General features: G+C 40.2%; 1 protein-coding gene and 1 non-coding gene across 2 annotated transcripts; one reads left to right on the top strand and one right to left on the bottom strand.

Moving 5' to 3' along the window:
• Window positions 1-20,777: 20,777 nt before the first annotated feature.
• LOC127526557 (G-protein coupled receptor 4-like) lies at window positions 20,778-34,985 on the bottom strand. The gene is made up of 2 exons (XM_051922332.1): window positions 34,712-34,985; window positions 20,778-23,661 (listed from the first exon to the last, which is right to left on the bottom strand). Exon 2 carries the CDS (start codon window positions 23,012-23,014, stop codon window positions 22,088-22,090), a length of 927 nt encoding a protein of 308 aa, XP_051778292.1. The 5' UTR covers window positions 23,015-23,661; window positions 34,712-34,985; the 3' UTR covers window positions 20,778-22,087.
• trnat-ugu (transfer RNA threonine (anticodon UGU)) lies at window positions 26,913-26,985 on the top strand. The gene has a single exon. It is a non-coding gene; the product is annotated as a tRNA-Thr (tRNA).
• Window positions 34,986-72,089: the final 37,104 nt, after the last annotated feature.

Genomic DNA, 72,089 nt, shown 5'->3' on the forward strand with positions numbered 1-72,089 from the left:
TAAAATTGTTTTGCTCTCTGCTCGGGATCAGCTCCCTCTCTAGTTTTGGTGTCATCTGCAAATTCAACAAGTTTATTAACTGTATCATAACAAATTGAGCACACTGCCCCGATGGCTGTTTTTCTACAGTGGCGTGCAGAAGAGGCCCTTTAGTTAACAGTGTGGGCTCCTTTTGGAAGTAAGCACCCTTCTAAACCCATTCATCACATGCCATTGCTATGCCTCTTCTGTCCCTGGCAAACAGTTATATTCCAGTTTTAAGGATTTTGATTCACATGTTCTCTGTTGCCCAACAGACCACCATTACAAGCTGCTGGGGGAAGATGCAGTATTTTTGCTTTATTTTAATTTATGCATAACACTTTATTTAACAACTTTTATTTCTGGAGCAAATTAATATATGCCAAGAAAAAGAAAATACTTCAAAAATACCAAATGTGTGCGTTTTAGGGCAGTTAACCTATACTCAAGCACACTTTAAACATTTCTAAGAAACATCCAGCAAAATCATGTTACTTTAACTCAGGTTAAAGGCAAACATATAAAAATACAGACATTAATTGAAGATTCTAATTAAGAGCTGGAAAAAGCTCCCAAATAATTGGAACAAAAAACAGCAGTTACACTACTGATAGACTCTCTGTTAATCAGAGTCTCTGACATTAAATATCTTTGTTTCCAATCAAATGATTAGCATTTATTATTATAATAACAAGTTTTGTGACCGTTACAGGAAAAAAAGAGCACACTTCAACATCAGTGATAAACAATGTCAATAACAACAACAGAAAAGTTCCCACAGTGTCAAGTATAACTTCACTATCTGAAATATATCTAAAATAAAAGTTAATGTTGCGCAATCACCCAAAGGTACACATTTGTATATACAAATTAAACAGTAATGAAGGATGATGATAATTGCAAACAGCATGGGATTAGACTCAAAAATACTCACTAAACTTGCATGTTCTCCAACTTAAAAATAGCTGTAGAGAGTTCTGCAATGTGTTAGTTATCAAAGTATCAAAAAAGGCAAAACATACTAGAACATTAGAAACATACTACCTATAAGACTGCTACTACATGAAAAAACAGAAATATGAATACATATGTTCAATATAAATTCACCTTCTGTTTCTTATCATGATATTTTCAACACAGTAACGCAGAGGCTCTCATTAAGCAAGGTCTTCATCATATTTTCTTTTTTACTTATTCACACAAAATGCCACCAATTACATCAAGAAAACAATATTTAGGTGTAATAAAAGAAGACATTATTTAGCAGCGCTCTACACCAATCTCATTCTCATTTGCTCCTTTCTATTGCCATACCCACTAAGGATGGATGATGCCACTATTTTTGAAAATACCACTGCAAGTATTTTATCATCATAATTTTTGACACAAATATTAATACAAAGTTTTTTTTAATGATATAATTATCATTTTAAAATGGCTATTAATTGGTACAGGTCAGTCTAAATTACGGAAATCATGTGATACAAGCGGGCCACCATGACATTATTTAAAATAAATACTACAAAATAAAATAAGGAAAATTATAACAGAAATTAAACAAACATACAAACATAATAAGGAATATAAGCTTTCACATTTTTAAAAACTTTGCTCAATGCATTTAAAAAATGGTATAATTTTACAAAAGCTCTTAAATTGAACCTTTCAAAACTTAAGTGTTTACAAAAAACAAGTGATACTTAAAACATTTTCAGTTACATTATGACATTTCTTCACTTCTTTTTTATCATAAAGTCCTTAACATGTTAACCTAATACTTAAGTTTCAGTATTTTGGAAAAGTAGCATTTTAAGGCTCAATGCTATTTCGCCTCTGACTAATATAAAAATATTTTATGTGCAAGAACAGAGGTTCTCTTTTTATTCTCAACAGCCCTCCAATAGAACACACTTTCAATAACATGAAATTGAGAGTGAAAATTTTATTTTAATAAGGTAGAGGCTGATAATAACGTTATTAAAATATTATTAAACCCTCTAAGTTGACCAAATAGTGAATTCTATTTTTATTTACATTTACTTCGAGAAAGAAATCAGACTAGATTCAATCTCTGATTAGACAAAACTATAAACGTATTGTGCACACGGTGTGCCTTTTTAACACTTGTCCATATCAGCTATGTTGTCCATTGCACTGTATTTCCAAAACTTGTTCTCCCCAAACTAAAGCCATAGTCAGGGCCTGTAGCAAAACGGCTGGGACAGTGAAGTGCTACTTTACGCCTAACAACGGATATTCGTTTCGGAAATATTAACCCGTAGTAAAAATGAATAAGTTTTCAAAAAACCTCGATCTAAATAACCGTACCAGCTGTAGTTCTGCTACTTGGACAATGTCGGTGTTCTCTAAACACACTTCTGCGGTCGAACACGGGCTGCAGCCAAACGGATATGTACCGCAATTAAGACGGGCGAGATGTGCGTTTTTGAAATGTTTTATTAGGCCGCTAATACTGCTAATGTGCTACACTTTCGTATCGGGGAAAAGAACGTCATGCTCAAGTCTTTTCTCAGTCTGTGAAATGTAACCCCACGTTTTTGCTCAGCCATTGCCTTTGCACATACTCTGTGTGTGTGTGTGTGGGGTTCTCGCGTCATAGTGAGGTCTGTTCGTTCGGGACCTCCAGAGAAAGAAACGTAATTGATACCAAATGAGTACTGCTTGAGCATCGATCTGGTTATTGCTAATATAACCCACCGCGTACTGTCGAGATTGCACCTGTAAACGTTTCTGTGAAAAGTTATGCTACAGAACGATGCACGCGTTATTTTCTACCAGCCTGCACGTCTTTGGATGCAGTTGGTGGGTTGCTTGTCCACACATCAGTAAAGTTAAGCAAGCAAAATCATTGAAATTCTGCTTAATTTCACGGTATCATATCCTACTGCTTCTTTACGTGTTCTTTTCTACGCAGCGGCTCCACCCGTTTCTTGTAATTCCGCTCACGTGGCCACGTGCAAGCGCAATGCGCACGCGCGATGTGTACCTTTCGTCAGAACCATATACAGTATATGCGTACACAACATACACACGCGCACGTACATTGGCGCTGTCGACTTCTCATTTAAAATGCGATTAGAGTGTATCGATTGTACCAGTACGGAAGCGTATTAGGACCACGGAGAAGAAAAAAAGATACGGATACAGTAATGAAAAAAAGTAGGCCCCTATATATCGAGAATAAAGTCGACATTTCCAGTTTATTCTCGCCGTTTATATCGGGATTAAAGTAGTCATTCCTACATTTTTCTCGACATTTCCACTTTATTCTCTCCATTTATGTCGAGATTAAAGTCGACATGTTGACTTTATTCCCGTAGTTTATTTTATCATTAAAGTAGAATGCTGTAAACGTCATCTTAAAATAAGTGTTTAATTTACTAGATTTTGACTACATTTGTCATAACCAATGTAGCACATTAAATGCTTTGTGTTGTTTTCCCAGAGCCATGTTAATCGCTACGTGCTTCTTAAACTGACTTCCTCTTGTACTGAGAGGAGGCGCAGGCAGCGATCACCACACAGAATACATTCATTTCATACTATTCCTGCTCTTTAGACATTTAGAATGCTAAGATAAATACTTGATATCATTTTCATGATGAAATGCATTAAAACATGTACTAAACATGTGGGGGCACCCTGGCATGGAAGTTGCTCTGCTGCCTCGCAGCAAGGGGGTCCCAGGTGTTCCTTGCCTTGAGTTTGCATGTTTTTCTGGTGGGTTTACTCGGCATGCTTCGGTTTCCTTTCAAAGTCATGTAGGATGTGGGGTTTTGTTATGCTATATTAGCCCTCCTAGTGTATGTATTCACCCTGCAATGAGCTGGCGCCCCGTTCAGGAATTGTTCCTGCCTCACGCACAATGCTTGCTGGGATGGGCGCAACCCTGAATGGACGGCATAATTAAACATGTATAACGAATATTTTTCAAAGTTCCGAACAGTCCGTGGTCTAAGTTTACAACTAGTTTTTGGTGATTGGTGATTTTGGTGATTGGTTATGTGGAGAAAGAAAAAGGAGGAAAGGAACTGGGGGTTTGGTATGTCAGACAGAGACAGCACACATGCAATAAAGAAAGCCTGAATTCTGTGTTTGTGTCTCTGACCACCAGCTCACAAACCCAACATTTACACAATATTTCAGTTAAAGCTGTGCGATACCCATTCATACATCCAGCTTTTTGGAGCCTCGTCACACCTGCCATGAAGATTCTCTACACTGAATGTACACCTGGGGACCCCTTACTGTGAGGGAGCAGCACTACTGCCACACCACCGTGGCCCCCTTGCCCATGTTTAATATATGCTTTAATGCATTTCATCATGAAAATAATATCAAGTATTTATCTTAGCATTCTAAATGTTCAGAGAGCAGGAATATCATGAAGTGAATGTATTCTGTGTGGCAATCGCTGCCTGCGCCTCCTCTCAGTGCAAGAGGAAGTCAGTTTAAGAAGCCTATAGCGATTAACAGCTGGGTCGGGGAACACTAATACAAAGCATTTAATGTGCTACATTAGTTATGACGGGGTTTGAGAAAATCTAGTAAATTAAACATTGATTTTAAAATGAAGTTTACGAAAGGGCAAAGTTAAACTTTGGAAATGTGGAAATGTCAACTTTAATCTTGACATAAATGGCGAGAATAAAGTCGACATGTCAACTTTATTCTCAACATACACTTTTTTTTTCTTCACTGTGTCCGTGTTTTTTTTTTCTTCTCCGTGGCCCTAATACACTTCTGTATACCTGTGACTCTAAATGCCTCAAAATTTCACAGCTGGTAGATGAAAAGAGAGGAAAAATTTGAAGACAAGACAGGAAAGAATCACTTTCATAACTCTTATGTATTTGTTAATGTTATTATTAGTTTGTATTTTCTGCTACGAGTATTCCCTATGACTCTGTCAGACTAAAACACAGGCAAAACAACAATATATTGATATATTGATTTGTGTAAAGGTACTTATAAATCATACCAAAATATTTTAAAGAGTCATTGTTATGTGAACATAATTAATGGATTTTATTTTAAAGTCCTGATACAGTCGTGTGCCTGTTTACATGTCAAAGTCAAAGTGAACTTTATTGTCATCTCAACCATATACAAGTATACAGATAGACGAAATTGCGAAGCTCAGGGTCCACAGTGTAACAACATGACATGCAAATAATAATTTAAAAATAGAATTAAAATTTAAATTAAAATTAAAATTTAAAATTTAAATTAAAATTAAAACACAAACAAGACAAGACATTCTGCAAAGACAAGACAAAGAAGTAGCAGCAATATCAATGTGTAAGATATGTAATATAATAAATAAATAATAAATAATAGATATAGATAATACAGAAATTATCAGTGTATGATAATAGTTGTTTAAGACGTGTGTAAACAATGACAGGTCAGAATGTTTCACAGCAGAAGGATAACAAGAGTGTCAAAATACTTAAAGGTCGGTAGGAGATTTTCAGTTCTTTTCTACCTGTGCAAAATGATAGTGTTTCAAGGATATTGATACTTATTAGATTGGATGGTGTATTTAAACTACCTGCCAAGTGTTTGGAATCAACAGTAATGGAGTATCGCTACGACTGCTGAAGGTCTGTGCATCGGAGCTGGGGGGTCCTCTACAGCGCATCTTCAACCTGAGCCTGGAACAGGGGAGAGTCCCGAGGCTTTGGAAAAACATCTTGCATCACCCCAGTCCCAAAGGTATCACGTCCTAGTGAGCTGAATGACTTCCGGCCTGTTGCTTTGACGTTACATGTGATCAAGACCATGGAGAGGCTGCTGCTTCACCACCTGAGGCCACAGGTTCAACACGCCCTCGACCCTCTGCAGTTCGCATATCAGGAGAAGGTGGGAGCGGAGGATGCCATCATCTACATGCTACACCGATCACTCTCCCACTTGGACAGAGGCAGTGGTGCTGTAAGAATTATTGTTTCTAGACTTCTCTAGCGCCTTTAACACAATCCAACCTCTGCTCCTTAGGGACAAAGCTGACAGAGATGGGAAGTAGATTCATACCTGGTGGCATGGATCGTGGACTATTTTAAAGACAGACCTCAGTATGTGCGTCTTGGGAACTGCACGTCTGACATTGTGGTCAGCAACACAGGAGCGCCGCAGGGGACTGCACATTCTCCGGTCCTGTTCAGCCTATATACATCGGACTTCCAATACAACTCGGAGTCCTGCCACATTCTCCGGTCCTGTTCAGCCTATATACATCGGACTTCCAATACAACTCGGAGTCCTGCCACGTGCAAAAGTTTGCTAACGACACTGCTATCGTGGGCTGCATCAGGAGTGGGCAGGAGGAGGAGTATAGGGACCTAATCAATGAGTTTGTTAAATGGTGCGACTCAAACCACCTACACCTGAACACCAGCAAAACCAAGGAGCTGGTGGTGGATTTTAGGAGGCCCAGACCCCTCATGGACCCCGTGATCATCAGAGGTGACTGTGTGCAGAGGGTGCAGACCTATAAATACCTGGGAGTGTAGCTGGATGATAAATTAGACTGGACTGCCAATACTGATGCTCTGTGTAAGAAAGGACAGAGCCGGTTATACGTCCTTAGAAGGCTATCAGACGGTTGTGGCGAGCACCCTCTTCTACACGGTGGTGTGCTGGGGAAGCAGCATAAAGAAGAGGGACGCCTCACGCCTGGACAAACTGGTGAGGAAGGCAGGCTCTATTGTTGGCATGGAGCTGGACAGCTTGACATCTGTGGCAGAGCGACGGGCGCTCAGCAGGCTCTTATCATCCATCCATCCATTTTCCAACCCGCTGAATTCCGAACACAGGGTCACGGGGGTCTGCTGGAGCCAATCCCCAGCCAACACAGGGCACAAGGCTAGGAACCAATCCTGGGCAGGGTGCCAACCCACCGCAGGACAGGCTCTTATCAATTATGGAAAATCCACTGCATCCACTGAACAGTGTCATCTCCAGACAGAGGAGCAGCTTCAGCGACAGACTGCTGTCATTGTCCTGCTCCACTGACAGACTGAGGAGATCGTTCCTCCCCCAAACTATGCGATTCTTCATTTCCACCCAGGGGGGGTAAACGTTAACATTATTCAAAGTTATTGTCTGTTTTTACCTGCATTTTTAGTACTCTTTAATATTGTGTTTTGTATCAGTATGCTGCTGCTGGAGTATGTCAATTTCCCCTTGGGATTAATATCTATCTATCTATCTATCTATCTATCTATCTATCTATCTATCTATCTATCTATCTATCTATCTATCTATCTACTATTGGTTATTGCTATGACATTCAATAATAGCTGTTACAATGTACATTTACATAAAACAAGATTATATGTTATGCTTGAAGTATTTGGAGCAGAATTTGACTCCTAGCCTAATTAAGCAAACTTGTTATTTCCCAGTTTGTGTGTGTTTTTTTGTAACTGTTTATTAGAATATACCAAATATTTATGTATTTTACATAAATAAACTTTTTTTTTATACTTTAATGTTTTAAATATTTTCATCCTCATATTTTCATTCTGCTTTTCCAGGTGTTCCAAATCCATTATTTACTAACTAGCTGTGCTATTCATCTAAGATATGTTGAAATCCTACTAGTCAACGTAGATCTCAGTGTTGTAGGGCACCATGCAATGGATATGTCTCTGTTATATGCCATTTGGTATGTAATTTGTAAAAGCAAGGTTAATGGTTGTGATATGCCACCTGTTGGAATAAGAAATGCAATGCATTTTATTATTAAAAATGTTTGTGAGGCACCATCTTTTGGAATGACAGAGACATAGCAACTGGATGGACACAGACAGACTCTCAGACAATTACGTTTTGTTTAAGGTGGATAACCAGGTTAGTGAGTCTGACACTGAAGTAGCTGCAGCCTTTCAGCATTCAGTGTTGTCTGTCTACTTCTTATTGTTAAGTTTACATTATTATGATGACAAAAGATAGTTAAACATTTAAAGTCAGTCAGTCATTGTCCAACCTGCTATTTCCTAACTACAGGGTCACGGGGTCTGCTGTAGCCAATCCCTGACAGCACAGGGCACAAGGCAGGAACAAACCCCAGGCAAGGCACCAGCCCCACTGCAGGGCACACACACTAAGCACACACTAGGGACAATTTAGGATCACCAATGCACCTAAACCTGCATGTCTTTGGACTGTGAGAGGAAACCCACGCAGACACGGGGAGAGCATGCAAACTCCACGCAGGGAGGACCTGGGAAGCAAACCCAGGTCTGCTTACTGTAAGGCAGCAGCACTACCACTGCACCACAGTGCCACTCTAAACATTTAAAGCTATAGCAAAAATACAAATATTTCCAGATATCTTATAAATGTAACAATCACACTGGTGTGCTTTTCAGAATTTAGAATAAAAGTAAATTGTAGGCTTATAACAATAAATGAGGTCATTTAAAAGTAAAATCACTGCTCATATTACATCTTGTGTGCTCAAGTTGTAAACATCATGAGGTCAGCTGCTTATTATGCCCAGTTCAGTTTTGTTATTTTGTTTTTTGTTTGTTTTCTGTGGCTTGTAAAAATGGGAAAATAAATTAATCAGTTCCATTTGCATACAGTGCTTGCTGTTTAATGGTGTTCAACAAACAAGTCCATTATTGAACTAAGTTGTCCAGCAGTCAATAGAAATGTGCAGGAGACTTTGATAGAAAGCCCTGATTGGTGCACACTTTAAAGGTAATCAGCGTTCACATACAGAAATGATCAGAGAGGAGCTGCAGCAGGTTTTTACATACAGCTTCTTACTGCATATGTGTCACAAACAGCGACTTGTGTGATGGTAACCAGAAGCACAAGATGTCCTTGCTTTTCTCTGCATAGTTTTTATCCATGTAATTCATGTGATGTGCTTACTTACTGTGTCATTCTCCATAATTAGTTCATTTTATTTTGCATAGTACTAGAGTAATATTAGAGATCAGCAGAGGTGGGCACACTAATGGGACCACCTGATTACCACAGGGCGTTTCGCACACTGTTTTGCAACAGTTAATTTTTTTATTTTACTATACATTTATGTAGCACCAAGAGCCACAGCTAACTAACTCGACAAAGCCAAATGTTTCCAGGTTTTTCATTACAAGCAGTAAGTATAAAAGTGGCATTGCTAGTAATATTGCATCATTGAGATACTGATTTATGTGTAGTTACTACATAGAATGTGTAAAGGAAATTGTTGTATTCAAAGTTCTTCTTTCTTTTTATTTTGATAAATGCCTATAATTAGTTTATTGTGGATGTGAGTCTCTACCTTCCACTGAAACTGTCAATAAGCAGTTCAACAGCTTTTGGAACTTTAGACTTGTTAAGTATTTAAATGGCATTACACAAAGAACTATAGCTTTGGTTACAGGTTTGTCATTGACATAATGACACGGGCTGTAAACAGTCTGGTTTCACACACAGGACAGGGCAGTGTCATCATGGTTGGTTCCTGCAGACTTTAGAAACAGCAAAAAAAGAAACAAAACCAGAACCAGGATTATCAAGTTGCTAGTAGAAAAGTGACATTGATTTACCATTGATTTAGGAGTTTCCACTGATTTTGGCATTTGAAAAGGTTGTATCAATTTGTTCTTTTCCATTAATTCACCCCTTTTACTACTAGGTTTTTATACATGATTTGTATTTCTTCTTAGGTATACTACAGCTGTCCTTGATTTGTATAAATTGTATTGATACAGTACTTGCAGTTTAAAATCAATGAGGTGTAGTGTAATTCCAAGCTCCTCCTGGTGTCGGCCATTCTAGGTTTATAGTGCATTGCCTTTCTTGAGTTTGCTGTTTATTTTATTTTCATACTATAGTAATTGTAGGCCTGTAAAATTCCTTCTGATGGTACTGGCAACTGTTAATGATGCTATGGAAAAATAAAGTTTGATTGATCATTTTCTGTTTTCATGCCATTCACAGTGATTCTTTATCACATCCACAGTACTCTGCTTCTTTTCATTTTCTTCTTGCATAACTTTCTCAAAAATGTTGATTATTCCAGAATTTCAGTATTACCTCATGAACGAGCCAGTTCAGTATTGGGCTCTGGTATCTGTGAAGTACTCAGAGGCTTATGGGCTTTGGTTGCAAATTTTCCAAATAGTGTCTCAGTCTAATTAATTGTTTTATAGACACATGCTAAACAAAACAGAGGAATTATAATTCCATATTCTGTGAACATCATCAGCAAAGTGATAAAAAACAATTCTATCTACTTTAAGACTTGGCCCATAATTCCTTGTACCATATGCAAATTCCTACACAATATATAGTACAGTATATAGTGCAACTACAAAAATCTTTGAAATTAATTAAATGACATTTGTAAAAATACAAGAAAACATATTAATGTTTGCAGTAAAGAGACCAGGGTTCGCATCCCAGGTCCTTACTATGTGAAGTTTGTATGTTCTCCCCATGTCTGTGTAGGTTTCCTCGTGGCACTCCAGTTTCCTCCTATAGTCCAAAGATATTTAGGATGAGTGGATTGAAGATGTTAAATTGGCCCTAGTGTGTGGTTGGGGTGTGTGTGGGTGTGTTTGCCCAGCAGTGCACTGGTGCCCTGTCCTAGTATTGTTCCTGCCTTGCACCCTATGCTAGCTGGGAAAGGCTCCAGCACCCCCTATGAACCCTGTTTAGGACTAAGCAGATTAGAAAATGACATGAAAGTGTGAAAAAGTATATCTCAGTTTGAAAAACTGTTAATTTATCTTGTGATCTCAGTACAGTGTATTCCCAGGTAGAACTCTTTTATTGAGTATGGACTGGCATAACAACACATGCATAGTTACAGATATAATAAGGTAACAGTAAAGTACAAAACCTAACAACCTTTATATACATAAATATATAGGTAGAACAGATCGGGTAGAAAGGATCAGTGACAGTTCATAATCAACATGAAACTTTTATTTTTGAGTGGATGACTAGCAAGCACAATGGCAAGATAAATAACCAAATCAGCCATTCTAATCTAATGTGCCAAAGTATTGAGGCGGAGGACTTTGTAGTTAGCCTTCTGTGGCATTTTTATGTATCCTTGAAATATTCAGAAGGTTGGTATCAGGCAAAGTTAACATCTACTGTGTGTTGTATGCTTTAATAATTCCAATATTTAAATAGGGGTAAGGACAGTTTAGCACAACTGTATATGTTAGATGGAGGATTTTGAAATTGGCACAAAACTTATTTGCTAGACACTTTAGAAAGGTAGCTATATGTCTATACATGCTTACTTTCTTAAAATAGTATCCTGAACCAAATGAAAGCTAAAAAAAGTGGAGTGAAGATGATGATGATGATGATGATGATAGAAACAGAATGATTTAAACAACTTGTGAATAGTCTATTACAGCAGTCTGATTCTACTTGAAAGAAGTCCATTCATTTATTTCCCCATATCCTACATAATGACAAAATGTCTTAGTCTCTCAGTATTTGCTCGTGTGAAAATGCAAAGTCAAAGACAACACCTAAGTTGTTTTCTTATTTAGGAAAATTAATAAGACCCTGTGAGGTAAGCATACAAGAAAGGGCAATTGACACAACTGAACCTGTTATAGTAGAAAATGCCATCAAATTGTATGTAATTATAAAACAAACTGCTACAAAGATGCAGTCAAATCATTAACTTGTAGTTCTTTTTGGTCTATGAAACTTTGTTCTCAGAAAAGGTTGTTTCATCCAGGGGTCAGATATGCTTACTGCTTCTAGTTTTGCAATGCTCTCATTGAGAAGATGAATTTGTCACTCTTTAAAATATACTCATCTGTTTTAAAATCTTTAATAACAGAGTAATTCATTTACTCCTTACTTTGTAAACTATGTTAGTTCATTTTCACTTAAGGAACATAGCAAAAGTTAGACCTCTTATATCATCGAAAGATGCTGAGAAATTAGTTCACGCATTTGTTTTCAGTCGGCTAGATTACTGTAACGCACTCCTCTCAGGACTACCCAAAAAAGACACAAATCGTTTGCAATTAGTGCAGAATGCAGCTGCTAGAATCCTTACCAGGAAAAGAAAATCCGAGCACATTTCTCCAGTTTTGATATCACTACACTGGTTACCTGTGTCATTCAGGATTGACTTTAAAATTCTGCTTATGGTTTATAAAGCCTTAAATAATCTCGCCCCATCTTATATATCAGAATGTCTTACATCTTATATTCCAAATCGTAATCTCAGATCCTCAACTGAGTGTCTCCTTAGAATTCCGAGAGCAAAACTTAAAAGAAGTGGTGAGGCGGCCTTCTGCTGTTATGCACCTAAAATCTGGAATAGCCTTCCAGTAGGAATTCGCCAGGCTAATACAGTGGAGCACTTTAAAAAACTACTGAAAACACATTACTTTAACATGGCCTTCTCATAATTTCACTGTAATTTAATCCTGATACTCTGTATATCCAATTCATTATAATAACTATCCATGGTAGCTCTAAAATCTGCACTAACCCCTAATCTCTCTTCTGTTTCTTTTTACGGTGTCCTTTTGGTGGTGGCTTTTGCCACCACCATCTACTCAAAGCACCGTGATGTTCCAACAGTGAAGAATTAAAAGCCAGAAGTCTGCATGTCCATCATCATCAAGTCCTTCCGTGAGAACCCTAGACACAAGAGGACTATTACATTTATGTTAGGTAGAATGCCCAGAGGGGACTGGGTGGTCTCGTGGCCTGGAACCCCTGCAGATTTTATTTTTTTCTCCAGCTGTCTGGAGTTTTTTTTTTTTTTTTTTTCTGTCCACCCTGGCCATCGGACCGTACTCTCTTTTTTTTATGTTAACTAATATTGTCTTATTTTAATTTCTTATGTTGTTATATATTTTTTTATTTACTGTTCTTCATTATGTAAAGCACTTTGAGCTACTTTTTTGTATGAAAATGTGCTATACAAATAAATGTTATTATTATTATTATTTGCTATTTTCTGTTCATTGTTTTCCTTGTGTATCTCTGACACTTTTTAAATTGTCCATTCTGTATGCAGATTTTTTTTTTTGCTCTTTGTCTTAGCTTCCATTGCCATTGTAGTTATTTTTTTCCCTGTTAATATAAATAAGGCAACAATAAATAAAAATTCAGGATTTTTCCATTATGAAATACATATTAATGCAAATTAATTCCTTTAGATAGTAGCTAATTTATTTTCAAGTGTTTGTATTTTTTTCTACAAAGCTAAGTCATGCCTGCTGCTGGTAAATTATGGGACTCTTGTTTTTTTATAGTACTAGGGGACTCTGCCCCCCTGCTCGCATCGCTTGCCCACCCCTAGTGCCTGCGCTATGCTCTAGCCTCTTTGCGGTTCTGCCACTCGCGTTTGGGGATGCGGATGTACAATTTACTAACTATTTTACATTACAGCGAGTAATTAACCATATTAAAAAAATAGCAAAATGTAATAATTTGAAACAAAATTATGTTTCATGTTGCGTTAGAGGTATTCATTGCGTAATATGATTTTGTTCTATTTGGCTTTGAAATTAACACGCTAATACTTTTTAAACTTACACTTTTACTGTAAAACTTCAGTAAAAACAATTTTTTGAATGAAATTTTTGTCAATATCACATTGAATTTTGATTCTGTGTTTGGACTTTCATTGTGACAATGCAACGTATAACTACCCGTGATTGAATTTCGTTTCTTTCTCTCTATTAAATAAAACGACTTTTTTGAATGTTTAGCTCTGAGATTTGTAAATTGTCTTTGCAAAAGCTATTCTAATGCGAAACTGTTAATGTTTTAATATGAATGGCATATCAAGATCTCCTTTGTTGTTCAATGTTATCCCCTGAAGACGTACTGCATTACCTTTCTTGGATACATCCTTCTTTCTACAGAAATTCATATGGTGGAAGACCAAATGGTGTTAACAGTTGTAGATATTCTCGGAATATTGTAAGTTGATGTTTTCATCTTCTGCACGATCACCACCAACTGTTTCAGCATAGTCTATTGATACGCATTTAACCAATTTGCTGTGTAAACCAATTGACATTTTTGGCGTTAATTCATTTGACTTCATCGTTTCTCGGTGCTAGGATTGCCCGTGTACTCATTCTTACTGTTGATAACCCTTTGTGATGAAATTCTTCAATAAGATTTGGACATAATACATCTTCTTTAATTGGAAACTTAAAGTGAGGAAAATGTTAACATTTATTAGAACTGAGAAAGCAAGAACCGTGTCTGTCAAAAGCATTCACACGAATGAGAGGTGAGAGTACCGTGTGTGTGGTTGAGTATGGTTGAGAGGCGGGCGTCATCTCATGGCCAAAGTCTCAACTCGCAGGACTTGAAAAAATCTTCCAAAAAGTTTCGTCTCATCACAGGACTTTTTTATATAATAGAGAGACTATAGATGTTGCAAAAATGAATGGTTCACCTGAACATTCTGAATAGGATTAAATCTCCAGTTACTGCCTTGACATCCAAGGCATTCTGCAGTGTAAGTCTGAAAAATTATGCAGATTAACATTTCACATGGACCTGTGACCCTGAAGTGGATTAAGTCAGGATGGAAAATACAAGACTGAATGTATTTGAAATGGTGCATACACAACATTGCTGAATTCCATTGTGTTAAGTCTGGCCTTTGACTGGGCCACTCAAGGACAAATATAACTGAAAGTTATCTCTTTCACCCTCACACTTGTGTGAGACAAAGCCCTGAAATAGATAAGCAGGTTAGAAAATTAATAGACAAATATAATAGGTGTTATTTCTCAAGTGTTTCACTTCATAAATATACCATATTTTATCAATGAACAAGGTGCTACTCATCAGTTCATCATCCATCCATCTTTTTACTTAACCAGCACATCTGCAGAATCACAATGTGTCAGTGTCACCAGACACAATATACCAAACATGGTCACAAGTGTTACATAATAAGACAGCAATTTAGGTACAGTATGTTCATTCATGGGTTAACAGTGACAGCTTATACTGCTTAAGACCAATACAGCTCTTAAAACAATGCAAATGATTATGATAGATAGATAGATAGATAGATAGATAGATAGATAGATAGATAGATAGATAGATAGATAGATAGATAGATAGATAGATAGATAGATAGATAGATAGATAGATAGATAGATAGATAGATAGTCTAACATCTGTCTCTGTGTCTGTCTGTCTGTCCACTTTTCACGCGAGAACTACTTAACGGATTTAGATCCTTTTGTTTTCTATAATTTGCTTGTTTTTGCAACTTCTCTCATTGCACTAAGTATCATAGTTTGCTTGCGGTACCAATTTACTGTATTTGCATGAATCCAATAGAGACACAGGGGAGGGGGAAGCAGGGCCCTCTTCACTCATGCACCAGCCTCAAGGCATATCTTACATCCGCTTAGCTAGCGAATGAGAGAACAACTTCATGGATTTAGATCGGGTTTTTTTCTAGAATTTGCTTGAACATTCTGTTTGATTTTGAGACTTCTTTCATTGCACTAAGAGTCATAGTTCGCTTGCAGGAGCAATATATTCGCGCTAATCCAGGACAGAGGCTGCAGGCCGAGGGGAAGGGGAAGCATGACATCAGAAGTAGGGGGCCTTCCTCACAGTCCTGTTTTACTATTACGCGGACAAAGCTGCGTAGGACAAGTCAAGTCAAGTTGTGGAGCATGCACCGGTACAGTGTGTTGCCGCACCCACTACACAATGAAACAACTTGGGATCCCAGTTTGCAACCCCCCAGGCAGACACACGGTGCAGTCCCACCCTCCGGAAATTACCCTCTATCTGCTGCAGCCAGGTGTTACGTGGGCAACTCCTTGGTCTGGTCCAGCCACTCGGGTCCCCAACAATGAGGATCTTACGAGCCAGATCACCTTCTGAGAAACGCGCCACATGGCCGTAGTGCCGTAACTCACGCTCCCTCACAATGCCGGTAATGTGCCTCATTTGGGACACAAAGTCAAACCAAAGGTACCCAAGGATTTTCCTGAGAGACACAGTACCAAAGGAGCCCAATCTTCGTCTCAGGTCACTGGTTAACGTCCATGTCTCGCAACCATATAGCAAGACAGGAAGCACCAGGACTCTAAGGACCTTTTGCATAGATATCGGGAGCGCTACACACCCCTTTCCAGCGACCTCATGAACCCCCATGCTCTCCACAATCCATCTACTGACTTCATAGGAAGAGTCACCAGAGACATGAATGTCACTGCCGAGGTAAGTAAACCTCACGACGAGGTCGACATTCTCTCTGCAAACAGACACACTGCTGATGGCTGTGCCTAAGAGGTCATTAAAGGCCTGGATCTTGGTTATTATCCAGGACACTCGCAAGCCCAGACACTCAGACTCCTCGCTCAGTCTCTCGAGTGCCCCAATCAGAGCCTCCATTGACTCTGCGAAGATCACAGCATTGTCAGCAAAGTCAAGATCTGTAAATCTTTCTTCACCAACAGATTCCCCACAGTTGCTGGACCCCATGACCTTGCCCAACACCCAGTCCATACAAGCATTGAACAGAGTAGGAGCAAGAACACACCCCTGACTAACCCCAAAATCAACTGGGAAAAACACAGAGGTCCTGCCTCCACTCTGCACAATACTCACAGTACCAGTGTACAGGTCAGCCAAGATATCCAGCAACCTCGAGGGATCCCGCAAATCCTCAGGATGTCCCACAGGGCAGCTCAATCAACTGAGTCAAACGGTTTGCGAAAATCGACAAAGGCTGCAAAGAAACTCTGTCGATATTCGCATTTGAACTCCATGAGAACCCTCAGTGCCAGGATGCGGTCGATGGTAGACTTCTTAGGCATAAAACCAGACTGTTCTGGTCACTGGTAGGTGAGCAAGTGATCACGGATCCTATTGAGGACGACCCTAGCAAGGACCTTACCCGGCACCGAGAGCAGTGTTATCCCCCTGTAGTTGCTGCAATCCAGGCGATCACCCTTCCCTTTCCAGATAGAGACGACAAGTCCTGTTTTCCAGTCAGTTGGGATGATGCCAGTCTCCCAAATGGAAGCAAAGATTGCTTGCAATGCCAGGAGGACAGCCTTACCACCAGCCTGGTGAAATTCATCCCCCGGATACCACAGATCCCTGCAGTCTTTCCCCACCTCACCTGGTTCACCACCTGTGCAGTCTCAGTGAGATTGGGTGGTTCACAGCTAATTGGAGGATCATCCTCAAGAACCGTGGACCAAGAGATATCCAACGTCCTAGCCGGAGGATCAGCTTTGAACAGCTGCTCAAAGTAGCTAGCCCAGTGGGTCACAACTGCAGTGTCATCTGTAAGGACCATTCCATCAGCCGCCCTGACTGCGACTCTCCTAGGAACAGATTCAGATGTGCGTAATGCTTCGATTCCTCTGTAAGCAGGACGTGGGTAGCTAGACCACAGATGGTGTGTAACTTGCTCACAGATTCCTCTAACAAACGCCTCTTTATCTGCCCTCAGAGCCCTCGCAGCCGTCCCTCTCAGTTCCCAGTACAGACCAGAGTTGCCATTGAGCCATGCGCTGTGACTCCTCTCAATGATATCCAGGGTGCCCTGCGAGATGAAACACCTCCTTCTGGGAACACCAGTAACACCAACACAGCCCTCAGCAACCTTCAGGGTCTTAATAATAATAATTCTTTACATTTATATAGCTCTTTTCTCACTATTCAAAGTGCTCTCCACACAGGGAGGACCCGGGAAGCAAATTTGTCACAGAAGGTCTCCCACATCACATTAGGATCAGCAGTCGTACCCAAATCTGCAAGTTCCTCACACAAACTGCGTGCAAACTCATTAGAAACTGCCTGGTCTTGGAGTCTGGCCAAGTCCAGGCTCATTTTCCTAGTAGGTGGTAACCTAAACTGGATCCTAAGAGTAGCAACAACAAGTCTGTGGTCAGAATTCACAAACTGGGCACTTCTGTAGACCCTGCGGTTTTGCAAGAGATTCCAGCATCTGCCCACAAGGATGTGATCAATCTCCTTCACTGCACCACCAGTATTGGAGTACCAAGTCCAACGATGTGGCTCAGGGAGCTGGAACCAGGATCCACCTACAGAGTATCCACCTACAGAGATCTGGCCAGTTCCTGGTCTGCGCACCTCAGAGAGTGCTGCCACTGAAATGTGGAGTTTACGCAGCTCCTCCGACAGCAGAGGAAGATGATCATCTTGCCAGAGAGACAAGACGTTCCATGTGCACACCCATATGGGCCGCCTCAAATTGGGACCCGAGTGCTGCCGTGCAGCGGGCGATGCCTCAGCACCACACCAGTTCCGATCCCCAACAGACCTGACCATATTGGCTCTCCAACGGTTTCGACTCTTCCGGGGATGGGACTCCCGAGGGCTTTCCTCCATCCCCTTCATGATGCGAGCAGCTTTCCTATGGGCAGCTGCAGCAGAACTACTCCTGCGGAGAGCAAAAAGGAGTCCTTTCTGTAGTCTCGGAACTTTGTGAAGTTTTATTACGGTGGCTGGAGTGCCAATCCTGCCACCAACCCCCATGATTTCCCTGCAAGTTGCAGGACTGCTTGCAGGGACAGCTAGTACATATATATACAGTATATATATATATATATATATATATATATATATATATATATATATATATATATATATACAGTGGAACCTTGAGATACGATCACCTCTGTATACGAGAAATTCAAAATACGAGGAAAGTATGAGCGAAAAATTCAGATCTAAATGCGAGCATTGGCTCGCGTAACGAGCCACGAGCCAGGCTGTGGGTATAGCTCTCAGCTTAGCGAGGGGGCTTGGTAGCAGTTGCGAGCCGCGATCTGCGGTGTCTGCGTTTCTTACTTAAGTGCACAGGTGGGAAACTGCCCACATCCATGATTGTTCCTGTGGCTGATGGGCTGCAGCTGCCATGTCCTCCCCGCATATATAGAGAAGCGCGAGCCGGTTAAGGGGGAGAAGAAGTAAAAGAAAAGAGAGAGAGAGAGAGAGAGAGAGAGCGAGCGAGCGAGCAAGCGAGCGAGTGCAGGCTTGCGTGTAGCTGAACAGTGAGCTGAACAGGCGAGCCAAACAGCTGAAGCAGGACGGTGTAGAGAAGGTCAGCTGCATTAAGAGTGTCTCGCCTGTTGCAGAGCCCGCAGGTGAGACGCTAACAGAGAAGAAGCACCGGGGATTGTCATCTGTTTTTTAAAGACTGCATTCTTTTGACGTTTTAACCTCGTGTTAAAGGATTGTTATTCTTGTGTATTTTAAACCTCCACTTCACAACTGTTTTAAGGGTTATTTATTTAAAGATTTATTGAATGCTCTACTGCACTTTAGACACCTGTTTTGATTCTTTTAATAATCAGTTATATTATTTACCAGTGTTATTTATTAAAGGTAGACTACAATACATATAATTTATCAGTGTTATTTGTTAGGAAAATTGATTTTTATGTTAATATATTTGGGGTGCGGAACGGATTAACTGGATTCCCATTATTTTCAATGGGGAAGTTTGTTCTAGATACGAGAAATTCGCTATACAAGCTCAGTGCTGGAACGAATTAAACTCGTAACTAGAGGTTCCACTGTATATAAACATTTATATATATGTTTATATATATAAACAGGGAGAAATCCTATATTTGCTTGTTCTTTATGTACTGTACATGTTCATTAGTATCAGATAGTTTAAAAACATTGGTAGTTTTCTCTTGGATAACTTTTACTTTGACTTGACTCACTTTCCAGAAAGTCTGCTCTACTTTTACTTAAATATAGCTGTTGGGTATTTTATATAACACTGGTACCATCCAGCACCGACTGCTACTATTCACCTATTGCTGCTGGGTTAGGCTCCAACCCTCACAACAGAAAGGACATAACTTGTACATGGAATGGATGGATGGTTTACTGAAATGAAAACATGAATGAATGACATGACCAAAATCATTAAAGGATTTCATCAAGCTTGTTTAAGGTGTGGGTTGCATACACTTCAGCTATTCAACAAGATTTCTTTTCTACCTACTTTGCTGTTAAATTTTATTTTAGGCCCATACTTTAAACAAATCAAATCAGAGCACTCTTCAGAACACTTGCATAGAACATTTGTTAAACAGAGCAGTCAACATTGAAACCATTAAATTTGTTTGTGCAGTGCCTTTTTAATGACAATCAGAACATCAATTGATCGTTGACCTGAATTCCCAGTTATTTAAAGAATATGATTCCACTTATTGTCCATTTGTTTGAGTTGTTTGAGTTCTTAGTGAGTACAATTATTTTTCTTCTAACCTCTATGATTTGTTTTCATCAAATTTAACTTAAATTATACATTCAACATTAAATACAATGTAACACCTTAATGTTAAAACATTACTGGGATGAACTGTTGGTTTTTAAAGACCCCAATGGTGCAGTATCATTAAAGCATAAACAGTGTAATCATAGAAAAAATCAGCACTCATTTTTCTACCAAATTGGCAATCCTGGAGAAGGATACACTCTCAAATTCTATTAGCTTCCCATTCAGTCGGTCAGTCAGTCATTATCCAACTCGCTATATCCTAACACAGGGTCACAGGAGTCTGCTGGAGCCAATCCCAGCCAACACAGGGCGCAAGGGACACAAGGGACAATTTAGGATCGCCAATGCACCTAACCTGCCTGTCTTTGGACTGTGAGAGGAAACCGGAGCACCCGGAAGGACATGGGGAGAACATACAAACTCCACGCAGGGAGGACTTGGGAAGCAAACTCAGGTCTCCTTACTGCGAGGCAGCAGTTTTACCACTGTGCCACCGTATCGCCCCACCCCCCATTCAGTAGATTCAGCTAAATTGTTTTGAACGCACTACTAAAATCTGTAATGGAGACATTGAGTATCCTTTGATTTTGCCACAAGTGTTTTAGCATGACTAAGAGAGCATCTGTTGAGTCATGTGCTGCAAAACATGCATACTGATTTCAACCGAAGTTGTGTGTAATCTCTGGCAGAAGCTGTTCTGATATGATCCACACAAAATATCTCATTGGCATTAAAGTTAAAGTTGCTCGATGTAGGCTACACATTGCCTTTAGTCCGTTGTTATTAAACATTGAAGAGTCACTTATCTTTTCTACAGACATCAAGTGTGCCGAATAAGGCACTAGATTTGAAATCCCCAAGGTTACTAATTAAATATTCATGTTTGACTCTTGATAGCTAAACTATCCCAATATCGTGTCCAGATACCTCTTAAAGGTTTCTTCTTCAACAACATGACTCTGTAGTTTTTCCAGATTCCTCATTTCTGTCTTAAATGCACGTCTTCACTTTTAATTTTTTTCAAAGTTCTGGTTGTAGTCTTTACTCACAGGAGTAACAACATGTAAATCTACAGCTGAATCAGCTCTTATCCTGACTTCTGATCAGACGTGACTGATGGACCTCTGCAGTATGCTGAGAACAGGCTTAAAGTTCTTGTGGCTTATTTCCAATATTGCATTACCAGACATAGGTGGGGTTATACAAAATATTTTTTTTCTTGGTTAGTTTCACACTTCATTAACTTGCTGTGAATACCTTGGCTTGTCAATTGAAATATTTTTTTTTATAAAGCAACTATAATGCAAAAGATCTAAAGCCAGTGGGTATGTCCACATTCAGAATAGGTTACCATGAAAACAAATCTCTCTGTCTTAGTAGGAATCAGCCCCGGCTTTCACATTAGGCAAGTCCTAATTATTACATCTTGATAATATGTATTATAAAATCTTTTGATATCTCTTGTTCCATGTATATTGACCAATTTACAGCACTATGTGCCATACTGCCAGTTATTAAATAATTTATTAAAAACATGCAAACCTACTTAGTTGTCTTTCAGTGTATGTTATCCATTTAAACTGGGAGATATCTCCTGAGTTCTGAATCAGATTCCCATAAAGTCTTCGTATACAAATAGGCATACCATGATACAGAAGATTGTAGTACCCGTGTAGTTAATCGGTTCAAGATCCCATGATATATCTTGGCATTGACTACAGTATATATTTGTAGATTTAAAGGTAAACGTCATGGAGCAAATAGAAATCACTTTCATTCTATACTGTTATCCACTGGCCTAAGTCGTCTAAAGATGAATGGGCAAAGTTCCTGCAGCTCTTTATGAATATCTTTGGAGATTAATATGTAGAAGACGGGATCCAAGAGACTTGTTACACTGAGCAATGCAAATGTACATCTATAAGCAAAAAACATTTTTGACTCATGTTGACATTTGTCAGATACGATTAATAATCCAGCATATCTGATGAAAGCTGTGGTACAAAAGGGCCCATAAACCAAAATAAATATTAGCACTATAGTGACGAGAAGGAATTTTATTTTCTTCTTGTTTTCATCTGGAACTGACTGTGAACCTCTTAAGATCTTCTCAATGCGAATGTAAATAAAGATGAGGAGTGCAAGAGGCAATGGGAACCAGAAAACCGCCATACTCAGACACAAAATGGAGAACGTATTTGTTGCTGGGTAACTTTCAAAGCAGAGGTGATTTTTTGAATTTCCTCTTATGAAATACCAGACAACAAGGCTGATTCCTGTGAACAGAACCCACAATACCAAGCATAGAATACAGGCGTTAGACAGCCTCCGGAAATACTTATACCACAAAGGATGAGCAATGGCTATATAACGTTCCACAGCAATCAGGCTTAGAAATCCAACGTTGCCAAAGAGACTTATGTGCAGCAGCACACCAAAAATGGCACAAGTCACTTCTTGAAAACGCCACACATGATCATTTTTGTAATAGTCAATCCACAGAGGCAGTGTGACTATCTGAAGGATATCTGTTACAAGAAGGTTGATCATATATACTGGAAGAGAATCCCCTGCTTTAAGCAGTTTGTATAGGCCATAAAGTGCCAGACAGTTTGTGGGCAAAGCCACGCAGAAGATGGCACCATAGAGACCAGGGAGAAGATCTCTGTGTGAGCTGAAGTCGATGTGACAGTTGTTCATGATTTGTGATCAGAACTGCAGATTGGTGGTTTTTCTCATTTACTTTGAGTCTCTGTGCTTGATCCAAATTAGATAAGAATAACAGAAATAAACATAATCCGCTTAAAGAGTTCTAAGGTAGTTAATGAAAGTTTAAGTATTCAGGAAAAAGGAATTTCAGTGAAATCTATGGGTACTTTACTTTACCTTTGCCATGTTATGTTTATGGTGATGAAGTAAATACCATAATTTAATGTAATGAAAGTGTTCTTTAAATCTCATTTCTTTTATAGTATAAGATTCTTGAAGGAACATTGAGTTACAAAAAAGAAACTAAGATATTAAATGAGGCAGTTGTATAAAAAAATTAACTTTTCTGCTCATGTAGAGGCAAGAATGTATTGAAAAGTTATTCTTAGAAAGCAATACCACTCAATAAAACAAATGTTTATCACGGTTGGGTTGCCAAATTCAAAACGCTGCGTACGGTTTTATTAAATGTTCTTTGCAGACCAGGCAGCTGGGTGGTGCAGCAGGTAGAGGTACTGTCTGACAGATTGAGTGTCCACAGTTCAGATCTCAGCCAGGTTCACTGTCTCTACAGTGTTTGTACATTCACCATCTGTCCGCTTAGATCTTCTCCAGGTATTACTGTTTTCTTTTCACATCTGAAAGACATGGAATCACAACATCACCAGCTGTTTTACTTGACAAACATGGATCCGTTTTATAATAAACTGTACAGTGGGAAGAAAAAGTATGTGAATATGTTGGAAAGAAACACATTTACTGTATGTATAAAATTGTCTAAAAGATTGTCTAGCATGTAGTCTGATCTTCATCTAAGTTATAATAAGCAAAATCTGTGTTAACTAATAACACACAACTTATTGTACTGTTCTTATACATACTGAACACATCATTCAATCATTTGCAGGTATAGACTGGAAAAAGCATGTGAGCCCCTGGGCTGATGATCTCAACAAAAGCTAACTGGAGTCAGGAGTTCAATCAATGGCAAAAGATTTCAGCTTTAGAGATACTCTGACCTATAAAAAAAATTCAAACATTACGAGTTTGCTGTTCACAAGAAGCATCTGCTGATGCAAAGCACGCCTGGTAAAAGAAAACTCTCAGATCTGTGGTCAACAATTGTTCATTTGAATAAAGCTGGAATTTCTTAGAGTTTAGACATTCATCAGTCCACAGTTAGAGAAATTTTATACAAATGGGGATACTATAGTACTGTGGCTGCTCTCCCTAGAAGTGGGTGCCAGACAAGAAGACTCACTAGGCACAAGGCAGAATGTTCAATGAGAATAAAGCAGAGTAACAACTAAAGGCTTAAAGGAATCATTGGAACTGATTACATCTTTGTTCGTATGCCTACCACACACAAAATACTGAACAGGCATGGAGGTCAAGAAGGAAGCCGAGCTATTGCTCTCCAAAAAGACATCACTGAATGAAAGAAGTTTGCCAAAGACCATCTTAACACTCCACGATGCTATTGAGAAAATGTTTTGTGGACTGATGAAACTAAGGATGAATTGTTTAGGAAGAATATGCAGCAGTATATATAGCATAAAAAGGCCATGGCATGCCAACTTGAAAACATCAACTTAATGGTGAAGTACAGTGGAGGGAACATCATGATTTGGGGCTGCCTTGCTGAATTTACTGAATCTGGGCCTGGACAGCTTGCCAGCATCAAGGAGAAAAGAATGTCTAAGTTTATCAAGGAATCCTACAGGGAAATATCAGTGTGGCTGTCTGCCAGCTGAAGCTCAGTAGAATCTGGCAGATGCAGCAGGACAGTGACCCTAAACATCAAACCTACTACAGAATGGCTTCCAAAGTGGATATCCGCTTTTTGGAGTGGGTCAGTCAGCGCTCAGACCTTACCTGTAGATACGTACTGTAGAATGACCTCAGGAAAGCTGTTCACGCCAGACATCCCAAGAATGTGGCTGAGCTGAAGCAGTTCATTAACATGGAATGGCCCAAACTTCATTCTGAACATTCTGAACATACCTGAAGAGCTTGTTTCAGGTTACTGCTGCCAAACTGGTTCAACCAGTTACTAAATCCAAGGGTTCACTTCATTTTTCCACAGCACACTGTGAATGTTTGATGGGTGTGTTCAGTAAAGACATGATAGATTATAATCGTTGTGTGTTAGTAGCTTAAACATATTGTGTTTGTCAAAATTTGTGACACAGAGAAAGATCAAATTATGTTTTATGACCAATTAATGCAGAAAACAGGTAATTTCAATGGGTTTACATACTTTGTCTTGCCAAGGTAAATGCAAGATCTTTTAAAAAGTGTGCTCCAAATATACAGTAGGCCAAAGAGTGCATAAGTAAATATCAACAGTGGAGTAGATGACCAGCCCTAGGTGGCAGTCTAGCAGTGTTAGGATTAGTATGGCTGTGAAATGGAAAAAAAAAGAGAGATTGAGTGTAATTTTTACCCTTGCAACTTTTCTCTACCATTGCACCAGTGCTGCCATAAATCCCCCTCCTCATCCCCTTTCCCCCCACTCCCTTTTATCTATGTCAGTATGTAAAAATCGATTTATGCCTATTTTTAGAGGCCCCACATCTCCTTTTGCCATGTCTGGCACTCCACTTCATAACAGCCCAGTGCCTGCCGCACTCTTGGAGTCTGAGACAATACCATCTGCACTTGCTTCCCAAACTCCATGAGCCGATCCAAGCTATTATTCCAGTTTCTAGTCTCTTTACAATCTGCAATTTAGTCTCTACTGATACAGCTTTACAATTTGGTGACATACTGCACAATCAATAATTATTACTTTATAAAGAGTCCTGCCATGTGCAAAAGTTCGCTGACGACACTGCTATCGTGGGCTGCATCAGGAGTGGGCAGGAGGAGGAGTATAGGAACCTAATCAAGGACTTTGTTAAATGGTGCGACTCAAACCACCTACACCTGAACACCAGCAAAACCAAGGAGCTGGTGATGAATTTTAAGAGGCCCAGGCTCCTCACGGACCCCGTGATCATCAGAGGTGACTGTGTGCAGATGGTGCAGACCTATAAATACCTGGGCGTGCAGCTGGATGATAAACTGGACTGGACTGCCAATACTGATGCTCTGTGCAAGAGAGGACAGAGCCGACTATACTTCCATAGAAGGGTGGCGTCCTTCAACATCTGCCATAAGATGCTGCAGATGTTCTATCAGACGGTTGTGGCGAGCGTCCTCTTCTACGCGGTGGTGTGCTGGGGAAGCAGTATAAAGAAGAGGGACGCCTCACGCCTGGACAAACTGGTGAGGAAGGCAGGCTCTATTGTAGGCACGGAGCTGGACAGTTTGACATCTGTGGCAGAGCGACGGGCGCTGAGCAGGCTCCTGTCAATTATGGAGAATCCACTGCATCCACTAAACAGCATCATCTCCAGACAGAGGAGCAGCTTCAGCGGCAGACTGCTGTCACTTTCCTGCTCCACTGGCAGACTGAGGAGATCAGTGGGGTAAACGTTAACATTATACAAAGTTATTGACTGTTATAACTGCATTGTTATCACTCTTTAATTTAATATTGTTTTTATCAGTATGCTGCTGCTGGAGTATGTGAATTTGCCCTTGGGATTAATAAAGTGGTGGTGTTACATTGCCGTATATTTTAAAATATTTAAAAATAAATAAACTGTATGTTTATTCATTTTATGAGACTTTTTTGCGAAAATGGATTTGCATATATTTACCACTCTGTGCCAACTCTATTTATATATAAATGACATACACAAATCTATAAAAGTACCATGTGTATACACTCTTAAAAAATAAATAAATAGATAGGTTAATTTAAAAAAACTGGCAAAACTGGATCCTTACTAACTTCTTTAAAAACATTAGATGATCCCATGAGTCATTACTTGAAACATGAGGCTCCATAGCTCAGTGGTTAGAGCACTGGTCTTGTAAACCAGGGGTCGTGAGTTCAATTCTCGCTGGGGCCTTAGTTATTATTCTTTAAAAAAAAGAAAAACGGAGTTACCATCTTTCAAATAGTTTAACAAAATAAAAGTTAACATTTCAGTCTCAAAACTCTCCAGAAGTTCATTAGAAGAGGCTGTTTTGGGTTTCTGTGGCACTTTGTGCTTTGCTTAGTTCCACTCAACAGCATTTGCTGTTTACTGCTAGCCAGCACTGACCTAATAAATCATTGCTCATTTTACTGGTTTCATTTACTTGCAGATAGACGTCCTTAGGAGGATCACTCATTAATCTATCTATCTATCTATCTATCTATCTATCTATCTATCTATCTATCTATCTATCTATCTATCTATCTATCTATCTATCTATCTATCTATCTATCTATCTATCTATCTATCTATCTATCTATCTATCTATCTATCTATCTATCTAATGCCAAACTAGGATGGTGACCATGACTGTTCCAATATATACAGAATTGCATTTTAACCGATTGTATTGTTCTGCGCTATTCATTAATTTTCTGAAATGTATTTGCTTAAGTAGCTGTCTGTTTAATTCTGCTCTCCCAACTTTGAATGCAATTCTTTCCAAACAGGTTACAGTAATCCCTCGCTATATCGCGCTTTGCCTTTCGCGGCTTCACTCCATCGCGGATTTTATATGTAAGCATATTTAAATATATATCGCGGATTTCTGCGGACAATGGGTCTTTTAATTTCTGGTACATGCTTCCTCAGTTGGTTTGCCCAGTTGATTTCATACAAGGGACGCTATTGGTGGATGGCTGAGAAGCTACCCAGCTTACTTTTCTCTCTTTCTCTTGCGCTGACTCTCTCTGATCCTGACGTAGGGGGTGTGAGCAGGGGGGCTGTTCGCACACCTAGACTATACGGACGCTCGTCTAAAAATGCTGAAAGATTATCTTCACGTTGCTACCTTCTGTGTGCAGCTGATTCGTGAAGCGGCATGCTGCACGGTGCTTCGCATACTTAAAAGCTCATAGGGCACGTATTGGTTTTTATCTGTCTCTCTCTCTCTCTCTCTCTCTCTCTCTCTCCCTGCTCCTGACGGAGGGGGTGTGAGCTGCCGCCTTCAACAGCTTTGTGCCGCGGTGCTTCACATACTTAAAAGCCAAACAGCCCTATTGATTTGTTTGCTTCACTCCTTTGAAGAGGAAGATATGTTTGCATTCTTTTAATTGTGAGACTGAACTGTCATCTCTGTCTTGTCATGGAGCACAGTTTAAACTTTTGAAAAAGAGACAAATGTCTGTTTGCAGTGTTTGAATAACGTTCCTGTCACTCTACAACCTCCTGTGTTTCTGCGCAAATCTGTAACCCAAGCATGACAATATAAAAATAACCATATAAACATATGGTTTCTACTTCGCGGATTTTCTTATTTCGCGGGTGGCTCTGGAACGCAACCCCCACGATGGAGGAGGGATTACTGTACTGTATATAGATGCTGGGCAGGTGTTTTTGGAACCTATCCTATAGCCATTGAAAACAAGGCTGGAAGCAGGTTTGGAATGGACTCTAGTCTATCAGAGGTGTGCTTACACATATTCCCTCACATTAGGCCAGTTTAGAATCACTGTAGTAAACCTAGTCTGGACATTTTAGGGAGATTTGGGGAAACTGGAGTACCAACAGAAAAATCAGTAAGGACATAGAGAATGTGCTAACTCTACATAGACAGTAATTAGGCAGGTATTTGAACTTGGGACTCTAGAGCTGTAAAGAAACAGCATTTAGACCCTCTGCAGTAGCACAGTGATTAGCAATGCTGCCCTACAGCTTTAGGACACCGACTTCAAATCCTTTCTAGGGTGGAGTTGGCTGGCAGGTTCTCTCTGTGTTTGTGGTGATTTTTCTCCAGGTACTTTAGCTTTCCCTTACATCTCAATGATGTACACATTGGAATGGTGGGAGTCAAATATGTCACTGGTCTATGTGTGTGATATCTAAATAAGGATTTTTTGGGGGAAGTTTTTTATTGTTCTCTTAGAGAGTTAAGGCTGGGGGCTATCAAAAAACGGAGCCTGTTTAAAGCACTTTAAAGGCATTCCTTTTGTGATTTTGAGCCATACAACAAATTAATTGTTGTTATTGTAAACAGGGGAGCTGTCATTCCATCCATTATGTATTTATATTTTTATGTATGTATTTATATATTTTAATTTAAAGAGCCTTTGTGAAAAGCCAAATTCCCCTTGGAAAAAATGATCTATCTATCTATCTATCTATCTATCTATCTATCTATCTATCTATCTATCTATCTATCTATCTATCTATCTATCTATCTATCTATCTATCTATCTATCTATCTATCTATCTATCTATCTACAGCAACCCCAATTTCATTGTTTGTTTCTCTCTTCATACTTCTAATATTAAAACAAATGTTTTTTAATGTGTTACTGATTTTATTTTGACTTATTGCCTGTAGGCTAGCAATTTCAAAGTTACTTGACAGATATGTATTAAACTTCCATCTGCTCTAATATGTGAAAAAATGGCTTGTTGTTCTACTTTAAAGCGAAAGTGAAATGATCTTCTGGGTGCAGTTTATGCATCAAAATAGTGAAAAGATAGCATTGTCTGGTTTGCATTAATTTAACTGGTAGATGACTTAAAGCATAATGGAGTTCTGGAGAAGTCCTTACCAGTTTAAATCCCATTTTAAACCCCATTTATATTATTCTCTGTTTGGGGCTAAAGCTTTCTAAATGAAATTTTGTTTTACTCTTTTGATGCCATGTAAATTTAGGCCAACAACAGGTTTTTTTTAATGGCAGTTCAAAACTACTGTTAGCTTTGCATTTTTATGCAAACAACAGCAAATTCAGAAGAATACAAAAATCTGAAAATGGGTCCAATTTTTGTGTCTACATATTATCTCCAGGAAACAAAAGAAAATAAATATATGGCTTCATTAAGCAATATGTGGGTGCTTATCTGTACTATCATCTAAAATGCTTTTTATTATTTTGATGTCATAGCAGCCTCCAGGTTTGCTTATAATCTAAATAATCAGCCTAAACGTAGTGCTTACTCTAGTACAGGCAGCAATATTACAAGTAAAGCAGAATATTTGAATGCTAAGGTGAGACATAGTGGCCCCCGAAAAAAGAGTTAAGAAATCCTCCAACACTAAAATCCCTTGGAAAGACTCCTAGAGTATCTGATCTTAAGAGAAAATGCAGAGAGCTGAGTGCAAATGGAGAAAAACTAAACTAACAATCCAGTACAAAATACTTTAGGAACATAGGACTGAATACACAAACGGCAGTCTGTCGTAAGAGGCAGTCCTACTTTAGTAAAATTATAAATAAAAATAATATTGGAAATCCAAGATGTTTTTTCAGCCATTGATCATCTTCTAAACCCAATGGAATGCCTGCTGAAGACTTCTAGCAAACCATTTGCAGCATTTTATAAACAGAAAATTAACAATATTAGATGTACTATGGTATATCCCTCCAAAGTTAATCCTGTCGAACCTCAGTATACTGTTTTTGTGAATTAAATTACTTCTCTCAGATAGGGTCACCTAATCTCCATAGAGTCATTTCTCAACTAAAACTTTCACTTGTGTCCTTGACTCACTCCCAGCAGGCTTTTTTAAAGACGTCTCCGGTGTCCTAATTAATAGTGTACTCGACATTGTTAACTCATCATTAGATGCGGGGGGCTTCCTAGACTATCTGAAGACTGCAAAGTTAAACCCACGCTTAAGAAAAATAATTTCCACTCCTCCATCTTTAATAACTTTAGACCTATTTCTATCCTGCCTTTTGTAGTACTAGGGTGTTGTACCGTGTTAGCCATTATGAATGTAGAGAAAAGCCAAGCAAAATGCCACCTTTTATTGGCTAACTAAAAAGATTACAATATGCAAGCTTTCGAGGCAAGATCTTGCCTGAAGAAGGGGCCTGAGTTGCCTCGAAAGCTTGCATATTGTAATCTTTTTAGTTAGCCAATAAAAGGTGGCATTTTGCTTGGCTTTTCTCTATATCCTGCCTTTTTTAAGTTAAATTCTATAGAAAAGCAATTTTTGTCAATGAAATGATTATTTTAGTAAACATTCTTTTCTTGAAATGTTTAAGTCAGGTTTTAGAACAAATCACAATACAGAAACTGCACTGCTGAAAGTAGTAAATGACTTGCAGGTTAATGCAGACAGAGGTCACACATCTTCTTGATATCTTCTATCATTTTGCTGGGTCAAACAGAGACATTCGCTTTTTTACAAGGTAAGACATTCAGCAGACTCATGTTTTTATGTATTGTAGCATCAGCACCGAGCACCATAATGGATTGATTCTCTGCTCCTTACATGGCTCTTTGAGGTGACTCGCTATTCTTAAAAGTACTGCTTGCCTTCTGCTATAGTAGTTGGAAAAAGCATGTGTGACTGTGCAGCGTTGTCATTTTTACAGGCGCTCCTGCTATTGATGATGCAATGCCAGCTCATTGTTTTCGTGACTCATCCCTGGCTGATGTAACTTGTCCAGCACCATTGCAGTATTAAGCTTACATACTGTAGATATTAACCTGTCCCTGAATAAAATTTAATGACTAATTTTTGAAATTTATGTATTTTTAAAGAAGCTTAATGTAATCACATGTAAGTTCATAATAGACACAAGTTTTTAATACATATGGATATTACCCCCGTAATTGTGGATATAGTTTGAAACATAAAGCTTGAAACCCTTCTCCTTTTTAGCTCCTGACATTTCTCACAATGTTTGAATAATGCGACTTATGTCATTGAGCATTAAGTCTGGGCACGACTTGAAGCGATCTGATGGAAAATGCCATAGCTAGTCCATTTTGATATTTGTGCTGAAAAGTGCAGCAGCCGGCTGACAGGGAATCTGAAAGAAAGTGTGAATATTGCCTATTAAGACATCTCTGTAGTACTAGGGTGTTGTACCGTGTTAGCCATTAGGAATGTAGAGAAAAGCCAAGCAAAATGACATCTTTTATTGGCTAACTAAAAGATTACAATATGCAAGCTTTCGAGGCAACTCAGGCCCCTTCTTCTGGCAAGATGTAAAGAAGGGGCCTGAGTTGCCTCAAGACATTTCTGTGAATCCTGATGTGCTAAAACTGGCTTTTGACACTAATTCTGCTTTTTGAAACAGATCCCAGGGTCCCTCAGTCATGGTCCTGCAGATTTCACACCAACCAATTTCTTAATTAGAGTCCATTTATTTTTTGCAAAAGCAATATGTTTACTCGGTTTGATTTTAGTTAACTCACTTGCTACGATTCAGAACTCTTAATGGCCTATTATGGTTTTAATCATCTAAAATTAGGTTTGAACCAGCCACCAATTAACAACTGTCAAGAAACCAGAGTACCCTCACTCAATAGTAAAAGCTCTGCCTAAAAAACCAAATCAGGCCAGGGGTGGATTGGAGAGATTCAGATAACAAAATACTAAAATTTTCTGGTGATGATGTGGCTGTCAATTTGAGAAACTTGTCACTTGATTAATTCTCTGAACATGAGGGGTTTTTAATGTCAGTTAAAAAGCACACCTTGTGAAGTGCAGCACAGTGAGCTGACCTTATGAACTGTCGTTTTTATCTTTAGTCATGTAACAAATGCAGAAGAGAAAGCTGATCTTTTGAAATGGTACATTATGAAATGACAAACGTAAGGGAAGTGGTACAGCATCTCAGAAGAAAAAGTCGTGAGTGGGACAAGAAATGAATCAATAAAGGGGAAAATCTGAGCACTAGGGCACAAAATAGTTTCTTATAGAAACAGAATGAAATTTGTAAGAGGGAGTTAACATCTTCAAGATAGAGAGGAATGCCTGTAAGTGTGTCATTGCTGCTAAACTGCTGTAAGAATGTTATTTTTCTATTGCTTACATTCTGCATTTAATATTTTAACTGTTGTATTTTATTTTTGTGGTTTAATAAATATGCTGGGTGGTGCAGTGGTAGCGCTACTGCCTCACAGTAAGGAGACCTGGGTTTGCTTCCCAGGTCCTCCCTGTGTGGAGTTTGCATGTTCTCCCTGTGTTTGCATGGGTTTCCTTCCACAGTCCAAAGACATGCAGCTTAGGTGGATTGGCGATTCTAAATTGGCCCTAGTGTGTGCTTGGTGTGTGTGTGTGTGTGTCCTGCGGTGGGTTGGCACCCTGCCCAGGATTGGTTCCTGCCTTGTTGGCTGGGATTGGCTCCAGCAGACCCCCGTCACCCTGTGTTCAGATTCAGTGGGTTGGAAAATGGATGGATAAATATGCTAAATGGTGTTAATATTAATTTGGTGAAGATTCTTTTACTGTATTTTTTGGTCTCAAGGGTACAGGTGGGGGGGTTATTCATCTTGAAGGGCTAAGCAGGGTTAAGGATGTGAGACAATGGCCTGCAATAGGTAATCACACCTGTTATAGTCTCAACACCAGGTGAAAGGACCAGAGATTTTGGAACACTGACGGGTGGACCATTAAGGTCACCAAGGCCTCCACATCTCTTGCCCCTTAGCCTAGGTAAGGGAGCCAGATAACCTGGGTATCCCTCCAGGCCTGGATCAAGACACAATAAAATAAAATTCACAAAGAAACCACCAACTCTCTAGCTAACTTGGTTCCATTTAGAACTGTCCATAGGCATCATGAAGTATCTTTGTAAATATATGTTTTAGAATTAAATGAAAGAGAAAAGGAAAAGACAACAAAGTGCAAATCTCTTCCAGTCAATAACACATATGGATCATTTTCTCTGAAAAGGAAAATCTACAATGTAAATTGTAACTTGTCTTGGATGAATGAAAACACTAACAAGCAATACAGTTGAATACAAGTTTCATTATCAGTAAAGACATTCCTCTAATTAGGAAACTGCAGCCCTTCATTAACCTGATTGAGGACCCCTGCACTAAACCTTCAGCCCGTGTTTATACAGAAGGGAGCATGCAGAAGTGTAACACCTCACACCTTGTAACAGTTCAGTTTCCATTCTTCTGCAAGATTCTGCAAGATGTTTTACCAGTTACTCCAGTTTCCTTCCCAGTCCTAAAGTCATTCAGTCAGATTGGTTGCTGTCTATGAACTGCCCCCAGGTTGGTTGCCTGCTTATATCTGATGAATGTCCAGTCCAGAAACAGGCAAACCCAGACATGGAAAGGTACAAGTTTTGTTTCCAGAGAATTTGGAAAGCAGAGGCTATAGCGTGTCCTCAGCTGAAGCCCTGTTTGGTGTAGTGTTTTAACTCACTCTTCTCATAAATATTCATAATCTTTGTCCTGTTTGAGGTCACTGTTTCTTTTTTTTTACTGTGTTATCTCTTATATTTAAAATTCTATTATAAAACAACTGGCAAAATGTTATTTATCTCCTGTTCTTCACAATGGTGTCCTTTCTTTCTTCTCCACTAAGTCATCTGACTGTAAGTGAGCAGGGAAATGTGATCTCCTAAATAATGAAGATATTTTTGCTAATAATTACCTGAGAACCAAATTACACTTCACCTCTTTTTAAGCAGCAAAATATAAAAGAAGAGGAGAAGCCAAGAGTTTCCATTACAGACTCAAAGTAGATGCTCATTACTGGCTGCAGTATGTATAGTCTGTCTAATTCAGTTCATTCAAAAGTGTTCAGAAACAAGCAAGACAGAACCATGAAGCCAAATGTCTCTTGCAATTAACAGAAAGAGAAAGCCAGCGTAAAAACAGTAACTGCAGCCTGCTGCTGCTAAAGACACTACGTGTTACTTACCTGTGCAGCTCTGATCAGGCAAACACACATCTGACATCTGACAGCCGCAGTGAATGTCATTCCGTTTGTGTCGGTGGCTCTCTCTTCTACTGACCTCAACAGTTTTAAAGGTTGTGCTCCTCCTCAGATGAGCCTCACGCTGTGCACTGAAGGCTTTTGCAGAACATCACTCCTCTGTGTAGGCGGCAGGTTAAGAGAGGAATTGGTCAGGGTTACGGTATGTAAAACTGTTTCCACTGCAATATGGTATCACACAGGCACATGTTTGATTTAACAAATGCTAGCCTTTACCATACAAGCCAAAGTCTACTAGCTATGGAAACAGACCCTATGCAAAGTAAGAGGTAAACCAAACCATAAAAATATTTGCAGTTTCACTGAGTATGGACTAAATATTTTTAAAGTTGGTTTATTTGCTGTATGTCACCAGGACTACAGAATATTAATTGCACACATGCATTGTGCATGTAACAGCTGAAAACATGCCTTTTCACAGCATCATAAAGGCCATGTCACATTAGACGACATTTTCTTCAATTTTTCAGTTCTAGTCTTCATTTACATAATCATAAATTAGAGGCAGTTGGCGGCAGGCTCCTGTTACAGCCAGACACATAATTTGACATACACAGCAAATCACTCCAACTATACTGCTCAAAAAAATTAAAGGAATACTTTTTAATCAGAGTATAGCATCAAGTCAGTGACACTTGTGGGCTATTGATCTGGTCAGTTAAGTAGCAGAGGGGTTTGTTAATCAGTTTCAGCTGCTTTGGTGTTAATTAAATGAACAACAGGGGCACTAGAGGGGCAACAATGAGACAACCCCCAAAACAGGGATGGTTTAACAGGTGGGGGGCACTGACATTTTTCCCTCCTCATCTGTTTTTTCACTCGTTTTGCATTTGGCTACGGTCAATGTCACTACTGGTAGCATGAGCGGTACAGAGCAGGCACAGGTAATCCAACTTCTCCAGGATGGCACATCAATATGTGCCATTGCCAGAAGATTTGCTGTGTCTCCCAGCACAGTTTCAAGGGCATGAAGGAGATTCCAGGAGATGGGCAGTTACTCTAGAAGAGCTAGTCAGGGCCATAGAAGGTCCTGAACCCATCAGCAGGACTGACCAGTGTCTATTCCTTTGGGCAAGGAGGAACAGGATGAGCACTGACAGAGCCTTACAAAATGACCTCCAGCAGGTCACTGGTGTGAATGTCTCCAACCAAACAATCAGAAACAGACTTTATGAAGGTGGCCCGACGTCCTGTAGTGGGCCCTGTGCTCATTGCCTGGCACCGTTGAGCTTGATTAGCATTTACCATAGAATTCCAGAATTGGCAGGTCCATCACTGGCACCCTGTGCTTTTCACAGATGACAGCAGGTTCACCCTGCGCACATGTGACAGATGTGAAAGGGTCTGGAGAAGACATGGATAATGTTATGCTGCCTGTAACATCGTTCAGCATGACCAGTTTGGTGGTGGTCTGGTGAGGCATATCCATGGAGTGATGCACAGATCTCTACAGGCTAGACAACAGCAACTTGAGTACCAATAGGTATTGGCATGAAATCCTTGGATCCTTTGTCAGACTCTATGCTGGTGCAGTGGGTCCTGGGTTCCTCCTGGTGCACGACAATGCCCGGCCTCATGTGGCAAGAGTATGCAGGGAGTTCCTGGAGGATGAAGGAATTAATACCATTAACTGGCCTCCATGCTCGCCTGACCTCAATAGAACACGTCTGGGACATTATATTTTGGTCCAGCCAACGCCACCAGGTTGCACCTCAGACTGTCCAGGAGCTCAGTGATGCCCTGGTCCAGATCTGGGAGCAGATCCCCCAGGACACAATCCATCTTCTCATTAGGAGCATGCCCCGATGTTATCAGGCATGCATACAAACACGTGGGGGCCATACAAACTACTGAGTACGATTTTGAGTTGCTGCAATGAAATTTCAGCTAAATGGACTAGCCTGCCACATCATTTTTTCACTTTAATTTTCGGGGTGTCTCTGAATTCAGTTCTCTGTAGGTTGATAATTTTCATTTCCATCAAATGATATGACATCCTTTCGTTCCTGACACATTAGCCAGTTCATATCAGTAGAGCTATCCAGCTTGGTTTTTTCTCCCTTTGAGATCTGATGTGTTTTCAAAGTGTTCCTTTAATTTTTTTTGAGCAGTTTATTTCATGACTTGCTCTGAAAGAATCAAACAGGATTGATTTTATCTTTAGTCATAGAGGTGGGCTCTTTGTGCATGGCAGCTGACAACCAACGAATGCTCATACAGAAGTACAACGTGTATAGTGCAGCAACGAGGAATAAAGAATACGCTACTGTTTCTGACTTGACAAACAGAATAGAAGCTTGTCTGTCTGATGTCTCGTGTTTTACGCACCATGACAGAATGGAAGAAAGGAATAAAAGGGCAGAGATTGCAGCTGTTAACTCTTCGTACAGCACCACCTCTGTCAGGCTGTCACAAGAAAGGGACGAAAAAAACTGGAAATTTGACATGCTCAACGATATCCAGCCGTGTAAATTGACACGATCCCACTACGAGATCTGTAACAGCACACAGCAAGGGTGGTGTGCCTAACAACTAGAAGTCACGTAATGTGACATTGACTTAAGTGGCTCAGTAGAGTATTGAACAACATGCATGCTATTCTGGAGTCCTTCAGTGCGGACTTGGATGTCATCTTCAGGTAAGAGCTTAGGCTTATTTAGGACTCCATGTTATAAATGAGCTAAACATGCTCAGTTAGAGAATGAGAACTGGACCGGGAAATGGTCAAATATATAAGAAACTATATATGACAAAACCAATGTATAAAGATAAACATAAATAATAAGTAGCAGATAGATAATAAGTAACAGAGGCAGCATAAAGTATAAAAACAGAATAGAAATATAAAGTGTAATGTGCAGGTAGGTGTGTGATGGACAAGTCAAACACAGTTGTGTGAGGAAGTAGTTCTAAATAGTTATGGTCACACGTAGCACCACAGTAAATCCTATGCTTGATACCAAAGTCTTATAACAATACAAGTCAAGTCATGTTGGGGAGCATGCACTGGTACAGAGCGTTGCCGTACCAACTACACAAAGAATAAACTCAGGATCCCAGCTGGCAACCCTCCAAGCAGACACGCGGTCCAGTCCCACCCTCCGGAAATGACCCTCTATCTGCCACAGCCAGATGTTACGTGGACGACCCCTTGGCCTGGTCCAGTCACTCAGGTCCCCAGCAATGAGGATTTTACGAGCCGGATCACCATCAGGGAAAGGTGCCACATGGCCGTAGTGCCGTAACTGATGCTCCCTCACAATACAGGTAATGTGCCTCATTCGGGACTCCATGAGCAACACAAAGTCAAACCAACGGTACCCAAGGATTTTCCTGAGAGACACAGTACCAAACGAGTCCAGTGTTCGTCTCAGGTCACTGGATAGCATCCATGTCTCGCAACCATATAGCAAGACAGGAAGCACCAGGACTCTAAAGACTTGGACCTTCATCCTTTTGCATAGGTATCGGGAGCGCCACACACCCCTTTCCAACATCCTCATGACCCCCCATGCTCTCCCAATCCATCTACTGACTTCATAGGAAGAGTCACCAGAGACATGAAAGTCACTGCCAAGGTAAGTAAACCTCTCAACAAGGTCGACACTCTCTCCACTAACAGACACAAAGCTGATAGCTGTGCCCAAGAGGTCATTAAAGGCCTGGATCTTGGTTTTTATCCAGGACACTCGCAAGCCCAGACACTCAGACTCCTCGCTCAGTCTCTCGAGTGCCCCGATCAGAGCCTCCATTGACTCTGCAAAGATCACAGTATCGTCAGCAAAGTCAAGATCCGTGAATCTTTTTTCACCAACAGATGTGCCACAGCTGCTGGACCCCAAGACCTTACCCAACACCCAATCCATTCAAGCATTGAACAGAGTAGGAGGAAGAACACACCGCTGACGAACCCCAGAATCAACTGGGAAAAACACAGAGGTCCTGCTTCCTCTCTGCACAGCACCTACAGTACCGGTGTACAGGCCGGCCATGATATCCAGCAACCTCGAGGGGATCCCGCGAACCCTCAGGATGAACACAAAATGGTGGTGTTGGGATGTCAACAGTAAGAGATATAAATATAAATAAAAACAAAATAAATATGCAAAATAATGACAAACTAACTTTAAGGGGTGCAAAAACAAAGATTTACAACCTGCCAGAGCAGCCAGCAGTCACTGGTGAGACAAGATGATGTATAATTTGCAAGTTGTAGAGGAACTGCACACCATCTTTTAAACCAGCTGTCAATGCTACATGACTGACCACCGTCTGTTTTTATCAAGCATCTCAGAATTACTCCTCAGAATTGCACTAAAAGTCTGACTAGGGTCCTACCCCAGGATACAAGACAGGAGAAGCAGACATTTCATGTCTTACACCCATTCCCAGAGGGGAGTAGAAGTTTACATTTCAGAATGAATAAATGTTGTGATTTTACAGCAATGATAACTAGGGAATCCATTCCCGGGCTGGGACAATTTTTCATTCCCGCATTCCCACGAATGAAACTGCTGTAACTCGAAGTTTCTGCCTATTTCCTCGAATCATGGAAGGGAGGCGGCAACAATAATTGAGCATTTTTAGTGAATCATACTTCATAAAACAAGAAATTTTCACTGCTTTTGGAAAGCAAATCTGAAGAAACAGACTTTATTGATTTCAAATCATGGTGGACTTCTCTCATTTCTCTCCCAGTGTCCTCAAGGAATGCTTCATGCAACTTTCAGGACTAGGATAGATGAAGAAACGTGATCTGTAGATGTTCTCCTGCTGATCACTGTGTACACGACAGATATCGATGTGCTTTGATCCCTTCAAATTTTATTAAAAAATCTCTGTCTTCCAAAAACGTTTATCTTTCTTTGAGGATCCTTATTGTCACTTAGGTACACAATCGGTCCTTGAGACCTTTATATACAATTGTTCTGGGAGTGCCCTCCAGTGCTTGCATTCTGGTCTGCAGTTTCCAGTTTTCTTTCCTCTAAATACTGGTTATCTTTCCCCTCTTGCCATAAATGTTTCTTATTTGGTGTTTCTCTTTCTAATTTTTAGCAGAGGCTTTTTGACTGAACTTCAATAGGGGCAAAGATTTTGGAAATCTCCAGACTGCCTTTCATTTCTGTTTGGAAATCCAATCTTCTTTATTTAACCTTTGAATGTCATTTTCCATTCATCTCCTGCTTTGATACAAATATAGTTATAAGCTCTTTGTAGGTATAATTTAGTAAATACTGTTGATCCTCTAACTTGATTTAGTACAGTGGAAATTAGGTGAAGAGGGCAGCTATTCTTGCCTGTAATTTCATGTAGTTCTTAGTAGTCAATACATGGACCAAAGCCCCCGTCATTTATTCTGCACTTTCATCTGTAAGCCTAACACTGATCCACCTCAGCTGGACCATTGAACCATCTAATAAAGCCATTTTATCAATTTTCTTTGATATAAGATTTCATTGCTTAAACAATGTGTAAATCATTCCTTAAAGAAATTAATCTATTAATAAATTAATACAGCCCTAATATTTCCTATGAAGTGGTAGTTATAACACTTTTTTCTTATTAAACACATCAATATAATTGTAATATTCAAATGGTAGCAACGCGATGTGAGTATCACATTCCCACATATAACTGATGGACTGATAGTGCAAATAAAATGAGTTTTGTAGAAATGAGTCCAAGCCACAATGCTTTTATTAGACCAATCAATCATAGGATTGCGCTGTTTGTATGCCATTCTTTTAATGTCAATGTCAAGTTATATATAGAGCACATTTAAAACAACATCAGTAATGCTGTAGCCAAAGTCAGCCAGTCATTGTCCAACCTGCTATATCCTAACACAGGGTCACAGGGGGTCTGCTGGAGCCAATCCCAGCCAGCACAGGGCACAAGGCAGGAACAAACCCCGGGCAGGGTGCCAGCCCACCGCAAGGAACACACACACAACCAAGCACACGCTAGGGACAAAAACCTGCATGTATTTGGACTGTGGGAGGAAACCCACACGGACACGAGGAGAACATGCAAACTCCATGCAGGGAGGACCTGGGAAGCAAACCCAGATCTCCTTACTGCGAGGCAGCAGCACTACCGCTGCGCCACCCTGTAGCCAAAATGCTTTACAATAAAATATAAATAGAATAAAATACAATAAAACATAATACAAACCAGCATTACGTTTAAGCAAACAAATGACTATAAGGATGGACAATCAGAATCACTGAAGGTCACGGAAAGCTAGAGAGTAGAAATGCATCTTCAGTCTCCTTTTAAACAGTTCAATTGAAGGTGACTCCTTAATGTATTTACGTAATGAATTCCACAGATGAGGTGCAGCAGCTGCAAAAGCCCTGTCCCCCTTAGTTTTGCACTTAGTATGAAGGACAACAAAAGATGACTGATCAGTAGATACAAGCTCTCTGGATGGCTGATGAAAAACATAATTCAGATAAATTGGTGGAAGCATACCCATGTATTGATTTAAAAACCAGCAGCAAATTTTTAAAATCAATTCAGAAACTAACTGGTAGCCAGTGTAAAGAGGCTAAAATTGGAGATACCAAATCAAACTTTCTTGCCCTGACCAAAAAATGAGCAGCAGCATTCAGGACCAACTGGAACCTACGGATCAGGGATTTGCTGATCCCAAAATACGAGTTACAGTAATCAAGCTGAGAAAAGATGAAAGCATGAGTTGCTTTCTCAAGATCCCTAGGAGATAAAAAGCTTAACCTTGGCTAAAAGACAAAGCTGGAAAAAGCAACTCTTGACCATAGAATTTATGTTTCTCAAAAGAGAGGGTATTGTCAAAAATAATCCCAAAATTCCAAAAATGGGGTTTGCAAAAGTCTGAGAAAGAGCCAGGGAGTTCAAAACCAGTTTGATCATTGGTAGGAGGACCAGCGATCAGCAATTCCGTTTATTTTGATTAAGTCTGAGTAAATTGTCAGCCATCCAGGATCTTAGTTCTACAAGACAACTGTGCAGCTGACATGCAGGAATTCAGACTTACGTGTCATCAGCATAACAATGAAAAGAAACATTAAACTTCACACAAATAGCTCCTATAGGACGAAGTTAAATAGAAAATAAAACAGGACCCAGAATGGACCCCTGAGGAAAAACACATTTAACAGGAGCAGTAGGAATTGAAAGTCACTGAAAAGTGCCAATCAGTAAGATATGACCTGAACCAGTTAAGAGCAGACCTATTAAGCCCCGCCAGATGCTCAAGCCACAACAGCAAGATCTCATGGTCATTGGTGTCAAAAGCTGCAGAAATGCCAAGGTGGACAAGGGCTGCTGTCCCACCGGATTCGGTAATAAGAGAGATTTTAGTCAATATTTTCCTGAGGGTAATTTCACCACCATGAAAATCTGATGCTCGTCTTTCTGATCTCCTTAGGTTCGGCGTCTGCTTAAAATCTAAGTGTTTTCACAACCCTCTCGCTCATGTTTGCATTCTAATCTCCTCTCAGTAATATTGGTCTCTATTTTTTGAGCCAGATCATATACATCACCCAACATGTTTGGGTAGCCATTTTGAATTTTATTTTAGTTACTAATCCCTTTGTAAATACTGATATTATGGATGCTTCATCCCAGTCTTCACCAGTCGACAGCATAATTATATATGCACTTACGGGCTTGTTCCTATGTTTAAATTCTTGGATCTGATTACCTGCCACCTCTGATTGAATGGGCACATCAAATACATTATGAAATGCTTTAACAAATGTATCGATGGAGTAGTAACAAGAATAATTCATACTGAATACAGTTGTTGCCCATTCAAGGTGTTTCTCAGTAGGTAAGGTCTTGATGTATGCAATACAGGCTTTATAAGCTGGATAAGCTTGAAGTGGCAGCTGGATTTGTATTCTGCACAGACTAAGACAACAGCATTTTAGGCTTCCTTGCATATTGCACAAATGGGGAGGGAATGTTGTAATAAACTGCTACAACTGCTGCTTCTGCTACTCGTGGTAGTACTGGTAGAAGCTACTGGTTGGAATTGATGTAGGATATCCCCTAATTGCAGAGAAATATTTTCTGACATCTGCTTTTGGAGGTCCTTTACATCTCAATTACTTTGCGCCACAACTCATCTCAAGGTCAGTCATATTGAGTAAAAAGTTTAATGTTATGCCATGATCAAAGAAAAGCTGATTGAGAAATAGGGAATATTGGAAGAGGAAACATTCAGCGATAACAAAGTTAAAATCAGAGATCTGTCTTTCTGTATGCTGCTACCAAAATGCCAATCAAAGAATTGTTATAAGAAGACAAAAACCAAAGAAGCAGGAACCAAGGAAGCTAGAGCCAAACACACACACGTAGGATTGTTTTTTGAGGGTATCTGCAAACTTGGATAAAGACGTGTCCGATATATCATTGCATCAATTTTGTAAAGTATGGTATTTGCTGAACCATGCTTTCTGCCAACTGACACCATATTGTAGCGATGGCAATTCAGCATACTGTAGCTGAACCCATAAAAAATGAAAGAGCAACAGAAACGGCACAATAATTCATTAATTATAATGATGTCATTTCAGAAAACCCAAAATGGAAACAGCTATAAACAATAAGAAGCTGAAATGAATGCTCAGCAATTTTTTTAAAACATGGCCAGCCAGGACGCCTCCACACTGGTAGGACAGGGGGAGCAAGCGTGGCCAAAGCGTTACCTCCCCTGGGACGCTAGATGGCAACCCCACTGGGTTGCAGCAGTGCCTTGGACTCCCTGGTGCAGCCCTGTTGGGATCTGCAGGCACTGCCAGGAGATGCTGCAGCAGGAGCTGCTGAGCCCTTATGGGCAGTTCTTCTGCTATACCCGGAAGTGCTGCCGGAAATACATCATCAAGCACCTGGAGCACTTCTGGGTGCCTTATAAAAGGAGCCAGCAGCCCCTACTCGGGAAGCCAGAGTCGGGAGGGGGAAGACGAAGGAAGCTTGACCAGAAGAGTGGAGGCGAAAGGAGAGAAAGAGAAGGAAAAGAATGTATTGTGTTTGTGCTGTGCTTTGGACTGTGTTGTGCCTGTGGGAAACGGGGAAGGCGTTTCCCACGAGGAAAAAGAGAAAAAATAAAATGTGTGTGCCTTGAACTTGTGTCCCACGCTTGTCTGTGTCAGGTTCAGCAGGCAGTGCCAGCCTGGGTAGTCCACAACACAAAGAATTGTAACATATCTTTGTTTGGCATCATTTTACTTAGTGTAATGCATGCTTTCTGTAACTGAGGCATATTGAGTTGTTGCAGGGTGCTGCCCAATCCTTTTTGACAATTTGTGGCCTTTTGAGAGTTAAGAGACATGTGAAGTGTCCAACAATTATTGTGAGTAACAATAAGAGCAGGAAAAGATTTCCTTGACAGAGTTGTAGTCTGGGGTGGCAAAAACCAGGAGATCAACAAAACAATCAAGCAACCAGGAGTCAAAGGGGAAGACATAAAGGTGAAGTCAAGGCAAAAAAAAAAGTCAGAAACCAGAAAACAATCCTAACGCTAGGGACTACTTGGTAAACAAGCTAACTGCATTAAAGGGAATCAAGATGTAGTGAATCCACCAGGTGAAAGCGCATAGAAAAGCCATCACAAATTTACAAGGTCATTTCTATGACATCACAAATGTGTCACATGACATGTCCTGATGGCATTGTGTAAATAAAGAAAATTGAAATTAAACTTTTTAAAACTTAGTCTAAATAATAAATAAATCTGAAAATTAAATATTTATATCAAAAAACTTAAAATACGGAAAAACACATGTACTGTATACAAAGTTTAATATTACACTAACACTCCTGGTACACTAGTGGGTTTGAAAGTTTTAAAATATGATTCACCTGGAAACCCTTTAGACTCCCGGAAGCCATAAAAGTTTTATACACTCATCTCTGTTGCTCATAAATGTGTTTGCTTTGAGGGGCTCTTACAGGAAAACCTGTCCAGCATGCATTGGATGTATTCTTGCCTAAAAACAGACAAAAGCCACATTGAGGTGTTACCATAAAGTACTACAGGCTAGTGAAGGGCGTTATGTTTCAGTTCCTGAGGCAATATGCTCTCATAAGATAAGATAAGATAAGATTCCTTTATTGTGGTTGCATAACACATACAATGAGATTCCCTTAAACTGCCTGAAACGATGGTTAAAACTATACTTTTAAAAACCCACCTATGTAATATTCTCACATAGACAGCTCACACATTACACAATCCTCAGCAGACGCAAAAACAGTTTTTCTAAAACTATTGCGCAAGTTAAGAAAAATTATAACTAAATAAACAGCAATGATGAATATGATATTTCACAATTATGCCAATGAGGTGTATGATTTCATTATAGAATTTAGTGTAGTAATCGCTTTGTGGTAGAGTCTGCTCCTCAGTCATGACTCATATGTCAGGCTTAATGTCGGAGTTCAGAAATTCGAATGCCTTACAGGGCCCAGCCTGAAAAATAAGATACCACCAAGAAGCAATACTCCGGTGGTTAGGAGACAGGGTCAATGGAGGAGTGTTCTGAGCTCAGAGAGTTATGAAACATACTGAGGTGCTCAGCCTGGTAACAGTTCAGATGGAGAGCTTTCGTGTTCACTGCCCCGTCAGGCAGCACTGTCAGCTGAGCACTATCCTCAGTCAGTCTGACTTCTTTATAGGTGTCAGGGGGAGAACAAAGTAAACTTACACCACCTCTGCTCAATTAGGACTAACGTCCACTTACTGAAAAACTCTGCATCAGCACCTTGAATAGTAGCTTGTTGTACAGTAAACAGTAAAAGTATGCTTAACTAATAATGGACACACTATATATTTTATAATCCTTAACACCCTGCACCTCCCATCAGTCTCTTTTGACACAGTGGTAAAGTGGTTGTCTCTACTGTGATCCAAACATTTTTTGACCTGCCTACTCCGTTAAGGGACACTTTGGGCTAGACTTTATTTCTTCTATTTTCCTTCTCATTGCTTCTTTCATTGCTATCAGTGGTTCCTGTAAGTGAGTATTAAAATGGCAGTGAGCAAATGCCTTTATTATTATTATTATTATTGAGGTCTGTTCATCATCCTTTGCATTGTTGTGAATCTAGGGTTGAGGATATCCTTCAATAAGGGCGCGCACAAAAAGGCGAGCTTCAAAAGGGCGACCTCAATTGGGCACGGCGAATAAAGGCAAACGCAACAAAATTATTACAGAAAATTTATTAGATAAAGGTAATGATTGAAGATATAAAAAGGTGAAAGCAAGAATATTAAAATATCCAATTAATTAATGCATGAACTTCTAACGAACTATTTCTAAAGCTCTCTATATTTCGTTGTTTTCTGCTCTTACTCTTTGTTGTGTTACACTTGAAGCTGTAGATTATGTGCAATGCCATGTAGATATTTTATTATTTATTATTATCCACTATTATTATCTATCTATTATTATGTAAATTATCTACGAACGCCTTTATTCGCCGCGCCCAATTGAGGTCGCCCTTTTGAAGCTTGCCTTTTTGTGCGTGCCCTTATTGAATAGAACCGGATACAGGTAGTCTGTTTAGGACTGCTGCCACTGTATATGTTTGGCTTCAGGATTAGGTTAGATTAGGATAGATTAGGCAGACTTTATTAGCCCAATTTTAGAAAGTTAACGTTTTGAGTTAAACTCATATTAATGTTTGTTTTATTTGAATAGAACATAATTTCTTATACAGTCATAGACAATGGTATAGTCTTTTTTCCCCCTATAAGTTAGTAAGAGATAGAATCTTCTTGCTATAACTGAGATACAGTGAGATAATAAACTCAGTTGTGTTTAGAACAGGTCCCAGTAAAGAGGGACTTGATAAACCCATTTTAAGTTTAGAAATGGGATAAGCATACAGTTTTCTGACCGTTTTGAAATGGTTCGGAAATTATAAGAAATTAATAACGATTTAAGTTGTAACAAGATTAAGCTCAGAACTACATTTTTCTAAATATAATTTTCTCCTTTTTTTGCTATTTTAATTTTTCTTCTTTTTTTGTGTGAACTGTTTTACTTTAAAATTTAACTAAACTTTTAAAAAACGAAGATATTTTGTCTGTGGAATCATTTCTGCGCATCAGGCCTTTGTTGAATCCCATTTTTTGAGTTAGAGCTGCAGAATTTTGGAAACTTTGGGAAAACACACCTACAGAGCTCCTCTAGCAACTCCTGAGCTCCTCTACCTATAAACTCAGGGATGGGATGACAGACACAAAGGCTTTGAAGCCTGTAAAGCTTTAATGAAGCATCCTGTGCTGAAGTTTGTACTGACGCTTCATCAACACATGACTGTTAACATCTAGAGTTTGAACATCTCTGAAGCATTAGGAGCCGCCTGACTGTTTCAAAGCTCTGTGCTGTCCCACATGCTGCAAAAGGGTCTGTGAAACTACCAATCATATTTTATACAGTGAAGATAATGAATTAAATATGGAATCGAAATGTGAGGAACTTGCTATCCGACAATAAAGTAAATACTATGCTGTAGTATTCCTGTGTGCTGGAACTTGTGATGTGATATTAATACTCTAGCCTACTGTAAGCATATTCCCCAAACCATTTTGTATGTGTTCAGTTCCACAAGCACATTCCTTAAATCACGTTATAATGTTCTTTGACCCTTACTGATCTTATTTCCCAAATACTAACAAAAAATATTAATCTTTCACATTACCTCCCAGCAAAAATTCCCTGATGTGAAGAAGCTGTCATATAAGTATGAATCATTGTATTGTATGGGTTCTTGTTGTTTGTGCTGCTATTGTAACACCTCTGACAAGTTATATCAGCCCAGGTGTGAGCTGGCATCAGTGGGAGTTGGCATTCCATCATTCAAATGAGCAGTTCAGTACCAGCTGCCAGAGAGATTATAAAAATGGTAGGCCTACCAAAGTCACATAAGAATTCCAGCTCGTGTGACAACAGTGAACAGTCCTTTTAAGGACAGCAAGCCACCTAAAAGCGTTAAGTGCAAAGACTCCATTTGGCACTTGATACAGGTGAGCACCAGTATGGTGCTACGATTTTTAAAATGTTGCTGTAATGGCATCAAATTACACCTTTAGGACAACAAACACATTTAAATATTTTCTAGTTTAAAATTGTTGCCTATCCTAACATGCACATTTGTTGCTGTATTCTAATGACAACGTGATTATCATGAGATTTAAATGAACACACAGAGTGTTCTTAGGCTTTTAGTAACCTTGCTGTCATTAAGGGCTGAGGGTAGGAACTTTGAATGTTGGCAGTATGACTGGTAAAGAGAGAGTTAGCAGATATGATGGTGAGAAGGAAGGCTGATATATTGTGCATGCAAGAGACTAAATGGAGGGGGAGTAAGGCCAGGTGGATCAGAGGTGGATTCAAATTGTTCTATCATGGTGTGGATGGGAGAAGAAATGGAGTAGGAGTTATTCTGAAGGAACAGTATATCAAGAGTGTTTGGGAGGTGAAAACAGTGTCAGGCAGAGTAATGATTATGAAGCTGGAAATTGGAGGTGTGATGATGAATGTTGTTAGTGCATGTGCCCCGCAAGTTGGGTGTGCAATGGGTGAGAAAGAAGATTTTTGGAGTGAGTTGGATGAAGTGATGAACAGTGTACCCAAGGGACAGAAAGTGGTGACTGGAGTGGATTTCAATGGGCATGTTGGTGAAGGGAACAGTGGAGACAAGGAGGTGATGGGTAGGTATGTTGTCAAGGATAGGAATGAAGAAGGTCAGAGGATAGTGAAAGGGAAGGTCTACAGGACGGTAGTGAGACCAGCTATGTTATATGGGTTGGAGACAGTGGCACTGACCAGAAAGCAGGAGACAGAGCTGGAGGTGGCAGAGTTAAAGATGCTAAGATTTGCATTGGGTGTGACGAGGATGGATAGGATTAGAAATTACTACATTAGAGGGTCAGCTCAAGTTAGACGGTTGGGAGACAAAGTCAGAGAGACGAGATTGCATTGGTTTGGACATGTGCAGAGGAGAGATGCTGAGTATATTGGGAGAAGGATGCTAAGGATAGAAGAGGAAAAGAGGAAGGCCTAAGCGAAGGTTTATGGATGTGGTGAGAGAGGACATGCAGGTGATGGGTTAACAGAGCAAGAAGCAGAGGACAGAAAGATATGGAAGAAGATGATCCACTGCGGCAACCCCTAACGGGAGCAGCCGAAAGAAGAAGAATGTGTGCTTACTCAGATGGCTGCCTCAAGCTCACGGCTACCGTGATTTATGTAAATCACTGGATGTCCCTGTTTTTGAAGCCAAGACCTGAAAAACCCAAATATTTAGGCAACTTTTGACCCATAAATGTTGTAGGAAATTACACCCTTATAACATGGGTAAACCATTAGGTGTCTTCAGCAAAAATGATCAGAAGGTGTGGATGCCACATCAACCACCCAGAGCCATCTTAACAGCATTACAGGCCCCCGGGCAAAGCAGTGCACTGGGTCCCCTACCTGTACACAACCACTCAGCAAGTCACAACATACATAGATTAGCATGGGGCCCCTATGCTTGTGGGGTCCCCAGGCAACCACCCAGCATGCCCATCTGTTGACAGCCCTGCAACCTCCCCCAGGTGGTTCTCGTGGTGGCCTGAATGCTGCACTTTCAGGTTCTTCTTTTTCTTTAACCACTGCTTGGTCTTTCTTAGAATCCAGCAACTTCCGGTGGTTTTAACAACAGCATTGTCTTTGTGTATATTTGTAGCTGCTTGTAAATTACTGATTCCTTCTCTGCCATGAGCACATGAACAGAAGGCCATTTTCACTGTATGATGCCATTTGCATGTGCATTGTTCTTCACCAAACCTATAAATACCTGGGAGTGCAGCTGGATGATAAATTGGACTGGACTGCCAATACTGATGGTCTGTGTAAGAAAGGACAGAGCCGACTATACTTCCTTAGAAGGCTGGCGTCCTTCAACATCTGCAATAAGATGCTGTAGATGTTCTATCAGATGGTTGTGGTGAGCGCCCTCTTCTACACGGTGGTGTGCTGGGGAAGCAGCATAAAGAAGAAGGACGCCTCACGCCTGGACAAACTGGTGAGGAAGGCAGGCTCTATTGTTGGCATGGAGCTGGACAGTTTGACATCCGTGGCAGAGCGACGGGCACTCAGCAGGCTCCTGTCAATCATGGAGAGTCCACTGCATCCACTGAACAGGATCATCTCCAGACAGAGGAGCAGCTTCAGCGACAGACTGCTGTCACTGTCCTACTCCACTGATAGACTGAGGAGATCGTTCCTCCCCCACACTATGTGACTCTTCAATTCCACCCGGGGGGGCTGTAAACGTTAACATTATATAAAGTTATTGTCTGTCTGTATACCTGCATTGTTATCACTCTTTAATTTAATATTGTTCTTTATCAGTATCCTGCTGCTGGAGTATGTGAATTTCCCCTTGGGATTAATAAAGTATCTATCTATCTATCTATCTATCTATCTATCTATCTATCTATCTATCTATCTATCTATCTATCTACAGTGCATCCGGAAAGTATTCACAGCGCATCACTTTTTCCACATTTTGTTATGTTAAGGCTTATTCCAAAATGGATTACATTCATTTTTTTCCTCAGAATTCTACACACAACACCCCATAATGACAACGTGAAAAATGTTTGAGGTTTTTGCAAATTTATTAAAAATAAAAAAATTGAGAAATCACATGTACATAAGTATTCACAGCCTTTGCCGTGAAACTTGAAATTGAGCTCAGGTGCATCCTGTTTCCCCTGATCATCCTTGAGATGTTTCTGCAGCTTCACTGGAGTCCACCTGTGGTAAATTCAGTTGACTGGATGTGATTTGGAAAGGCACACACCTGTCTATATAAGGTCCCACAGTTGACAGTTCATGTCAGAGCACAAACCAAGCATGAAATCAAAGGAATTGTCTGTAGACCTCCGAGACAGGATTGTCTCGAGGCACAAATCTGGGGAAGGTTACAGAAAAATTTATGCTGCTTTGAAGGTCCCAATGAGCACAGTGGCCTCCATCATCCGTAAGTGGAAGAAGTTCGAAACCACCAGGTCTCTTCCTAGAGCTGGCCGGCCATCTAAATTGAGAGATTCGGGGAGAAGGGCCTTAGTCAGGGAGGTGACCAAGAACCCGATGGTCACTCTGTCAGAGCTCCAGAGGTCCTCTGTGGAGAGAGGAGAACCTTCCGGAAGGACAACCATTTCTGCAGCAATCCACCAATCAGGCCTGTATGGTAGAGTGGCCAGATGGAAGCCACTCCTTAGTAAAAGGCACATGGCAGCCCGCCTGGAGTTTGCCAAAAGGCACCTGAAGGACTCTCAGGCCATGAAAAAGAAAATTCTCTGGTCTGATGAGACAAAGATTGAACTCTTTGGTGTGAATGCCAGGCGTCACGTTTGGAGGAAACCTGGCACCATCCCTACAGTGAAGCATGGTGGTGGCAGCATCATGCTGTGGGGATGTTTTTCAGCGGCAGGGACTGGGAGACTAGTCAGGATAAAGGGAAAGATGACTGCAGCAATGTACAGAGACATCCTGGATGAAAACCTGCTCCAGAGTGCTCTTGACCTCAGACTGGGGCGACGGTTCATCTTTCAGCAGGACAACGACCCTAAGCACACAGCCAAGATATCAAAGGAGTGGCTTCAGGACAACTCCGTGAATGTCCTTGAGTGGCCCAGCCAAAGCCCAGACTTGAATCCGATTGAACATCTCTGGAGAGATCTTAAAATGGCTGTGCACCAATGCTTCCCATCCAACCTGTGTGTAGAATTATGAGGAAAAAAATTAATTTAATCCATTCTGGAATAAGGCTGTAACATAACAAAATGTGGAAAAAGTGATGCGCTGTGAATACTTTCTGGATGCACTGTATGGCTTCTGTCTGTGTTAACCTACAAATCATTTACTACTTTAACCAGTACACTTTCTGTACAATGGTTTGTTTTTAAACCTGACTGAAATTTGTCAATAATATAATGCTTATTCAAGTAGTCATTAAGCTGCTGTAAAAGAAGACACAAAACAATCATAAAGGGTTGGGGTTTCCATCCCCGTATACTGAAATGAACGGTTGGTCAAACAGTTGCACTTGCAACATATCAGACAGATGGGAATTGACAAGCGGACAATGTATGGGGTAGAGATAGAAATGGACAGATGGAATGCTGAGAAGAAACCGGGGTGGTGGATGGGAGCAATGACATCACCAGAAGGAGACCAGAGGGAAGAAAGGAACCCGGAAGTGGCTTGTATTCCTTACAGAGTCCAGGTGAATTCACGGTGGTGGCGTTTCGTTCTTCTGAGGAAACAAAGAAAGAGAGGTTATTGCCCCGCCGTTGTCCCCTGGTACGATGTGTTGTGGCATGCGTTGGGTTTTTAAGTGGCTCCCTATGCGCTTGTGCGTGACACTGCTTAATGGCAGCCTTTTCTAGAATTTTACTTAAGAATGGCAGGTTAGAAATTGATCTAAATTGCTAAAAACAGTGGAGTGGAGATTACTTTTCTTGAGCAGGGTTTTAACAACTGCAGTCTTAAGACAGTCAGAGAAGACTCCCGTATCTAATGATTAGTTCACTATGTCAAGTACACCATTAGTAAGGACATCACAGACTTCTTTAAAAGAGCCTGTTGTTACTGGGTCAAGGACCCCGGTGGAGGGTTTCAACTGAGAAATTATTTTACGTAGTTCGGGTCAATCTATTCAATTGAAAGAATTTAACTCACTTAAAAGGGTATTTTGGGATTCAACAAGATTAACTTTGGGGGGGGGGGGGGGGGGTGTACTGTATTATTTCTAATATCATTTATTTTGTGTTTTAAAAACATGGCAAAAGCTTCACAAGTTTCACTAGTAGTTTTTAGGAGGTATTTCATTGAGTGAGCCAGGTGTAAAAGATGATCAATAATTGAAAATAAAACTCCTGGATCATCAGCATTATCAAGGTGGACTACATTGTTATATTCAGTCATTTTTGCCTTCAGTATTTCATAGTGGACTACTAGTTTAGTTTTTCTCCACTTACACTCAGCTCTCCAACATGTTCTCTTTAAATCAGACACTCTTTGGGTCTTCCAAGGACTACTGCATGAGTCCTCCTATAAACAAATGCCCACTTGAATTTGAGCATGATAAATCTACAGCTATGTTTATAGACTGCGACGAGCATACGAGAAATTAGACTGGGCCCAGTGATCCATCCTGGACTAAACGTACAGAATCTGGGGTTATATTGAGTGAATCTTGACCTAATTACTGTAAAGTTAGCAATGGGTACAGTGAATCTGCAAGTGAATGGGTTTTGAGACACAGCACCTAACCCCAAATTTTGGTTATCTTATATTGGCCTAGTTTCACTATTTCTAGCCTTGGATCTATTGTACCAGTTCCATGATCCTGAATGATCAGCCACATTTTCAAAGTTCTGGGTCAGGATTCTTAGTTCTCTGTATCCCATATGCCCAGCACAGACTGACACTATGTCAAGCTCCATTTACTACCCAGAATCTCTTATCTGCTCCAGTTCTGTTTACATCATAGAGTAAGTAACACAATACAGTCGTCAAAACAGATTTCAGGTTTTATAATATTTAAGAACTATATAAAGAAGAACAGGCTTGCAGATCTTTAAAGATGCCAATAGGGCAAATGATACTGATGGAGTTTTGGGGGGCAGCCTAAAGAGACCCATTGGTGCTATCAGTGTGCTCTGACATTTGGGTGGTACCTTTGGGCCCAGCTTCACTTTTGCTATCTATTGGCTTCTGACATCCTGGAAAAAAATAGAGGACCTGCTTTGAAAATTTGTTCTGAGGAGTATATACAGGATGGGATCTAAGAGGCTGTTCAGACTAAGAAAACTCCTGCCAACTTGATAAGAAAGGAAGAGCTGAATCTAAAGTTGCAAATGTCACTTCTGATCACCTGACCAATGTACTTGAAACAGCCAGTGAGGAGGTAGGGTCCAAACACCAGCAGGGATATCAGTACCACCAGACTGAGCTGGTCTCTGATGCGCTTCTTCTTGGATTTTTTCACAGATTGGCACTTTGAGAAACCTCAGTCGTGTCCAATGTACATGAAAAAAAGAAAAACAAATGGAAAAAGATAAAATCAATGCAATTATGCAATAGGTGATGAAATTCATATTGGATGCACAAGCAGTTGTTGGTTTCTCAGAAAAACAGCTTGAAGGCATTATGGCAATAAACATCCACAAAGACAGAGAAAGGAGGCAGGCAAATCACAGTCGGCAGATGGTTGGAAATTTCAGAGGGTGGATAATAGATAGGTAGCGCTCCAGTGCAATGCAACATAGAGACTAATATAGAAAATGCAGCCCATAATATTACAGGAGGTAGCTCCAAAATGCCACTGTTGTCTGTGGCTGTAGCAGTGAATCCACTAAGAAAGCATGAAAATGTCAAGGATATCAGAGAGCACGAGATTAACGACATAAACGGGCAGACTGTTCTCGGACTTCACTAGGCGGTACACGCCAAACAAGGCTAGGCAGTAAATGGGAAGCCCGGTGTGGAAGATGAAGCCATAAAGGATGCAGATGATGATTTTGTCAGAGTTAAAGCCGATGTTATTACAGGTGCTGTTCGTGATTCTCTGCTGACCAATAAGCGTTAGGAGACGTGACCTTGATCACATCGGTCATGTACCTACACGCTATAACACATCAGAATGTTGAGGCACAGTACAGATCTTTACACATTGTCTTGCTGTTCTTGGTGGCAGAGGTGCACTATAGAGGTGAGGAAGGTGGAATGGCTCTGAAAGCACCTGCGTTTTGGCTAAATGGCTTTGCTACACTTTCTGCACAATGTGGTGTTAACTGATGGCCACCAAGAGCAGATGTCACACCATACTGGTTGTACTCCCTAAATGGACACACAGGCTTTCTCTGTAGTTCGGGCAATTGAGCATAAATGATTGGAGCCAGTAGAAGAAGATACAAGTCACCAGTGACATTGTTTAAATGCAAATAGTGACATTGATGAGTTAGGGCAAACAATACTAAGAACAGCAGGTGACAACGTATTTATAACTGAGCACAAGTACAAATCAAATACGGGTGATGGGGCAAGGCAAACAGCTCCCTTCTCTTTCATTCACCTTTGTTGGTGGAGGTCAACAACAGTCAAGAAGAATCTCCAGATCCTCCTTGTGAGTTCTCAGAAACTCCCAGGCTATTCAAGAGGTAAAACGCTGAGGGCCACCTAACATACTGGGCTGAAAGGTGACATCAAACTATAAGAGGAAGCAAACAAGCCTAGGAGAATGTGAGACTTCATAATGGAGGAGGAACCAGAGGCGAGACTACGTCCTACATAAGAAAGCTTCAAGATGTTACCTTCAGCTTTCAAGTCAATCTTAACTTATAAGGATTACATTCAAGCAAGTCAAGCTGAGTCACTGGATTTAATCAATTAAGTCAAATCAAAGGTGAAAAGACTGGAAAAAAAAATAAGCTTACACTTTCACCACTATCTGTAATTAATCTCATTATAATAATGTCTGCTGTATATTAGTAAACTTTCTCAGGGAAGACAATTCTTAAGAAGTAAAACCAACTGGTATATAAATAGTCTGTTTGACTTTGAAGTCATTTAAATATGTAATATGATTTCCCACAGTTATCTCATAAGTGCACCATGTCTACAACACACTGTATTAAAAGGAAAGAAATTTTGAAAATCTATGTCACTTCCAAGTAATGTAGTTACATAATCGACTCTTATTTTAAAATAACTGCTTTACATATTTACTGTATAAGTTAAAATATTTTCACAATCCCTCATCAGATACAATGGAAAACTAAGCTTGAGCAGATTTGATCACTTCTTTGTAAACAATGTGCCCACATTGTCACGAGACACCTACAACAGGGTAGCTGGATGCGGCACACTCAGCGTTCACAGTGCCACTGTGAACAGTGACGAGGGAGTCAGTCTGGTCATCAGTCAAAAATAGAAAAGTCTTCTGACCATCCCAGATATCCAAGTAGCGTTGTAACTATTTTTTTTGTATTTTTATTTTGAATGTTTTATGCACATGGTCCTGATTAACTGCTACCTCACTTGGGTCCTGTTTTTCAGTTCAAGAATTAGTTGGCTGAATTTGGGTCTGCACAACCTGCATTACCTGTTTTAGGATCATCTCTAGGAAACAGAAGAGCTGCTAGTTCTAAAAGGTAAAAGATGTTAAATAAAACAAAACAGTTTTGGAAACCTAACATCTGTCTAAGAGCATGCAGCAATGACATGACATGCCAAGTGTTGATTTTACTGACAGTGTTTAGCTCATGTCATGTTTATGCAATGCAATACAGTAATCCCTCGCTATATCGCGCTTCGCCTTTCGCGGCTTCACTCCATTGCGGATTTTATATGTAAGCATATTTAAATATATATTGCGGATTTTTCGCTGCTTCGCGGGTTTCTGCGGACAATGGGTCTTTTAATTTCTGGTACATGCTTCCTTAGTTAGTTTGCCCAGTTGATTTCATACAAGGGACGCTATTGGCAGATGGCTGAGAAGCTACCCGGCTTACTTTTCTCTTTCTTTTGCGCTGACTTTCTCTGATCCTGACGTATGGGGATTGAGCAGGGGGGCTGTTCGCACAACTAGACAATACGGACGCTCGTCTAAAAATGCTGAAAGATTATCTTCACGTTGTGATCTTTTGTGCAGCTGCTTCCTGAAACGACATGCTGCACGGAGCTTCGCATACTTAAAAGCTCGAAGGGCACGTATTGATTTTTGATTGAAAAACAAACTCTGTCTCACTTTGTCTTCTCCTGATGGAGGGGGTGTGAGCTGCCGCCTTCAACAGCTTTGTGCCGCGGTGCTTCACATACTTAAAAGAAAAACAGCCCTATTGATTTGTTTGCTTTTCTCTATCTCTGTGACATGATCTGCTCCTGACGCACACTCCTTTGAAGAGGAAGATATGTTTGCATTCTTTTAATTGTGAGACGGAACTGTCATCTCTGTCTTGTCATGGAGCACAGTTTAAACTTTTGAAAAAGAGACAAATGTTTGTTTGCAGTGTTTGAATAACGTTCCTGTCTCTCTACAACCTCCTGTGTTTCTGCACAAATCTGTGACCCAGACATCTCGAAGGTTTGGGCAGCCACCCGTATACTGTGTCCTGGCTTTTTAAAGAGTTCAAAACAGAACTGATCACATATAGTAAAGATGGTGGATATAAAGACCCGCTGAGGAAGTGACATCATCTTTAGGGTGGGAACTGGAAGGGATGTCCTTGGGACCAGCAGTGATGTCATCTTTGGGCCCGGATCTGGAAGTGACGTCATCTCTGGGGCCGGACCCAGAAGTGGTGTCATCGGGACCGGAAGTGATGTCATTGAGGGTGCCGGAACCTGGGACTGCAAGTAACTGAGAAAGACAGTCAGTACACTCTGCCACCCCCCGGTCGGTGGTGGTATTACAACTACTCAGGCCCTTTAGCTGCCTCCAACTTGCACGTGTTTGACAATGGCTAAGATGGTTAGATGCTCAATGTAAACTAAGTGATATTTAATTCACGCTGTACACACTGTAACGTCTCAGCCTTTCTAGGACAGCCTAACAGCTGTGTGCTACAGTAGGGGGCTGTGACGCTGGCCATAACAGTAGCCCCTGCACAGTGAGTAAGTCTGGCCTTTGGCTGGGCCACTCAAGGACAGTCAGAGACTTGATTGTCTTGATTGTACCCTTTGTCAAGCTTGGATCACAAAATTACACAGGAGAGTTCAAAGAGTAGAAACTTTCTTGCTGTTCTGCCAGTTACAAACACAAGTCTCTTACAGAGGCAAACCTCACGGGGAAGAGCTGTCAAACACCACGCACTGGCCCAGACTCCTGCTCAAAAGAACGCAAAGCGGCCGGAGAGGAGCAACTCTGGGGGAAAAGAGACCAGAGAGTGAGAGACCACAGGATGGCCGCGGCTCGATCTTTTAAATGTTCGTACCCCTGCGCGAGGAGCACATCACATGGCAAGCCAGCAGCTGATCCTGCAAAGAGGTACTGAATGAGTGTGTTTCTTTTCCATTGAAAAACTGTTTAAGTGGGGGTTTCTGAAGGGCCGGTGTGTCCCCCAGCAGCAGCAGTCACAGCTTCAGGTCATTTACAAGCTGAAACATAAACTTATTGCCCCAGTCCGAGGGTGCATGCACTGTGGAGCAGGTTTTCTTCAAGGACCTCTCTGTATTTGGATGCGTTCACTCTTCCCTTAGTTCTGCACAGTCCCCCTGTGCCTGCAGCTGAGAGGTGCCCCCTTGGCATAATGATGCCACCACCGGGCTTCATGTAGGATGGTATTAGGCAGGTGATGAGCAGCACCTGGTCTTTGTAAGGCATAGTGCTTAGAGTTCTGCCCAAAGAGTTCAATTTCTGTCGAGTCACACCCAAGAATATGGCTCTCAAGATTCCTTTAAACTGTCAAATACCTTTTACTCAAGAGTGGTTTTCGTCTAGTCACCCTACCTTAAACGCCTGATTGATGGCATGCTGCTGAAATCGTCCTCTCAACAGGTTCTCCTATCTCAGCAGAGAACTTCTGAAGCTCTGTTAGGGCTCGTTTATACTTCACGCTCAGAATGCATTTGTGCATGCATTATGGCTGCCACGCGTTCCCAGCGTTCATTTGAAGCATCCTCTAAGTTGTAGTACCAGCAAAAAGTTCGGGGGCGCAGTGTGGTAAAAGTACGAACGTGACATCAGAGTCTGTTTACTATCTACATGTGACAGAAAGCCACTTTGCGGATCCTACGAGATCGGTGTGCCCGCTTCGATGTTTGATGAATGGTTCGATGTGGTGAAGCAAAATGCTGACATACAGATGCATTCGTGGTGCTTTTATATTCAAGTGTCGCATATCCCTTAACGTAATGGCACGATACACTTTAAAATTCTCACATACCATCTTCTGTACAATCTTTTTTTTTTTTTGCACCTTCACAACGGCATTAGAATGCATGGTAGCTTATTTGAGCCAACTGAGAAAAAATTAAGGACATGATGAAAAGGTCTATTTTGTGATTAAAGTGGAAATTTTGGCTTTAATCTCAAAATGTCCACTTTAACCTCGTAGTTTAATTTATCATTAAAGGAGACCATTGTAAACGTCATCCCGGTTGTTAATCACTACGTGCTTCTGGGGCTTCCTCCTGAACTGACAGCAGCGGCAAGCAGCAGTAGATCACCACACAGAACACATTAAATGTATGATATTCTAACTCTCTGCACATTTAGAATCCATAGATTTATACCTGATATCATTTTCATGATGAAATGCATTAAAGTGTGTATGTTACATTTTACACGTAAATCATTAATTTGGTTTAAATAATGAATACTGTTAATAATTACACACATGGGGGTGACACGGTGGCGGAGTGGTAGCGCTGCAGTCTCACAAGGAGTTGCGTCGTTGGTGTTCCCTGCCTGGAGTTTCCATGTTTTCCTGCTGGGTTTCCACAGTGTGCTCTGGTTTCCTTCCAAAGACATGAAGGTTTGGGGATTTGGTGACGCTAAAATGACGCTAGTGTATGTGTGTGCTTTTATTCACCTTCCAATGAGCTGATACCTTGTCCAGGGATTGTTTCTGCCTTGTGCCCAATGGTAGCTGGAATGGGCGCATCCCTGGATTGATGGATTTACTCTTTTAAACATCCTTTTCAGAGATAGGTGTCCTCGGAATTTAATGGAGGTTTCAGGCAATTCACAACACAGCGAAGCCAAATCTGTTTTCACTGTGATGATATCTTGCACCGCCACCTGGCGGAATCTCCCAGATTTACGTAAAGTACGCGATCAAGTACAAACAGTACAATGCTTACGTAGCAGTAGCGTCCGCTGGAGCACACGTTGCATCGCGTGAAGTATAAACGTAGCCTTTGAGTGACCACTGAGTTCTTTGTCTCCTCCTTGCCAAGTTACTCATTTCAGCTGGATGCACATCTCTAGGAAGAGTCCCAGTGGTTCTACACTTTTTTCATTCCACAATTATTGATGCCACTATGTTTCTGGGAACACTCCAAGGTTCAGAAATGGTTTTACACCCTAACCTCACCACAATTTGATCATGGAGGTCCACAAAGAGCTCTTTGACCTTCATTGCTTGTTTTTTTTTTTATCCATACACACAGTGTGAATTGTGAGACCTTCTTTACACGTGTCTGTACATGTGTGTCTTTCTAAAGGAGGACCAATCGATTTAATTTTCCACAGATGGACTCCAGTCCATTTTTAGACACATCCCAAGGAGAATTAATGCAAACAACGGGCACCAGACCACACGATGGAGTGCCACAGCAAAGGGTCCAAATACTTCTATGAATGAGAGATTTCAGTTTTTGATTTTTAATAAATTTCCAAACCTTTCTGAAAACATGTTTTCGCTTTTGCCATTACGGCTTATTAAGAGTAAATTGATGGGTAAAAATGGCAAATTTATCCATTTAAAGTTAAATACATACAAAAAAATAATGTGTGCAGCACTTGAATAAATCACATCTGCATAATTTCTTAATTCACTTTATATTTCTTTAGGGTATACTGTACTACAGTATATTTAAAGCTGATACCAAGTTCTAGTTTGCAGCCAGATGACAAATTTCCCCCATCATTCAATTTAAGTCAAATGAATTTAGCAGTTCTTGGCCAATTTTAATAAAAATAATAAAAAAAAAACTCCTGAAGAGAAGTCCACTTTTTCTGCATACATCACAGTTCTGAGGAAACAGAGAAATTAGAATCACACATCCTATGATCTGACATTTCACCATAAAGAATAATGAAAGGCCAAAGCAAGTTCACAGAATAAAAGGGTATGTGGTGAGGCTTTTTTATATTTAACACGCCTTAGTCTGCACGTAATTTTTATTAAAGTACAGTGGCGGCTCGTAGATAAAATTAATGTAAAAGGAAACAAACATGTATAAAAAGAAAATTTATTCAGAAACCTAAAAAAAAAAATGAATCAAATAGATTATTATCCTGCTTCCAGCTATTCTAATTCTACACTTTATCACATTCAAGAATATGGTACACGGTTTTTAAGAACAATACATGCAGAGTAAACAAAAAAACACTACCTTCCAGCAGCATGCCAGGGTCTGCACTGCGGGAGCGACAGTGCTCTCTCTCCCTCGCAACCTCGCGTGCAGGCACAAACACCCTTATCAGGGCCATTCTTAGCAGTTTGGGGGCCCTACGCAGTTCAGAAATGTACAGCCCCCCCCCCCCCCCCCCCCCCCCCCCCCCCCCGGAGCTCAGGAAGGTGTTCTAATAAAACATCCAGAAAAGGCCTTAGATGACCAGTAGGCCTACATGTACCCTTGTGTGTATGCAGAGTGGTAAAATATTGATTTTGCTCTGGATCTGGTAAAGTCCAGTAATATTGGACTTCATGATTTTTATGGGCATCTCTCTGAATGAATCCGAAACAAATCTCTAAAATTAACGTTTGCTATTGTGCATTTGGCAAAGTCACGACGGCGTGGCAATATTATTTGGGATTTAGGTGACGACTGCAATTTGGATAATAAATTACCAATGTTAATACGTCTATGTGATGCACTGCACTGAATTTCCTGGGACTGGCACAGACGGCTTTAGTGTCCTGTCACCACAGCCGGACAACATAAAAAAAAAAAATTGTAAGTCGAGGCTGGGCTGAAGGCCCTACGCGGATGAGTAGTTCGCATATGCCTAAGACCGTCCCTGCCCTTCTTCTCTGCCGCAAGTCTTCCTCCTTCCTGTTGCTAGATGGGTCACCTGCGGAACCTTCCGTCGTCTGGGTCACCAGTGTGCCAGCCAGCCAGTTCCTGGCTCCTGCCGGCGAAAGCGCGTTTACAGCCCCGCTGCCACTCCTGCTACCAGAGATCTCTCAACAGGAGTGACCCAGCCCCATCGAGAACTGATCAGCTCACTCCTTCTCCTAGGGATCACACACCTGTCTGCTTGCTTGCTTTCGTTCGTTCCTTCGTTCGTCTGATGTTCTTTGCTTGCTTTCTTTCTTTCTTTCTTTCTTTCTTTCTTTCCTTCCTTCCTTCCTTCCTTCCGTCTGATGTTCTTTGCTTCCCCCCCCCCCCAGCCCACGCACTTCCATTTTAAAAGCGAGGGTGAGCTGCAGCTGCGGCATTCACAATTCCAGCGCTAATTAGGGTGGAGTGCGATCCTGCCTTGTACGTGAGCACAAAGTGCAGAGCCGTCCGCTCCCACATCCCGCGCAGGAATCCCTCCTGCCACGCCCACCCGAAGACGCGAGTGTAGCCCTTCATTTACTTCAATACTGTACCTGCTTATCGAGCTGTGGACCTGCCTTATCACCTCTTGCCAGCGCCGATTAACCGGCGGCTTTAGTCCGCATCTGTTTCCTTTTTCGAATTCATTTCTTTCATCTTACGATGTCCCTGCCTGCTCCTTTATACAGAGCTTGCTAATCAACAGCTTCTGGCTGCACCTTGTAGCTCAAACGTGTCCAACTCTGGTCCTGAAGGACCGCGGTGGCGATAGGTCTTCATTTTAACCATCTTCTTAATTAAGTGAATAGTTTTTACTGCTACTTAGCCTATTTATTTATTTATATTTCTATATATATTTATTTATTTAATACTTCAGACTGTGTTTGCGTACTTTTGAAATGCCTGGTGTTCTTATGTTAATATGACTTCATGAATCACTTTAGAAATTCTAAAGCAGCAATTATGCATGGCAGCAGAACAGCTCTATGTTTTGAAGGATTTTTTCACATTTTTTTTCACATTCAACTGACAGATTTTTTTTTTATGGGAAATAGGATTATTTTGCTTTTGATTTAGCTCTCAGTATAAAAATGGACAGTATAACATTAGTGAGCTAATCATTTTTGAAAATGCACCAAGGTGTTCTCATGGCTTTCCAGTCGTCTTCACTTGATCCTTTTGTACATTTTTGTAGACTTGCTTTTCCCATTACACGATTGTAGTTATCCGAAGCCTGTCTTAGCAGCTTCATAGGAAACACTTATGCATACACTCTTATACCAATGGCGCACTCACACACACAACCAAAAAAAACAAAATACACAAACCCCACAAACACAGTGGCCAAACTGGGAATTTTAAATTTATTATCCTGCCACCTCATTTAAAACATGAAGTAGCAGTAGTAAATAGGTTTCACAAATCAAGATCCACAACCTTCCACAAGACCCACTGCATCGAATCCTCTAAGACAAAACATTATAAAAAGAAATAAGACATAAAGAACTACTTAAGAACATTTATGTTAGACAGAATGCCCAGTGGGGACTGAGCAGTTGCTTGGCCTGGAAGCTCTATGTCCCCCACTGCTGGCCACCTTACTATTGGACTGTTTTTTAGAGATTTAAAAAAACTATTCAATATTTAAGGACACTGTTGCTCTTAATTGTATATCTAACCTATGTAAGTGTGCATTATTTATTTTTTGTATCTTATTATTCTAATATAATTTTAATTTGTTGAAACTGCTTCTTTGACATCTTGTAAAACACTTTGAGCTACATCATTTGTATGAAAATGTGCTATAGAAATAAATTAATGTTCTTATTTTGCTTTAGTTTTAATTAAAGTGACTCACACCCCTTAGTTGTTTATTTTTCCTTAATTAGTAGCCAAACAATAATGAGAAACAAAAGGTGCCTCCGCATGACCAGTTAACCACAGTAAAAGTAAAAAAGATGAAGGTCTCAGTAAAGTTGATCTGCTCAGGTCTCCAAAACATCTTGACCATCAGTTTCACCAAAACTGAAAACAAACAGTTTTGGTAAATGTCTGATGTGGCAGAATGAGAGCAGCAACAAGCCATGGAATTAAATAACAAGTTTAATTAACAGCAAGAATCAGCTTCTCATTAAGGAACTAGTTGAAGTGAAATTGGTGGGAGTTTGAAGCCCCAATTTAGCTGGTTATCAGTTAGCTCGTTTCACATCTCATTTCTGTATGGCTGCCATTTAATGAGGAAAATAATCGATTCAAATGACTGATTCCTTAAAAACAGGGAGATTAACACAAAGGGAAAATAAGTTAATTAGCAGTTAAAGCTGGTCACTGATTAGGAAACCATCCATCCATCCATCCATTTTCCAACCCGCTGAATCCGAACACAGGGTCACGGGGGTCTGCCGGAGCCAATGCCAGCCAACACAGGGCACAAGGCAGGGAACCAATCCTGGGCAGGGTGCCAACCCACCGCAGGAATTAGGAAACCAGTTAGAGTGAAAACCTGCAGCCACTGTGGCCCTCCAGGACCAGAGCTGGACACTCCGGTTGTGACTGATACTAATCATTTCGTGGCATCAATCAACTGAAAGAATCAGCGATATGGATCTATCTTTTATTTTCAGGCAAGCAATGTAGTGCAGTGGTTAAGCCTTTTAACTTTAGAATAGAAGGCTGCCACGCATGGGTGTCCAGCCATCATAAAAATTTGACGGTGGGGGATTTTTAAAACGGCAATATACAAAACAATCATAAGAAATGCAAATGGAGTAAAATAAAATGAAACATTTAACACAGCAACAGAACTGTAGCGCTAAGCTTTGAGTTCATTGCTAAAAGCTGTTTAAAGTGGTAACATCTGTCAAATGACCTTACATATACAAATAATAATCTACAGTGGCAAATCATAAGTGACACAAATGGAGTAAAATGAAAAGAAATGTTTAACACAGCAACAGAACTACAGCACTAGGCTTTGACTGCATTGCTAAATGATAACATCTCTCAAATGACTTTACGTTAATATTTACTGTACATGGCAACTTTGCAAATATTGTCCAGTTTTTTCCCGTCACCTGTGACTTACTGATTACTCTTTTCACAAGCACTCCCATGCTAAATAAGTTCTCCATAGTCTGTCTCATGCTGGAAAACAATGGCATTGTGCAGTGAATGGATGGTGAGATTGCATTCTTTGCCTACATAGAGTAGGATACAGTAAACATGAATTATAGCTAAATGTTTACAGATAATCATTATGCTTCATTTTTGTTGACTATTTTGATCAAATTAGACTAGTATATGCTATTTGAAGGACTAAATTTAAATTTATATGTTTATAGAGTGGGTGGCATGGTGGCGCAGTGGTAGCGCTGCTGCCTCACAGTAAGGAGACCTGGGTTCTCTTCTTGGTTCCTCCCTGCGTGGAGTTTGCATGTTCTCCCTGTGTCTGCGTGGATTTCCTCCACGGTCCAAAGACATGCAGGTTAGGTGGATTGGCGATTCTAAATTGTCCCTAGTGTGTGCTTGGTGTGTGTGTGTGTGTGTGTGTCCTGCGGTGGGCTGGCACCCTGCCCAGGATTGGTTCCTGCCTTGCTGGCTGGGATTGGCTCCAGCAGACCTCCATGACTCTCTGTTAGGATATAGCAGGTTGGAGAATGACTGAGTGACTGTTTATAGAGTTGTATGTTAAGATCATGACAAAGCTGTCGCCATCACCATAATCTGCCTGTTAGATAAAAAGCTACAGTTTCAACTTTTTGTTAATGTTGCTGTTAAATCGCTCATGTGGCAAAGATTCAATCTTTTTAGAGGAGCGTGAAATACAAAAATGAAAGAAAGCCTGACAATACTATCCAAGGCATTGTGTTTTCAGAAAGGCGCTTCTTTTTCTGGGACAGTCTTGCCAGGTGGCTCCTCTCTCGTGTTCACAGGTTTCTACGTTCTGAGCATCGCTGAGCAGTTGCCATCATGAACCATTGAGTCCTGCACTGTAAACAATTTGCAGCCTTCATTTTGCTGGTACAGTATTCATGTTTATCCATTTGCATCTGTCTGATGAATATATTTTTATTCATTTTTAATTTTCAGGATAGAGATCGGCACATGGCCATAAAGAATTTAAATTACCGGTAAAATAAATCTGAACAGTCAAATAAAAAATTAGGAAATGAGAAAACAAGTGTAACTGAGTTACTTTTATTTGCAATCTGAATGTAGTTTTAGTAGTAAGATATGGACTCACACACCTCTAGTATGGAGTTCTCAGTTATTTTTACCATTGTAACATTTCTCTAGCATTGCTCCGAGACTGAGGTGCCAGCTGTCCCTATGCTGCCCCAGAGATGGCACCTCTTCAGCTGTTTCAGCCTTCCCCTGCACAGACAGTGGGATGTAAGCAAGTTAACCCTCGTACTCTCCTCTTGAGTGGAATATGTGAACAAGGGTTCACTTCCCGGGTCCTCCCTGTGTGGAGAGCACTTTGAGTAGTGAGAAAAGTGCTATATAAATGTAAAGAATTATTATTATTATTAACAATGGGACTGCGTCTTCATCATGTAAGTCACTTTGGACAAAAGAAATTCCTGTGTTAATCTGTGTAAAAGTGACATTTATAACAGGCCCACCACATATGCACTAATTTTTACTTTTTATATTTTGAAAATTCAGTGTGCCAGCTATGCAGTGCCAATTGATATTTCAAGTAAATTACTTTCAGTTCTCTAGCAGTAGAGTGTTGTACCGTGTTAGCCATAGATTGATACAGGAGAAAGTAGGGTGAAGTTACACCTTCTATTGGCTTTCAAGGCAGCTAAGGCCCCTTCATCAGGCAATAGTACTGGTAAATGCATTGGCATGTTCTCATTTTTAGTTTCATGCATCACAAAAGGGTTTGGTCAGCCACTGCACCCACACACTTGTATGAGACCAAAACCTGAAATACAGTAGATAAGTGGGTTAGAAAACAAATGGATAAATGCGGTGGCTATTATTTCTCAGTGATTTATTTCAAAGAGTTCACATGTTCTGTATTTTATCAATGAACAAGGTACTACTTACCAGTTTATTCATCCATCCCATTGCTTAACCAGCAAATCTACAGAATCACAATGCACCAATGTCACCAGGCACAATATACCAAACATAGTCACAAGTGTGACATAATAAAACAGTAATTTAGATCGAGTACAGTATGTTCATTCATGGCTTGACAGTGACAGCTTATGCTGCTTGTCAGTGGACTTGGTACCTGAGCACAGATGGTGGACTCATGAGGACTGTTCATCTTTGCCACCCTCTATAGTCTTAAGTTCCAGAAAGTATTTATTATAAAAGTTTACCACTGGCTGAAATCTTCATGCGCATCCAGAGAAAGCTGATTTTAGATAATAATGGCATTAGGATTGAAACTTTACAGTTATGGTCTCTCCTTTAAAACACCCTGACTGTAAAAATGGACCACACACATTATTTTGCCAAAATAAAACTGGTTGCCAGAGGCACACAGAGGAGAAGTAAAAAATAAATAAATAAATAAGAAACAGACTTAAATAAACTGAGAGACAAAAGGTTTTTTTAATCAGAATGTGTGGCCAAAAAATAGCATCAAGTTCAAAGTAAAAATGATTCTCTGACATAAAAGGCATTGGCAGCAAAGTTATTGTTGTATTAATCTCAAATCTAGGATGGCAAGAGCTGTGTGGCTCTGTCTTAGCTAACTTCTGTAATGTGTGACGTCACAAACAGTACGACATGAATCACATGAATCACCCAGTCTACAGAATCATAAACAACATGCTTGCGTGAAAACAATACAAAATGGTAGAATAAGTGAAAAAAATAAGTGAATAATTCACTTTAATGCACATTAACTGAATAGCTAGTTTATAACTTCATGACGCAAATAACACGGGAGAAATTCCAACAGTGGCTCATGAAAGTTTCTTTATATCAAAGGAAGACCATCTGAACAATCTCCTCTTACAAGAAGGAATTACCAGCGTTAAGAATATCAGATTCTTAGAATCAATGTTATTATCTGTGTATACAGTATATATATATACTGTATATATACGGTATAATATAAGATTCCTAAGGTATGTGTTAAGACCACTGCAGCAGAAAAGGAAAGGATGGAAGAAATGGTTCAAAGGTATCCTCATGTTAAACATGAACAAATGCAAAATGCGGGGCCCACATTTATCGAGCGTATCAGAATTACTCCATGGAATTGCACTAAAAGTTGAACTAGGATAAGAATTTGTCCTACCATAAAATAGGACATTAGAAGTATTTATGAAGCATTCTGTTCTTACTCCCAGCTAGAAGTAAGAGGTAGCATTAAAGAATGAATGATGTCACGAGCCATGGGGTCAAAGCGGCACTCAGTAGGACGTTTTGTAGTTTCCTTGGAAATTCTGATGACGCTTTGTAGTTTTCTGATGCTAACACTATGGCTTCACCACACTGACAATAATAATAATAATAGTAATAATAAAACCTGCGATGTAATGGCACCTTGTCCATGGGATTGTTACTGCCTCGTACCTTGTGTTTGCTGAGATAGGTTCCAGGCCCCCAGAAGCCTGTTCAAGATTAAGCAGGTTTAGAAAATGATATGATATAGTAAAATATAAAAAAAAAGAGAGGAAGAAGAAGAAGAAGGAAAACATAATAAGGTAGGATATTATGGTAAACTGCACATAAATGTTACCATTTCACAACAACAGCAACATTTCTATATATACAAAATCCAACATCTGTCTGTTTGTCTGCTATTCACGAGAGGATTACTTAACGGATTTAGATCGGGTTTTTTCTATAATTTGCTTCGACATTCCAGTTGATTTTGCAACTTCTCTCATCAATCATAGTTTGCTTGTGGTACGATTTATTCATGTGAATCTGAGAGACAGGCAGTGGGCCCTCCTCACTCATGAGCCAGCCTTAGCTAGCAAACAAGAGAACTACTTAACAGATTTAGATCGTTTTTTTTTCTGTAATTTGTTTGAACATTCCAGTTGATTTTGCGACTCATCGCATTAAGAATCATAGTTCGCTTGCAGCAGCAATATATTTGTGCTAATCTGAGACAGAGGCTGTGGCCGAGGAGAGGAGGAGTAGTAGTAGGGAGCTAGGCAGGACCCTCCTCGCTGTTGTGTTTCACTTCTACGCGGGCAGAGCTGTGGGGGACAGCTAGTCATAAATAATACTGTAATGAGCAGTTTTAAAAAATGGTCCACAGTCAGGGTAAGAGAAGTCTTCTCCTCCTCAATTTTCCTTCCGAAGTCACATTGCATTTACTATATTCCAAATGACAGACAAAAGTCAAAACAGATCTTAAAACAAGTAGCGCTTTATACATCCACAATTAATCTGTGGTTAAACACAACTACAGAAGCCTGCGTGAACATAATGGTTCATTATATTGATCAGGCATCCATGCAATGCTGCTTCTTTAAATTAGAGCTATTCTTTCATGACAATCCTTTCTGCGAGAAGGGGGACGCAGCTGCTCAAGGACTGAGTCTGGTAGTGACAGGTAACACACTGTCACAATGTAAATACTTCTCGAGATTATCGGATTTGAATCAATGCTTTTATACTCCAGTATACCCAAACTTATCAGGTTGTGTTTGCATTCACTTCTTAATCTTATGTTACTGTCATTTCATATTTTTATCACGTGCTTTAATTTCTACATACAAATGCAGCATACAGTACAGCAGATGCTAATTTCACATTTCCAAGTTTACAGTAACTTTTCCCACATTTTTCATTTTTGAATGGTCAGTGGAGGTAATGATTGCTTCAGAAGAAACATTGATTTTGAAAAAAAAGGAAGGATGTTTATGTTATAGTTAAATGTTATCATATAAATATGTGTATATCAGTAATTTACTGTATTTAATGTATTAAAAACATAGATTTTATAAGTGTGCTGCATTCTTACTGTAGTAAATAAAAAAGAAGCTTTATTAAATGCTACATTTCTACTTTTTCAATTAACTCATTAAAAAAGTTTTTAACAATGGTTGGACTGCACTCTGTGTAAAGAGAATACAAGATACTCAGTTGGCAAGACAAGGTTCTTTTTTCATTTTACTGTTAATTGAAAATAATCACAATTATAATATCAAAGGCAATAATTATCAGTTATTCATTTTGTCATAATCATGCACCCCTATTATAGTTCAATTCAGTGCATGCATCATGTAAATGTTAAGCCCATAAAAGTCAATACGACATGTAATAAGGAAAAGTAAGCCACAATTCGGTGCTTAATGTATTGCTTTTGATCTAAACCCTCCAAAACTTTGTAACAGTTGTAACCACCAGGGGGCCTCCCTGAGCCCCAAACCTCAGATTCAGTGAAGCCCAATACACATGTAGGTTTAAATAAAAGATATTTATTAAACCTTATCACCCTTCCAAAAATTTGTCACAATATACACAAAATCAACAAATTCTTCCTCCTTCTGTCCTCCCGTTGACTGTGGCCAACTGCCTCCCGAATCTGATTCATCCAATGTGAGGCAGTGGCTTTCTTTTCAAGCTGGACCTGGGAATGCTTCTGGTGCCACGCCATGCCTTCCTGGAAGCATTTCTGGGTCATATAGAAAATAGGCAGGTCCTCCCCCAACAGCACCCTCTGTTGGCACCCAGGGAACACAGCAACTACCAAGCACTCCTGTGGGTGCCCTAACTGGGCTTGCACACGAGGAGCACTACCACCTACTGTATTGGGGGTGGAACTTCCCCCAACTCCTGGCTTCCATTTGGCTTGGTCCAAACAACATATTAGTGCAGCCAGACACAAAGTTATTGCTTCGTCCACCCACCCAATCTGTCTGTCCTTCTGTTCTGGCCTCCCATCCTGGTAAGGAACTGTCCCTATGTTCTCCTCCTACATGGTACAAGACTAAAAATCAAACCATTACATTCAAATCAAATTGAAATTACTACTTTTATGGGATCTACTACAGGGTGAAATTATATTTATACCCCAAATTTCTACTATTCCTACTAATTTACATTTTCAGGTCAAAGTAATACAGTAAAACTATGCTTTGCAATGATCATCACCAAAAGTCAAGGTCGGTCACTAGGAAGAGCAGGAATGAAAATTGGAAAATGTAAAATGTAAAATTGTATCTAGCACATTCCAGAGAGAGGAGATCCAGTGAACTGATAATATTAGCCCAAGTAAAAAAAGAAGTAAAAGAAACAAACATCTTATACACAAACAGGCCCATTGTTGATCTAGTGCATCTTCGGGGGTGATGCCAACTTGTTCCATATCCTCATTGATTTGGTTGAGCCAGTGCTTCTTTGGTCTTCCATGCTGGCTTAACCATAGGGCTGTCTTGGCCACTGAGTGATGTTGGTCCAGACTGTGTGACCATACCATCGAAGTCGTGCTCCATGCATCTTCTCATTGATCAGCACTACAGTCATGATCTTGTTGACATCTTCAGTCATGATGTGGTCAAACTGGGTGAGGCCAAGGACCCACTCTAGGACCAAAGGCAGATATATATGTATATGGTAAATCAAAGAGATAACAAGTCAAAAAGGGTTGGGGCACCTAGGTGAACCCTGTATAACTGGAGGATGAGAAATAATCGAAAAATACGTGCAATATTTTGCGGCGCCGTCTCCATCAGAGAAAAAGTTTCAAATGAATGCCTCCAAGATGGTGGTGAAGCAAAGTTTTTGGAACATGACACAAAAAAGGCAGGTTCAGGGGGCCAAAAGTCAAAAGTGATGTCAGAGGTTTAATGTCGGTCGATTATCCATTTACAAAGGGAGGAAGAGAAAAGGCATTAAGCAACAGTGCCAGCCTCTGGTTTAGAGTACATTTTTCATGAGATTAGCCCTGAAATTGTCTCCCATATGCAAATTACCAGTCAAAACGTTTAGAACACCTCAATTTTTTCAGTTTTTCTTCAAATTTGAATTGCAATGAATGACCAAAAATGATGAAAAGGTAAGGGGCAAACTACCAGAGGTTTAAATTTAAAGTTTCACTTAGCAAAAACTGAAAAAAAGGAAATATCAGAAATTAGCCATCTTCGGGGAACAAATAATAGGTTACAACCTACAGATGTTTTGCAACAATTAAAGTAAATTAAGCCTTGCAAGTGGAAGCAAACAATTAGCATAGGTGTCCCAACTTCTGTTGATTACTTAAAAGAAACAGACTGTGTAACAACACCCTCTGAAGTACTACCTGGACAATATTGCAGTGATAATGGCAAGAAACTGGAAGAAACTCTGATATGAAAAGATCTGGCTGACCCAAAGTCACAACCCAATCAGAAGTCAAGTTTGTGAGGGTCACCAGCTGGTGTGATCAGAGGCCTCTAACAGCACAAGAGCTTCAAGCACAACTTAACAGAGCAGGTCGACAAAAGCAAATCTCAGTTTCTACTGTGAAGATTGTGTTGCAGGTTTTAGAGGCGAGTGGCAGTTAAGAAAGCCATTCCTTAAAGCAGTGGTCCCCAACCTTTTTGACAACAAGGACCACATTATTA

This window comes from Erpetoichthys calabaricus, chromosome 2 (assembly GCF_900747795.2).
Source record: "Erpetoichthys calabaricus chromosome 2, fErpCal1.3, whole genome shotgun sequence".
NCBI classification, from domain to species: domain Eukaryota; kingdom Metazoa; phylum Chordata; class Cladistia; order Polypteriformes; family Polypteridae; genus Erpetoichthys; species Erpetoichthys calabaricus.

Excerpts from the sequence above, each read along its gene's own strand:
- LOC127526557 (XM_051922332.1), bottom strand. The coding sequence starts at position 23,014 with ATGAACAACTGTCACATCGACTTCAGCTCACACAGAGATCTTCTCCCT.